The 72,089-nt window shown below is 39.4% G+C and overlaps 4 protein-coding genes across 9 annotated transcripts in view; 2 read left to right on the forward strand and 2 right to left on the reverse strand.

Moving 5' to 3' along the window:
• Positions 1–299: 299 nt before the first annotated feature.
• LOC101164530 (monocyte to macrophage differentiation factor 2) lies at positions 300–10,598 on the forward strand. Its single transcript, XM_004085316.5, has 7 exons — positions 300–604; positions 6,354–6,435; positions 6,621–6,781; positions 6,861–6,935; positions 7,041–7,142; positions 9,208–9,277; positions 9,348–10,598. Exons 1-7 carry the CDS (start codon positions 591–593, stop codon positions 9,549–9,551), a joined length of 708 nt encoding a protein of 235 aa, XP_004085364.2. The 5' UTR covers positions 300–590; the 3' UTR covers positions 9,552–10,598.
• Positions 10,599–17,406: 6,808 nt separating this feature from the next.
• Positions 17,407–46,787, forward strand: radil (Ras association and DIL domains). Of its 6 annotated transcripts, none has more exons than XM_023958385.2 (21): positions 17,460–17,796; positions 20,287–20,425; positions 20,611–20,725; positions 22,247–22,754; positions 28,448–28,555; positions 28,980–29,095; positions 29,191–29,361; positions 29,444–30,125; positions 32,165–32,295; positions 33,777–33,814; positions 33,935–34,086; positions 34,252–34,364; positions 34,494–34,610; positions 36,036–36,159; positions 39,288–39,460; positions 39,679–39,829; positions 40,710–40,936; positions 41,267–41,597; positions 42,920–42,972; positions 44,515–44,654; positions 44,784–46,787. In XM_023958385.2, the coding sequence occupies exons 3-21, from the start codon at positions 20,642–20,644 to the stop codon at positions 44,881–44,883; spliced, it is 3,519 nt and encodes a 1,172-aa protein (XP_023814153.1). In that variant the 5' UTR covers positions 17,460–17,796; positions 20,287–20,425; positions 20,611–20,641; the 3' UTR covers positions 44,884–46,787. The 6 variants fall into 6 exon arrangements, with proteins under 6 accessions (XP_023814157.1, XP_078800407.1, XP_078800405.1 ...); XM_023958381.2 differs by having other exon boundaries at positions 42,833–42,972; positions 44,784–45,694; XM_078944275.1 differs by having other exon boundaries at positions 17,521–17,796; positions 20,287–20,394; positions 42,833–42,972; positions 44,784–45,694.
• A 657-nt stretch (positions 46,788–47,444) lies between these two features.
• Positions 47,445–60,076, reverse strand: foxk1 (forkhead box K1). The gene is given in 9 exon segments (NM_001160462.2): positions 47,445–48,545; positions 49,455–49,628; positions 52,300–52,557; positions 52,643–52,815; positions 53,005–53,198; positions 53,334–53,480; positions 53,646–53,844; positions 55,820–56,035; positions 59,631–60,076. Coding segments are annotated over 9 exon segments (2,028 nt in total). The 3' UTR covers positions 47,445–48,324.
• Positions 60,077–70,578: 10,502 nt separating this feature from the next.
• cyp3a40 (cytochrome P450 3A40) overlaps positions 70,579–72,089 on the reverse strand; it is a 7,011-nt gene continuing 5,500 nt past the window's right edge. Inside the window, 3 exon segments of the mRNA NM_001105095.1 lie at positions 70,579–71,448; positions 71,588–71,750; positions 71,842–72,068. Coding sequence (NP_001098565.1) covers positions 71,359–71,448; positions 71,588–71,750; positions 71,842–72,068 — 480 coding nt within the window. The 3' untranslated portion in view covers positions 70,579–71,358.

The following is a 72,089-nucleotide window of genomic DNA, read 5'->3' on the forward strand; positions in this document are numbered from 1 at the left end:
GAAATTTGTAATAATTTAATATATGAATCCCAGGCTCAAAACTAAGCGACACAATGTGACATGAATGGTTTTTAGATGCCTTTTCGGGCTAAAAAATCAATGTGGCAACACTGAATGTCATTACTTCCTCTAAGCTTGTTTATGAGTTGCTTTAGAAACATAAACATTGTTTTTAATCTATATTTGTATTATTATGGCATAATGTAGTGCAGTCTTATTAAAAATTGCTCAATGACATCATGATGCATCTTTAATATATGGAGTCGTGATGTGGAAGTTCGCCGGCGGCAAGAGAGAGAGAGAGAGAGAAATAGAGAGAAGAGAGCGAGGGAGCGAGCGCGTGCTCTGAATCCCTGAACAGACTCATCCACGACGCCCACACTTCCGATGGAGCGGAACCCTGTGTTGAGACGGGATCCGTCCGCGTCTCAGAGCTACTGGTACCGAGAGCAGGAGGATGTCGGTGACGTTGTGAAGCCATTTCAGCCCGCCGAGCGGAAGTAATTTGATCCCCGCGGTCACTCACAGAGGATCCAGGCTTTCAGCCGCACCGCCTGTCCGCTGTCAACTGTTGCTTATTTCCACTGTAAATGAATCTTGACAGGTAGGAGCTTCCCTCTCTCTGATTGTTACAGGGCAGATATAGAAACTACAGGTAAAATAGAGAAAAGCATCCTTGTTTTCTGGCTGCTGCAGACATGAGTGAGCCTTTCCCTCAACATTTTCAATTACCTGCTACGGAGCCCTGGACAAGACATTTTTAAAAAGTTCTCTAAAACTAGCATTGTGAATGCATAGATTGGTATTTTGGGCATTCAAATTACTATTTTGTGTGCATAAATTGCTAATTTGTTGCAGCAAATTAGCATTTTTTGAACGCAATAAACCAACTTATGTGCACAAAATGCTAACTTAAGCCCGAAAAAACCTTAAGTCGCGTGCACAAAATTTCAATTTGTTCACTCAAAATACTAACTTAAGTAAACAAAATGTTAATTTGCGTGCACGTAAGGTTAACTTTTGTGCACAGAATGTTAATACCATGCTAATTTTTGCATACGAAATAATAATTTGTATGCACAAAATGATAACTTGTGCACACAAAATACTAATAGGGTGCACAAAATGCTATATGTGTAAAAAACGCTAACATATGCCCACAAAATGCTAACTTGTGCACTCAAAATGCTAATTTGGTGCACAAAATGCTAACTTCTGTGCACAGACTGTTAATACAAAGCTCATTTGTGGCCACAAACAGCTATTTGTGCAGACACAATCAGACAATACAAACGCGAAACGTCTTCCAGTCCTCCTCTTCCTTATGGTGTGTCTAATCTATCATTTTAAGCAATTTCAAAAATAAAAACCATTGAAACAACTGGCTTTATGTATTTTCAGATTTATGTTTGGCAGTTTAATGATTTCTTGTATTTGTTTTTTCACATTGCTATCAAATATTTCTACTTTCATCCAGGTCTCCCTCTTTGTTATTTTTATGGTTTGCTTCAATGTTTTATATTTTCTATAAAAGCTGAGAGAATACTTTAGAAAAAGAGAAATCAATTTACCACATTTTTTTTTAATGTTTTTTGCTGCATCAAACAACGTACTGCAAAACTTTGTTTTTAGTTTTGATACTTAAAATGCAATTATTTATTTTTTGGTTTGATTTCCTTTGCATCAAAATAAATGAAAAACAACCTTTTTTTTTAAAGAGCATGTATACCTATTTCCTGGATGTAAATCCTGCTGACACATTCTTTGGTTCCTAATATGATGTGTTTTAAATATTCCTAATAAGCGTAATACCACTTCTTTTGCACACCAGCTGTCTGTATTTGACAGGGAGAATTCTCAAAATGAATTCTATTATAGTCATTGCACACAAAATAATAAAAAGAAATTATTTACTTTATATATATATATATATATATATATATATATATATATATATATATATATATATATATATATATATATATATATATATAAAAAGGGAAAATAAATATGTATTTACAGTAACATTTGATTTGATACATTTAGTTAAATTCTATAAAAAAAAAAAAACTGGGAACGAATCAAACTAGATGATTTTTACGGTTAATCCAATATCATTCCTAAAGACCAAAATGTCTTACCTATTTAAGTGACCACCAGATTAGATGGAAGGCTTTTGCTGTATTGAACAGCAACAATGGAGAGGAAAACTATGAAAGTTTAGGAAGAAACCTCGAGCATATGTCATAGAACAAAAGTAATACAGGTTAGTAACTGTGTTATTGAAATAAATAGGTGAACAGTAAGAAGGTGGAGGAAAATATCAAGTAAATATTGCAACTGACCACAACTGATAAAATTATTTTACTTTTTAGAAGGTCAGGCAGGAAGCAGCTCAAGGAACCCTAAAAATATATGAAACGTATGATAAGAGCAGGCTGGCTAACTTAAAAGGCCTGATGTCTGCAAACAAGTATATATGTGTAAGTTTGTTTAAAATCCCACTCCGACTATCTTTGAATTGATTTTTAAATCGTTCCCGGTCTTTGTTTTTTTAATTATGAAGATGCAGTTTTTAGCCAAATCTTAACACTTATGTTGGTTTCCAGGACATAGTTTCTGCAGAGCAGCAGGAGTTCATTAGAAGTTCTACTCTGAGTTGTGGGTGGGACTGTTAGTGCAGAGTGAGCCTGCCCCCATTCCCCATCACCCTTTTGTTTACACTTTCTCCCACTAGTTTACAGCTCTTCACAACCTCAACCTAACATTACTGGTGCAACAAAAATATTGAGCAGTACTGGACCAATCCAGCTATTTAGTTTTAAACCAGATTCAAGCTCAGACGAGGAAAACAAAGACGTACATGGATCTATTCGTCTGCAAGTGGATGAATCAAATCCATCACCGATTGCAGATTTTACATGACAACTACAAGCTTTTTCAAGCAGCATTTTTTCATCTGCTCCAGATTCACAAGAAATGCATTTTTAAGTTTAATTTTATAAATGTCCATCATGTGAAAAATTCTACAAGAACATGTTACAAACACCAAAAAAGACCATTTTCATTGGAATGGGTCCTTGATGTTTCTCTTTAATCCAAAACACAAACATGTAAAATACTGTATAACATCATATATTTATACAAAAAATGTAAACAATGAAAAACTACATGTTAATGAAACTGGTGAGGTTTCTAAAACTCCTGTCCTTTAGTTTGCAGTAAAAACAAATAATTCACTATTGAAGGAAAAACTAACTGTGTATGTATCTGGTCTTTCCCATCACCCTGAGACAATTGTTACAATCTCCCCACAAGTCTTCTCCTCTGTCCGTGGTTGTGTCTCTAATCTTGGCCTTTAGCCCAACAGTTGGAGAAAGCCATTAATGACCTGCCAGGACAGGGGCTGACGCACGCTCCCACTCCAAAGGGAGAGTCAGTCATCGAGACAGACAGAGGGAAGCTGCTGTTGGACACAGGAAGCCTTTTATTTAGGGCAGGGCAGTGAGTTTCTGGGCTGAGGCTGTTGGAATTAATAGCTCGGAAAGAGTGTCACTCTAAAAACAGCTGTTAGGTGAGAGACAACACAGAGGAGAAGAAAGTTCATGGTGAGGCCTCTCTTTTGTGTCATTTGCCTCCTACTATCACAGGTTTCCTGTTGCAATAACAAGGTATGGGACTTCTGCAGTGAGAAGAGCACACATTTTATTGAGTGTGCAAAAATTGCACAAAGGGCTAATTGTAGGGCACATGTGTCAAACTCATGGCCCGCGGGCCAAATATGGCCCGCCGTGTCATTTTATGTGGCTTGCGAGAGCATAAAAGCTTTTAATTTATTAAAATAAAAAATAAAAATTGGTATGTATTTATTCATATTTAGGGGGAATTGGACTTGAAATATGGGATTAGGCAACTATACATTAGGACTTAAACTCTGTCCATATAACCTGACAGGATCAAATGTAAAAGGATTTATGCAAGAGTAACAAGCAAACATATGTTTTCTATGCAACTGTAATTGTCACTTTAAAAAGTTTTCATAAATAAATAAATGCTTTTTTAACATTAAGGAGTAGTTACATTTCTTTTTCATTACATTTAGTTACATGTATACGTTATATCTGGCCCTTTGAGGACAACCACTATGCTGATGTGGCCCTCAGTGAAAATGAGTTTGACATCCCTGCTGTAGAGTGTGTTCAAAAAGCAGGGTGATTTCTTTTCCTTTTTGCCTAAATTGTTCTATGGAATAAATCAGTGTATATTTTATTTTGAATTTCTTAAGTAGATCTTGAATTAGACTTGACTGTCTGTGTGTTCTGCATTTGAAGAACGGGCACAGACAGGACCTAATCTAGGTCTCTTATGCAATCAAGCTCTACAGCATGCAGCCTTTAAGTAGAGAGGTATTGTTTTGGTTTATGTGTGAAGTGCTCTCTTTGTCCATTAAGCTGCATTTTCATTTAATCCCAGAGGAGATGGAGCAGCTACAGAGGCAACACAGAATCAGAGAAGGAGTTTTCTGTTGTCAAGAAAAAGACAATCCCTGCTCGGCAGTTTCCATGACAACGGTGACATCACTGATGTATGCAGAGCTACATCCTGAGCTATTATGCATTCCTTGCGAGCGCTTCTTCAATCTGTTCTATGTTTAGAGTCCCAGATTCAAATAGCTGTGCACGTATGTGTTTCTTCTGTGCGTGAACATCCCAGCATCACTGTACACATGACAGAAATCCTCCAGAAGCCTCTGGATGGTTACTGATTGTTACTCGGCAACAGTTGCCTTGACAACAAGTTAAGGCATAATCTGGAGCTGCTAAGCAAAGATGGATGGTGGGGATATATTTTATTAGCAGCTCTGGAAACGATCATATTATTAATAGAACTTAACACAGCTTGTGTTTACAAACAGAGATGAATGTTTAACGTTCACATGATCATTGAATTTCAAAAAGCCCTGGTTTTTATTGAAAATGTGTTTTTGTCTCTGTGTTGCATATATGCATATTTACCTGGTTGGAGGTGAAGCCCTTTCACTTTAGTTCCAGGGTTTTCTAGTTGGTTATTATTATCTTGTGGGTGTGATTAAGAAGACTTCAGGACACCACAACGCCTGAAGTTTATTTGGTTCTTCAAACGTGACACTTAGTATTTTTAAACAACTATCAACTAACAGGGACAATAGCTGAGGCATCATGCTTATTGAAGGCCATCCAAAGAAAACAGGGATTGAAACAAAACTGAACATCAAGCTGACAAATATGCCACAAACATACAATCAAAACACTTAACCAAATACATGTTCATGTTAAACACATCCACACAAATACATACATATATTATGTAAGCAGATTAAAAAAAAAATTCTCAAGTTTGTTTTGTTAGCTTGTCAATGGGGCCACTGCAGAAATAATGTCTTTTCTGCTGTTTGTTTAGCGGAGTGTAAATATGAGGAAATAGGGTTTTCATAACTCACTGAAAAAATAATACTGTTCCTGACTGTCAACATCAAAGGTCTTTACAGTCACGGCTAAACTCTCTTCACCACAACAAACATGGGAAAGTGCTATTATCTTACAATCAAACCTGCCAAACCAAGTCCTAATATTTAGATCAAATGATTTTACCTCAAAAGACTCACAAAATATGATTAATGTTATTTTAAAAACAATCTGAATCAGTGGTTACAACCTAAAACCTATAAACTTTGATTCTGTTTAATTTCAAGACAAAAATTGTTTTGTTACTGTGGGAAAATACATTTAAATAAATGTTGTTGTAGGAAACAAGAAGAAAAAAGTTGTGAAAACCTTTTCCATCTTATAACATATTCTAAAGTAAGGAATTCAGGATCAGATGTTGCATGTTCTCCCCGTGCATGCTTGGGCTTTCTCCGGGGACTCTGGCTTCCTCCCCCCATCCAAAAACATGGTTAATTGGTGACTTTAAATTTTGAATGTGAGTATGCCCTGTCCAGGGTGTCCCCTGCCTTCGCCCACAAGTGGCCGGGATAGGCCCCAGTTGCCCCGTGACCCCGAAAGGGACAAAACGGATTTAGAAGATGGATGTTGCTGCAACTGTTCAGACATGCAAATGCATGATTGTGACATGCTATCAGTTTGCTTAGTATGTAAGTTAACTCTAGGTTCAAGCATCCACAAACCATAGAAAGCCCTGCAAACTTTAATTTGATAAGTTGAAAACAATAAAGGTCTTGAAGTCTATAACTTTTGCTATTTTTCTTTTTCAATAACACAATACAATAACTTCTAATCTTACGTAAACTTTTACAGATTAGGGTTAAGATGATGGATTCTGATTCATATTTATGATATATAATGTGTTTTTAGATTTATGAACAAACGCGTTCCTTCTAACAAGAGATACCAGCCCACGGAATATGAGCATGCAGCCAACTGTGCAACGCATGCGGTGAGTGTGCACTTAAACATGCATTACAGATTAAGTGCTCCACTCAGGAAAAAGATATCAATGATTATCCAGGAAATAAATGTGCCACAACTATTTTTGGAAATGCATGTGCATGATTTTACAGTCCATCCTGCAGATGTGCCCGCTTTCCTCTCTGATCTCACTTATGGTGTGACATCTTTCAGTTGTGGATAATTCCCAGCCTGCTCGGCAGCTTGGTGTTGCATTTCTGGTCAGAGGACCAGTGGGAGCGCCTGTCAGCCTGGGTGTATGGGGCGGGACTCAGCTCGCTCTTCATCATCTCCACCCTGTTCCACACTGTGGCCTGGAAGAAGAGCCATCTCCGGTACTCACAAACTCAGACAACATGCACTCAAAATCAGCCACGTCATGCCATTTGTGTTAAACAAAGACACTTTCTTCAGGTCTGTGGAGCAATGTTTCCACATGTGTGACAGGATGGTCATCTACTTCTTCATTGCCGCTTCCTACGCTCCTTGGTAAACAGCCCAGCCTCTTCAGTGTGTGAGAGTGTGGGTAGATGCACTCCCTCCATGCTGCAGCTCTGATTACAGCTTCATCTTCATCTGTTGATGTTTTTCCAGGTTGAACCTGCGGGAGCTGGGTCCGTGGGCGTGCCACATGCGCTGGCTGGTGTGGGTTATGGCGTCTTTTGGAACCACCTACGTTTTCTTCTTTCACGAGAGGTTTGTTCCCAGTTCACACACAACAAAAGTCTGCCAAGTGACATTTTTCGGTTTTTAGTGAAGATCTGATGCTATAAATACGGTGAGAACATCCTGCATAAGACTGATTTCCCTTCTTTCACATCCAAACCATGACTTTAAAATACATTTTAATCTACATTTTATTGAGCCAAAATCTTCTCTGAAAACTTTTTTCTTTTGCTTGTGTCACACCTTTTTGTGCTTAGTGCATAAAGAGGAGGTAACAGCAGCACAACAAAAGAACACTCTCATCTGCATGAGGGAAAACAGGGAAAAAACAAAAGAAACGGAGGAAAACCTGGTGAACTTTCAAAATCTAGCTTAGAAAATATGGAAGCGATTCTGTAGGATAATTAAAAATAAAAGTCAAAACCAGAAATGCTTTTTCATTTTCAAAATGAAGCTGCATCAAATGACTCAAAATTAAAATGAAAAATCAATACTTAAAAATGCCTTTTCATTTTCTACTTAAAACCGCTTATTCTGTGTCATAATTAAAATGAAACTGCAAAGAGGGGATTGCATTTTCATTTTCACATCCACCCTGCGAATAGTGTCACATAATTAATTCGAATTAGCATTTCCAGAGGGGAGGGGCGATGACGTCAGCGCCATCTGCGTCTGACATTATGACACAGAATAAGCTGTTTTTAAGTAGAAATGAAAAAGCATTTTGAAGTATTGATTTTTAATTTTGAATCCTTTGATGCAGCTTCATTTTGAAAATGAAAAAGCATTTCTGTTAATCCATTTTAATTGTCAAATTAGACATTTCTAAATGAATTTTGCTACACATTTACCAGAGAACCTTTTGAAAATGAAATGTCAAATACCATTTTCTTTATCATTTTAATTAAGTGACAGAATAAGCGATGTCGAAGAAGAAAAAGAAAAAGCGGTTTAGCGGATTACTTTTTCATTTTAATTTTGAGTCAAAAAATGCAGCTTCATTTTGAAAATGAAAAAGCATTTCTGGTTTTGACTTTTATTTTTAATTATGCTACAGAATCACATCCATAATTAAACACAGCACCAATTCTACATATTCAAAAAAGTTGGGGGTTTTTTTGTAAAAAGAAAATTTTATGAATTGCTGATAGCAAAAAAGTTATATAATTTGACTTTCTCAGGTGTGGGATACTTAAATGTTGACCTTAAGTCTATTTTTTCTTATTATTATATGTTACATGTTGCTTTAAAATGGCCATACAGACTGTAAATTTAAAAAAGTAATTTTCTACAGTTTTATGTCAGTGATCTGACATTTATTAGACATGAATATTCCATTGAATGTTTGACTCCAATGTGTAAAGATAAATCATGAGAGATTATGCATGCGCACACAATCAAAGAAATTCTCTTCTGGCCTAGCTTTAAAGTTTTGATTGTAACTTTACAAGAATATTTTAGGTCTCTTTCTAACTTTTTTTGCTTTACATTTGCTTTGCATAAAGGCAGGATTTAAAAATGAATTATTAAGTCAAATCTATTTTATCTACACATAGAAGATGTATTTCATTAAATGCATGGATTTATTTTTCTAAAGCATTTTCTCGGATTTTATTTAGAAAGTCTTTTTTTTAAAATACATTTTAATATTAGAATGTTTTTTTTTGTATAAAACTCTTACCCTTATTTATTTTACACTGCTAGCTATAAAAGTTGAAGCAGTTAACTTGTGCATCCAAATGAAATAAATGCAGTAGTGTTACAGTAATATCCAACCTTAAACTCAATACTTATGGAGAAATTATGGAGATTTTTAGGCTTGATACAACCCTGCTGCTTTAGCACCACATGCACACATAGTAAGACCCTGACTCTTGATAGTGCAGGGATTCCCCCAGTAAGAGCTCTGAGGATCAATAAATCAGCAATAATGTACAGACATTTATCATTGTTAATCAATTCAAACACAAAAAACTTGTTGCATCATCTCTGCGATAGGCCTGCCTTTTGTTTTGGCTTTTAAATAATGTTGCTGCCATTTTGTCAAGTGTCATGAAAAAGCAGACTGAGCTCTTGTGCTCTTACCCATTTACAGGTACAAGCTCGTGGAGTTGATCTGCTACACGGTGATGGGAGTGTTTCCCGCCCTTGTTATCGTCTCAATGGTAAGACGGGGCCCCTTTTTTAAGAGTGTAGCAAAAACGACACAATATTAACCCGATGCATCTCCTTCAGTCAGAGCAGTCGGGGTTGTTTGAGCTGCTGGTCGGCGGAGCCTGCTATTGCCTTGGTATGATCTTCTTCAAAAGTGACGGCATCGTTCCGTTCGCTCACGCCATTTGGCACCTGTTTGTCGCCATGGGAGCAGCTGTACATTACTACGCCATCTGGAAGTACCTCTATGCCGCCTCGCCGTCTCAGTTCCAGACCTCCAGGTGACATCAGTGCTGATCTCATGTGAGGCGACTCCTGGGATTGGACTGCTTCTTGGAGTTGATTCAAGCTAATTCAGGGGTTGCTTCATCTGGAGGCTTTCAGAGTGGGAGTATACTTACCATGTGACCTCATTGAGATAAAAACTGCCACTGCGTTCAGGTGACCTAAATCAGCTCATAAAGTCTAAGATTTCTACTTTCAACATTAAGGTTTCTTCCCAATCCTGCTGAATTCAGCACTAAAACTTAAGTTTGTGGTTTCACAGGTCTGATTACAATCACATCAAGCTGGGGGTTTTTTAAAGTCCCACTCTGATTATCTTTTGATCTATTTTTGAAGCATCGCAGTGGTCTTTTATTTATTATTATGCTGTTTTTAGCCTAAATAAAAAAACTGGGGGGTTTTCCAGAAAGCAAGTTATGCTAGTTACCACAGTAAGTTTGAGGGTAAGAGGTATGTTTCAGGGTATGCTTAGGTTCCATAGCAACTCATGCTCTGAACATAACCTGGTCTGGAGCAGGTTTAGTTGAAGGTTAGTTTGTTTTCAGAGAGGTGAAGCAGCATGACGTGCCATTTGAAGAGGATTTAGTGGATGAAGAAGCTCAGATACTTTTTCCACCATGAGAGGGTGATAAGACCACGTATGGATGTTGTAGAGATAAACTTTTTTACATTGATCTAACTTAATTATTTGCTTCAGTTAAGATAAATATATTTTTTTGTGTTTAGTCAGCTTAAAAATAACACATAGTTGTCAGACAGTTATTTTACTTTCATTCAAATTAATTCAATTAAGTAGGTGTAACTTTGGTGCTGCTGTTAGATCGTCAGCGCAAGGAATTGTGGGATACCATTCCCTTTGCCTGTCTGGACGGATTTGGGTACAAGTGTAGGTTTTTGTCTAAATATGTTTAGGTGTAGCTGTTTTACTGTGTTTTGCAGAGTTATTTTATTCTGTTATGGTTGATTCTTTCTGCACCATGAGTGAGAGGGAAGGAGAGGATGATGAGGCTATTTAGCACCACTGGTACAACAGTATGGAATAAGACTGTAACCCTTGTGCTATCTTAGGGACTTTACCATTGGGAGTTGGGTCATCTAGACCCACTAGACAGTGCTCTGAACCTTTTTTCTTCAATGATTTGTGATCTTCACTGGTGTCCATGGATTACATGAAATCTTTCCACCTTTATCCACCTTTGTCATGGTAGGGAGAACACGTCAATGTAAGGGTGGGGTCATCTAAGATAGCACAAGGGTTAAGTTACAGAGTTACAGATTTAATGAGTAATTAAATGCATGGTACATATTGTAACTCCAGGCTCAAACATAGACATATGAGAGTTCAAAAGTACAATAAATAAATATGGAAAAACATTTAATTGAATTGGAGTGATATGACATTCAGTTAGATAAATGTGTAAATTTGAGTTGTAAAAAAGATATTGAGTTGGATAGACATAAGAAATTAGGTTTAATAAATTTAACTCAATTACTTGTTACCAATTGAATCAATTCATTTAAGTTTTATAAGTTGTATACATATACATCACAATGTAATTGGAAATAAGATCAGAAACTCGTGCGTTTACTTTGTTCGTTCTTTATCTCCAAGCAGAAACTCTTTCTTTTGCGGATGCAGCCGTATTACTTTTTTGATAATCTTCATATGCCGTCATTAAAATCTCTGACTACATCTCACTGAAGTATAGCGCTCTCTTTTTTTCTCCACGCGTTTCCATGGTGACTCTGGAAATCGGCAATCCATTGAGAATGTCTTTATGTACTTGTGTGCACGCGCATTAACCCAGGGTTACCAAGTCGAACGTAATTACGCTAACTCATATCCGGTCTTTTGGAACCGACATACCCAGAGTGAGCAAGTTCAGGTGGATTTCAGCCAGACTTCAGGGTTAAAGTCAGGGTAGTTTAAATGTGCCTTCTGGAAAAAAAACCTATATCGCTTTCTAGGACATAGCTTCTGCAGAGTGTGACAGACTGGCGAACTGTCTACGGTGTACCAGGCCTTCGCCCACAAGTGGCCGGGATAGGCTCCGGCAACCCCGTGACCCCAAAAGGGATAAAACGGCAGAAGGTGCATGAATACGTTTCTGCAAAGCGCCAGGAATTCATAAGAAATCACCTCTGAGTTGTGGGCGGGACTGTTGGGATGGAGTAAGTTCACCACCCCTTCCAGTCATCTGTCTGTTCACCCAGTTTCCTGCAAGCTTACTGCCCCTCACACCCCCAACTTAACATTACCAGTGCAACAAAAATGGTGAGCATTATCAGAGCCATCCAACCGTACAGTTTGGGGGCCAGATGTCAGCTCAGATGAGGAAAACAAAGACGCACATGGATCCAGTCAGGATGGATGCATCAGAATGGAGCGGAGCAGGGAGGTTGTGCCCTGCTACAGGCTTTTTCCAATGACAATTTTTCATCTGCTCCTGATTCACAAGGGTTTACAGAAAGAAAAACTCAAAAATGCCATTTTAATTTTAATTTTCTTCTTCATCAGAAAAATGCCACAAGAACATGTTTAAAACACCAGAGTGGGTCTTAATTTTAATTAATTAAGTTTAATTGTATCTTAAATAAATTTCACAATACAAAAGGTCAAACACATTAACCTTATTAAATTTGGTAAAAATAAAAATAAAAATAAAGAGTTGGGGGTCTTAATAACAAAGCATACAAAGTCCTTTATGATGACAGTTAAACAAAAAAAATAGGTAGCTAATGCAGCAATATGAAGAAAACAACAGCAAAACTAGTTATTGATATGACAAAACTAAGATCTAGAAAAAAAGTTTCTAAAATTATTCACCAAATTGAGATTTAATTTAGTGAATTTTGGAAACAGCTCATGTAGCCAGAAAGCCTTCCAGCCATTTGTTTTCCTCTTTCACAAATGTGTCAAGCCTGGAAATTCTGCTTTGCAGCTTCTGGATTTCATCTCAAGATTCACCGGAAATTTAAGGATAAGATTATACCAGGTACTCAGAGACTTAATGAGCAGATAAGGTCATTTGAAGGCATCATTGGATAAGCGATGGAGTGTGCAAACACCAAAAACACGCCATGTTGAATATAAATGTAAAATCCCAATGTTACCCAGGAATTCTGAGTCATTCCAGTGATGGCGAGTCCTCAATCCGTGGAGCATGTCCAGATTCAGCATTCACAGGCTGAAAAGCTGACATGCTCTTCATGTCAGGAGGAGGAAATGTTTACAATTAGCTGCCTTGACTATTGACGGCCCTTTTAGTGTCATCATTGTTGAAAGCATTTGTGCACTTACTACAGAGACTGCCACATTTTAAGCTTCAAATTCTAATCCAGCGCTCCTGCTGGAAGTGTTATTACTGTCGCATTTATTAGCCAGGCTGTCGAGACAGTTTGCTTTGAACAAAAGTGGCTTCTGTTAGTGATAACTCTCATTTTAATGTCAAGCATGACTAGAATGGTGAGGTTTTTGTGTTCGATATTTATAATCCTGGAGGCTTTTTCTGTGCTTGTCTGCATTTATTTACAGCTCAGAATATCAAGCATATTTACTGAATCTTAATATTACAGTGCAGTTCATGAGGTTTAGTGAGGGAAAATGCCATCAGAACAGTTTAAACAGTATTTATCAGCTGTACAGTGTATATTTGGTAACTTAAAAAGAAATAGATGTTTTTATTTCAATGTGTTGTAAATACAAAACTGTAGTTTGCCTAAATTATCTTGTTTATTCTAAAAAGAGAACCAAAATCCAACTCAGCACTGCCAAAAAAAAAACAAGATGACTCCCTCTGGGAGGGAAGCTGAAGGACGGTTGAACAACTTTGGTCAGAAAAAAGCATCTCAGGTGTGCGTTGTTTCTACAGCTGCCCTTGTGTGTCTGTATCCGATTCGACACTTATTGGCTCCAACGATGTTTACATGTAAGCACATGATCAAGTTATCTGAAGTTGTGAATGGATGCAGAGTTAAAGGGAAACTCATTCAATTTTCACTACCAGGATCTGGACTATTTTGGCCTAAAAGAGCACAAATTCACAGACAAGCATCAGTCATGCTGGTCTGGTTGTGTAGGTGCTGCTGCTGTTCATGTGAAGGTTAATGTTGACTCTGCACCCTTCCTCGCAGCACTATGTGCTGACGCACTTCTCCAAATGGTGCAGTGTCCTAAAGTTATTTTTTTATTTAAATATGTTTTACATGTTTGTGTATATTTGGAAAAGAACAAAAGAAAAGGACACACCTTTAAAGGCACAATGACAACTGATATAAAACTCTAAGAGATCATAATACACAACCAGAAAGAGTCCTGCTTGGGTAGATCTGCCACAAAAACAAGCCTATTATTGTTAAATTTGCGCCAAAATAAAGAAAGTCTCCCGGTGATAAACACTTGTTTGCTCTTTCTTTGCATATTTCATAAGTGTTGCAGCTGATGAAATCCTCCGAAGGGTGGGTGTTGCTTTATTGTAGGAAATAAAGGTTCAGAAATGGTGGGATGGGGCACCACGACTTTATTTCTTTAGCTTTTTTGTTTTTTAATGTTAAGCCAAAGTGGAGACAAAGCAAATGGAAACATAAAAATGTGGACCAAAGCAATCACAGTGAACAGAACATGCAGGAACAATATGAATTTATTACAGAAAAAATAAATTCCTAACAAATTAGGTTTGTTTATGCCTCCATGTCAAAAATATGCTAATTTACAACATAAGAAGCAGAAGTTGGGAAATTTTTTATTACAAATAAAAAATGTCCCTATCACTGATTCAGATGGCTTGATAAACAATATTTCACAATAATAGCTGAAATTACATTCAGTGTTTGAATAAAGACTTGTGCACCAGAATAGTCTAAATTCTTTGTTCATGTTTCAATCATAGCTGTAATGAAGAAGACGATTTGTCATATTTAAATAAATGTGGATTTATTAGCTGCATAGCAGTCATTTATAAACTCTGAGAATCATTTTGCTCTGTGATTGTAGAGCCGGTACCTGCTTTCAGTTCACTTCTTGTATTTCTTTCTGTTCCATCTAAATTACTCAATTGATATATGAATCCTCATAAAGTGTCAATACTTTTTTTATATTAATTGGTTTATCTGTGGTGATTTTCTTTTTTTTGTGCCGTGAAAAGTTGAACTGAGGCCAACAATGCTTCTATATTTTCTATTATGATTGTAATAAAAGGCCTTTTCTTGCAGTAGGTTGTTGTTTCCATTATTGCAACCAAGGTGTCACTTGAAAACTCAAACTCAAACTTTATTTATATAGCACCTTTCATTTCAGTTAAAAACACAAAGCGCTTAAGATAAAAGCAGATAAAACAGTCAAAAAACCCGAAAATTGTTAAAAACAGCAAACAAAGGACAATCACACAAAGATGGGACCCCTCCCTCACCACCCCCCACGCCACCCACACTCACACCCCACCCACCCAGTTCCCCCAGTAGAACCCTGAACAGAAACAAAGAACTGCAGCTAAAAGAAGGTCTGGCTTGGTACTGCCGTGAGGAAACGATATGATGGGGATCCATTTATTCCAAGGCCCAGCCCGACCACAGGGGTCACTACCACAGCGCCCGCACAGCACAGAGCAGCCCAGGGCCCACTCCATGGCTATTAGACCACAGAGCGGGACCCCAGCCCTCCCAACCAGAATGGGCACCACAGCAATAGCACCCCCTACAGGTCAAGCCGGTGGTGCCCCAGAAAAATGGATCCCCAAGAGGAAACACTGGAGTTAAAAACATCAGAATAAAAATTATCATAAAATAACAACACTAAAAATAGAAAAAAGATAAAAAATAAAATAAGATTTAAATATTTTAGTATTTAAAAAATAAAATACGTAAAACTGATTAAAACATAACCTACGTATCATTGGTAAAATAACAAAAAGAATAGTAAATTAAAAACAGAGATAATAATAGTCCTTACAAATAAATAAATGAATAAATACGTAAATAAATAAATTAATAAATAGATAGATAAAAAATACAAAAGACATAGGAAATGATCAAAGTCATGTAAAAGCCAGACTAAAAAGGTGGGTCTTGAGCCTCTTCTAAACCTCTACAGTCTCTGCAGCCCTGAGGCTCTCTGGCAGGCCGTTCCACAGGCGAGGGCCGTAATGGCAGAACGAAGCCTCACCATGTGTCCTGGTCCTCACCTTAGGGACAACTAAGAGGCCAGTGCCAGAGGACCTCAGGGTCCGCGAGGGTTCGTATTTTAAAATAACATCATTTAAATAAGAAGGCCCAAGACCATTAAAACATTAGTAAACCATTAAAATAACTTTAAAATCAATCCTGAAACGTACAGGGAGCCAATGCAGAGACTTTAAAATAGGTGTAATGTGTAAAAGCAGAAGATTGTTTTATTGTAAATCTAGAATCATCAAATCAAATCATGGAACTGGCGGAAATAACTTGAGAAGAGCACTGGAAAAATAACAGTTTTCAATTTTTTACATTTAAGTTATAGGTTGCAGACAAAATAAAAAAAGCATAACAATGTTAAAAACATCTTCAACTCAGTTGTGTGTATTCAAATGTTTACAACGCTCTGTGCACATAAAGGTAAGAATAAAACACTATCAGATGTATTTAAAGGTTGTCGTTCACCTTTTAGCATATCCCTTCATGGGTCGCCACAGCGAGCCAGCTTTCACTGATTCACACATTTGGTTTGGAAGCATTTTCTACACCGGATGTCCTTCCTGAACCACCCCTGTATTTTATGCAGGCTGGGAACAGGCACAGGGAGACTCTTTTAAAGGTACTATATGAAACAACGTCCTTTCACAATCAGTTACAGACACAAGAGCTGTTTCACCATGAAAATCTGGTGACAAGATCCCTGGGTGGATAGGTGTTGTTGCTAGAACGGCTTTAGTCATGACCTCATCTGACATGAGCATCTTTCAAAGACTTTTATGCTGCAGCTCATTTATGAATGTTACTGAGCTTCTTACTCGTCCTCTTTAACCCTTGTGCTATCCTAGGCACTTTAACATTGGGAGTTGGGTCATCTAGACCCACTAGACAGTGCTCTGAACCTTTTTTCTTCAATGATTTGTGATCTTCACTGGTGTCCATGGATTACATGAAAATCTTTCCACCTTTATCCACCTTTGTCATGGTAGGGAGAACACGTCAATGGAAGGGTGGGGTCATCTAAGATAGCACAAGGGTTAATATTACATATTTACATACAGTACAGACCAAAAGTTAGGACACACTTTCTCTTTCAAAGAGTTTTTTCTTTATTTTCATGACTATGAAAATTGTAGATTCACACTGAAGGCATCAAAACTATGAATTAAAACATGTGGAATTTTTTAATTGATTTGAAATATTTGTTTATTTTTCACATAATGAGGTTCCAGCTCAACAAACACATGAAAACAGGATTTCAGAAAATTAGAATCCCCTGGAGAAATTACTGTTTACTTCTCAGTTTTTGCACACAAAACAAAGTCAGATATGATTTCATCAAATCAATAAAAATTGAAATCTTGATATCTTCAATAGTTCAATACTATTTGCGGCTCGTGCTGGAATATTAATTCTTCATCATCCAGATCCTCAGTGAAAGGAATCATGAAGTCCTGTAGAACATTCTGCTAGACTATTGCAGTGATTTTGGGTTGAAAAAAGATGAGTCTACCAACAACAGCGCTGGACATTGCAGCCCAAATCATGACTGACTGTGGAGATTTCACAGTTTAATTTTTTTGAATGGTGTGGTATTTTAATTTTTGGTGTAGGGTCTTTATATTTATACCTTTTATTTTGAACACCTGAGATCTCACTCTCAGACTGCACATACCTCATGTGTCCCCCAGGGGGTGCAGTTGCCATGGATTTGTAACCCGCAGCTCAGGTGTACGGAGGTGCAGCGGCTCGGGTTTTTCCGGCGCGTCTCGGCAGCCGATCCGTGGCGTGGATGTGGGAATGCGGTTGCCGGTGGCTGTGGGCATTTGTGGACGCTCAGCAGAGATGTGCGCACGGGGAAGGGAGCACACCGCGGCTGGTTGTCCTGCTGCTTAGCCGGCTGTGTCGCGGGGATGCGGGTGGGAACCCTGGACGGCGGGGTGTATCTGAAACCGGGACGGCAGTCCGTTTCTCTCCCCCCCTGCTCGTTCTTTGTATATTTTTATTTGGGGGGTGGGAGGATTGAGAGAGGAGCTCAGGATTCCCCAACAGCACCATGGAGACGCGCATTGCAGACAACGTGAGTACCAACAGGAGAGCCCCCACGGGAGTGGGCTCGGCACCGGTGAAATCCTTCACTCAACTTTTTATCCACCTACTCTGCCAATGAGAAAATGCTATCGGCCCACAGTTTTTAGGATACTGCGTGCCCATTTTTGCTCATTTCTCTGTGGCTTTCAGGCATGGAATTAGCCCAACTAAATACCTGCATTGTAACGAGACTGATTAATGTTATTGCAAACACCTGCTGACCGGAGCAGGCCGCTCCGTGAGTTTGTAGTGGTGCCTGACGGCTCATTAGCGGATTAATTCTGAGGCTTTTCTCATGTCGTTTGTTGCTACGGCGGTTGCTATGGACGACCAGTGAATCCAAAGTGGTAAACAGACGGACAGACAGTGGCTGATAAAGACCTGCAGTATTTCTGGACCAAATCTCTATTCGGCTGTAAAGTTTTCCCTTATGTGGTCATTCATTTCGAACAAATTAAATTAAAATAAATAAATAATCAGAGAACAAGCAGGTCAGGTTTCAGCTACTAAACCCGTTTGCAACCTCCTGAGTCCTTTAAAACGACGCATCCACACATAAAGTCTGTCTTTTTTGTGTTGTTTTTTTGCGTTTGTGTGTAGAGACAGGAGGGGTTTCCTGGATTGAGTTAACTGCTGCCAAGTAGCCAGATTATTTTGGATTAGCAGGCCTTTCAAACAGTCACGTTATCCCACCAGCCCTTGCAGAGTCAGCTACAACACCAAGCCCATTTGGCTGACTGCCCTTTTACAAAAAAAAAAAAGAAAAAGAAAGAAGAAGTCACAACATAAGAGGGCACAAGGTGCCATCCATGCAGCTGCATCCCACCCTACTTTCATCCGAGGCTGTTTCTGCAGTAAAATGAACTGCACTGGTCCAGCAGGCCATGCTTTAGAATGGTTTGTTTTCTAAATGAGTCTTCCATCTTTTTGTGCAAAAGAAACAAATATTCTGGTTGGAACAAAAATTATATATATATATATATATATATATATATATATATATATATATATATATATATATATATATATATATATATATATATATATATATATATATATATATATATATATATATATATATATATATACTGGCAAAAAAAACTTGGGATTTAGAAGAAAAAATGTCTGTTCTTTGCAGGGAATATCCATTTTTAATCAAATGTGTATAATATATTGTGCCTCTTATTTCAGTTTTAGTTTTTGTTGTGTTGTTTTAGCAATGCTTTTATGATTGTATTTTTGAATGGTTGTATAAACACAACTGTTGCTCAAAAAGTCCTTGGATTATTTTGGGTTTATGCATTTTATCTGTAGCTAATGACTAACTAAGTAAAGACTAACAGGATCATCAGTAAACAAAGAATATATTTGTCAAAATGTACATCATTCTATGGTTAAGGTCTGCAGGCTTTATGTACCATGGTTGCAAATCCAACCATATGTGCTTTAAGCATTTGCAGTGTTGCTTTTTTCTTTTTTTTTAGTTTTTGCTAATGTTAAGATTTATTAAAGCCCATTAAGCAAATTAAACTAATTTATTTTCATTTATATTGCAATTTAGGAAATCAATGATCTAATGTCTTCAGCATCTAACTTAGTTTTACTGAGACTTAAATCTCAACACAACATAAAAAATGTGTTTTAAAATGGCCTAGAGCAGGTGTCTACAGCCTGTTTTTTGTTCACCAAAACTTAATAGAAGCAACAAATTCCTGTTTTACACTTTAAAAAAATCCAATAGTCCTTTGTATTAATGTTAATTTCAACTGAAATTTTGCCTTTTTGGAATAAATAAAAACATTAAAATATAAGAAGAAGAAAGGATTTTATTCTAATCATAAAATTGATTTTTACGCCAGACAATTGCACAAAAGTAAGACACTATTGTACTTCAACAAAATGCCAATCAACAAAGTCTTTACATTTATATAAGTCTACTGTGTCATTCTTTTCCCTACTTGCCAAAGTTAACCTAAATATAAATGTGACTTATTGATGTAAGATATAATACAGAAAGTATATGTACTTGTAAAACAAAGTTTTAATCCCTTCCAGACAGAAACTAAACATTGTTTATTATTATCCTAGTAATAAACAGATCCTAAAGAAGATCCAACTCCATACCAAATGTTTTGCTAAGTTTTTTAAATTTGTGCTTTCTGGAGGGAACACAATGCCTCTTGATGTATTGAACTATCAAAAAACTTTACAAAGTTTGTCTTACTGTTTATAGGAGCACCTTAGACATAAAGTCATAGCAAACTCAATTCAAACCATTGCTACAATTATTTTATTGCCTTCAGCCGGAGAGCCACAATAGAGGGATCAAAGAGCCACATGTGGCCCCAGAGCCTCAGGTTGCCGACCTCCGCCTAAATAATGAAGTGGCCTAGACTATAAGTGGACATTTTTGCAATTTTAAGTGTGATTAATACTCTTCTTAAAAGTGGCTTCAATGGAGATTGTTTTGTCTCCTCAGTGTGAAAGGTGACAGTGGAAATGAAGTTCAAAACATTTGATGAGCGGCTGTAAGTCTTTCTCCAGAGCTCCAGAGCACAAACTACTGGAAAGACTTAACTGCATCAAGGTGCCTTTATGAAGCTCTGAGTCCTTTTTCTGTAAGTCACATTTAAATGCTGCCAAATCTTTATCAACTAGTCTTTTTTTTTAATACAAATATGGACACCGATATGTAAATATTAGTAAAGATTATTAATTATTTGTCTCATCACCCATTTTCAGTGTTACTATTTCAGTAGTGCTAGTATTACACTCATGGTTGTGATTTTTTTTGTTGCTATAGTTGCAGCGTTTGTGACACAAACCCCATCACCATGTTCTACGGTTCTTCCTCTGGGGCCAGTATGTCCCTGCCGTCCAAGAGCCGCCTGAAACGCCAGAGCAGGACCTTTACTCAGGTGGAAGCACACAGACATAAGCAACATGCTGTGGGGTTTTGGTTCGACATTTCAAGGTTTGGTTTTCATTCAGGCAAACAAAATAGATTACTTAAAAAAAAAACTTACTCTTAAAGACCCACTCTGAGGAAAATAGTTTTTTGTTTTTTTCTACATGTTTTTGTGGCATTTTTGTTTTTAAATGATGGACATATCGAAAAAATAATTAAGATTAAAATTGCGTTTCTAAATATTTAATTCTTTAAATAATTGTGAATCAGGAATGGATGAAAAAAGGCAGTTTGAAAAAGAGTGTACATGTGATATTACAAATGGTGCTGGATGTTTCAAGCTCTCAGCAACACGAAGGGGTAGAGGGGGCGGGGTTGCTCCATGCCAACTGTCCCACCCACAACTCGGACACAAATTTTTATTAAAATACTGCTGCTCTGCAGAAACTGTGTCTAAGAAAACGACACAGGCTTTTTGATTTTGGCTAAAAACAGCATAATCATAATAAAACGACCACAGGGAACTAATGGTGCAACAATTCATTTTGACAATGATTTGTTTCAAATAATAATTTGTGTTTGACGATACGATTCATTAACAACATCGGTTCATTTTGAAAAATGTGACTGGATCTGATTTACTGACCTAAAATCGATCCAGGACATCTTTAACCCAACATTCCACCAGTGTGACTCAGAGATAAACACCTGGGTACTGAAGAGTGCAGGTGAAATTTTCCAGATTCCTTGTATTTCTTGCAAAATAATCAAGTTTAAACTAGACATGTGTACAAATAAACAAGTAAACAAGAACTGACAAATCCATTCTCATTTAGTTCAGCCCACTGTTGTTCTTCTTCATCCAAATAATCCAAAGGGAACATTATTAGAACATTCTAGCACACTGTATGCTCACATGTCTTTGCTCAATCCAAAGTGTTTCCACACATTGGACTGGTATGATGGACTGACCATTCTTTGCTGCATCAAGTGTGTGTTGTCCACTGCGATGGACCTTGGTCATTTTTATCTTTTAAACTTACCATGTCTCAATCCAAAAGTATTTTCCAATATCGATATTATCGATTTATTTCATTTTGAAACAATTTTATAATGATTTATGTTGACTTGATTAACAACTTGCCTTAGGAAAGCTGATCTGGTTGGATCGTTGAAATATAAATCAATTAATCAATTAAGTTAATTAATCGTTACACCTTACTGGGAACGCTTTTAAAATTACTCAAAAGATGACCAGAGTGGGTTTTTCAAACAACTTAATGTTTTTCTTTTTGCAGTTTTAAAAGAAAACTGTTATTATCCAACTCATGTGTTTATTTGTTCATGCCACACCTCTCTATCAGCCTTCATTACCTTCATCAAAACTTTATTCTTAGTGCACATCATGCATTGATCTCACACCTGCAGCCGCTGTTTTAACACTGGAATCCTCTCATTCAAAGAGCACAGTGTGGCTCATGTTTAGATGCAGCAGTTCAGCAGGGCATTCATTATTGCTTCTGTCTACCAGGTCTTGTACCGCACACTGAGTTACAGAGACAGAGTCCCTGCAGAAGCTGGAACGAACACCCGTTGCGACCGGCGTTCTACCACTGAACCCCCAGAGCGGCCAGCAGACGACCCAGCTGAACTCTCCACACAGAGTTCGGCCCCGGGGGTGCTGAAGATATTTGGAGATGAAATCTGTGCTGGTGCCAACTACAAGAGCGTCCTGGCCACGCCGCGCTCAAGTGCTCAGGAACTTGTGAAAGAAGCACTTGAGCGTTACTCGCTCAACAAAGATGCAGCTCGTTCTTATGTGCTGTGTGACGTGATTGGGCGTCTAGAAGATGGAGGTGGGATCACAACAGGAGCAGTGTGGCGGACTGAGTGCCTGCGAGCCCTGGGAGATAACGAGAAGCCGCTGTTGCTCCAGGAACTATGGAAACCCAGAGAGGGCCACGCTCGAAGATTTGAGCTGCGTAGGAGAGCAGAGGTTGAGGAACTCAATGCCAAGGACAAGGACACCGTCACTGCTGGTGAGGGGATGCAAAAAGTCACAAGCACACATGCGCACACAGATTGAGAGGTACACACTCAAACACACACGGCAGCTGGTCTAGCTTGCTTCCTTTCTTCACATGTCAAACTCAGCAGAAAACCACAGCTCGTTAGCTTCTCAGCAGTCTGAGCGTGTGTGGGAGTGTGTGCGTGGAGTTGCAGAATAGGACTTTTTGTCACGGCTATTATCTCGTAGAGAAGATATTGTTCCTGTGTGGTTATCTGGGTTTTTATGGAAAGACTGTGAAGACGTCAAAGGGTTTCATAAGGCACACACACAGGGAATAAGATATTTAAAAACCCACACATGCAAATTGACACCCCTGCACTGGTGCCCTGGAAATGCATGGACAGCATGTCGATTGATTGAGCGAAAGCTAAAACCTTTTCAAATGGGAGGTGTGGATTGGTATTGACACTGACGCTTTTATGAATGACAGGTTCTTAGGACAGTAATGTGATCGTGTGTTCCTCCAAAAAGCTTTTCACTGATTCAGATTTTACTTTCTCAGTGAAACTACAAAAGCAGTTATGGTGACCTAAAATCTGCACCATGTGTAGGCTAGTTTGTCTGTTGGAACCACTGTGTTACAAATGGAGATCGTTTGTGACGTTTGTGAACTAAAGTGTAAATTTAGGATTTCTTTCCTAATACTTTGTGGAAATGTTGAAGTCCCAGTCTGATCTATTTTTATCTATTGTAAAAGTGTTCCCAGTGTTTTTTTTTCTTCTTTTTTTTATTATGGTGATGCCATTTTTGGCCAAAATCAAAAAGCCTGTTTCGTTTTCTAGGACAGTTTCTGCAGAGCTGCAAGAGTTTATTACAAATTCAGCTCTGAGTTGTGGGCATTTCTTTTCCCGTCATCCATATGTACAGTGCCTTGCGAAAGTATTCGGCCCCCTTCAATTTTTCCACCTTTTGCCGTATTTCAGTCTGCAAACACAAAGATATAAAACTGTAATTGTTTTTAGAAAAATCAATAAGTAGGACACACTCATGAAGGGGAATGACATTTATTGAATGTTTCAAACTTTTTCGACAAATAAAATACTGAAAAATTGGGCATGTAAAATTATTCAGCTCAGACGGGGAAAATTATGACGGACATGGAACTATTTGTTATTTCAGAATGAAGCAGAGAAGGGAGCTTGTGGCCTGTTGATTGTAGCTCCCTCATCACACCTACAAGTTTTTTTTCAATGGCATTTTTGCATCTGCTCCTTGTTCACAACAATTTGAATTAAGAAATACTCAGAAATGCAATTTTAAGCTTAAATTTCTTTTATATATGTCCTCTATTATTAGTAAAATGCCACAGGCACATGTTAAAAACACCAAAAACACAATTTTCATCTTGGTGGGTCTTTAACTTTTCTCACACTAGGATGTTTTGACATACTTAGTTTGAATGGGCACTAAAAGCAGTCATTTGTAACGTCTTCATTTTGTCTGGCTTTAATAAGGAAATGTGGTGTAGTGAGAAGCAGAATGCATTTGTTAGAGGGGCTCAGAGGATGGGCTGCTTTTCTCATTTATGCTTTATTTTTGTTCTGGTCAGTATCCATTTTAGATTACCATATATCAACCCCTAAGGGATTCACTGGGACTGGTTGCTGTTACCAAGTGGTTTGGTGCTCTCTCAAGAACACATTGTGAAACTAAACTGACATTTTCATTTTTGAAGCTATGTGCACACCGCCCTCGACAACACGTGTTCAAGTGGCCATTTTCATTGTAAAGTCTTTGTAAATGTCCATATGTGCCTGTTTCGGGTTATCATGTTCAAAATTCTCACTTTTATGCACAGCTACACACATTTTTAAGACATCTTTTGGGTTCTATTGTCAAGCCTCAGGGACTCGGTGGCAGTGTTGTATGGATGATGTCCTTTTTGATGATGTCCTAACTGTTTGAAAATTGATCATGGAGGAGAAACTATTAATTGTGGTTTGTTCCCGACTGGAATTACAGTCAGGACCATAAATATTTGGACAGAGACACATTCTTTCTACATTTAGTTTCTGTACTTTACCACAGTGAGTTTTAAATAAAATCACTCAGATGCCATTGAAGTGCAGACTTTCAGCTTTTATTCCATGAGTTGAACAAAAAGATTGCATAAAAATGTGAAAAACGAAAGCATTTTTTAAACACAATCCCTTCATTTCATGGGCTAGTAAGTGACTTCCAATTGACAATTGACTTCCATGCTATTGCATGGGCAGGTGTGGGCAATTCCCTTGTTATGTCATTATGAGTGAAGCAGATAAAAGGCCTGGAGTTGATTAGAGGACTCGTGCTTGCATTTTGAAGATTTTGCTGTGAACAGACAACATGCGGTCAAAGGAGCTCTCCATGCAGGTGAAAGGAGCCATCATTAAGCTGAGAAAACAGAAAAAAAAAACATGCCAGAAATTACTACAGAATTAGGAATTTTTAAATCAACAGTGTGGTACATCCTGAGAAAGAAAGAAGGCACTGGTGAACTCAGCAACGCAAAAAGACCTGGACGTCCACAGAAGAAAACAGTGGTGGATGATCGCAGAATCATTTCTATGGTGAAGAGGAACCTGTTCACTACAGCCATCCAAGTGAACAACACTCTCCAGGAGGTAGGCGTATCAATATCCAAGTCTACCATCCAATATCCAAGTCTACCAAAGAAGACTGCATGAAAGTAGGTACAGAGGGTACACTGCAAGATGCAAGCCATTCTTTGGACAGATGAAACCAAAATCAACCTCTACCAGAATGATGGCAAGAGAAAAGTATGGAGAAGGCGTGGAGAAGCTTATGATCCAAAGTATACTACATCATCAGTAAAACACTGTGGAGGCAGTGTGATGGTCTGGGCGTGCATGGCTGCTAGTGGCACTGGGACACTAGTGTTTATTGATGACGTGACACAGGACAGTAGCTGCCCAATGAATTCTGAGGTGTTCAAAGATATACTGTCTGCGCAGATCCAGGTGAATCCAGCCAAACTGATTGGGCGGCGTTTCATAATACAGATGGACAACGACCCAAAACATACAGCCAAAGCAACTCAGGAGTTTATTAAAGCAAAGAAGTGGAATATTCTTGAATGGCCAAGTCAGTCACCTGATCTTAACCCAACTGAGCATGCATTTCACTTGTTGAAGACTAAACTTCAGACAGAAAGGCCCACAAACAAACAGCAACTGAAAGCTGCTGCAGTAAAGGTCTGGCAGAGCATTCAGAAGGAGAAAACCCAGCATCTGGTGATGTCCATGAGTTCAAGACTTCAGGCTGTCATTGCCAACAAAGGGTTTTCAACCAAATATAAGTAATGACCATTTTGTTTTCAGTTATTTCATTTGTCCAATTACTTACGAACCCATGAAATGAAGGAATTGTGTTTCAAAAATGCTTTCGTTTTTCACATTTTTATGCAATCTTTTTGTTCAACCCATGGAATAAAAGCTGAAAGTCTGCACTCAATGGCATCGGAGTGTTTTTATTTAAAATTCACTGTGGTAATGTACAGAAACTAAATTAGAAAAAATCTGTCTCTGTCCAAATATTTATGGTCCTGACTGCATATGACACAAAGTCTTTCATGCATGGGAATGGAGCTGTGAAAGAAAAAGCCTAGAGATTTGAACCGTTTTGACCTTTCACACAAGTTTGTGATGCCAGCACCAACACCTCCTTCACCAGTCTGAGTCTAATTTAGTCCAAAACTGTCTTTCTTTTTTATTTATTTTTCCATTTCCCCCCAAAAAATAAGATCGGTCTTGTGAAAGTGATGCTTACAATAAGAAAGTTACTGGATAAAGTCTTCTCTGCTTTTTAGGAGTCAAATCTTCTTGTTATAAACAAACTGAGACTTTATGTTACGTGGGTCAAATGTTTCATGGTTACATGTCTTAACGCAAATTTAGCTCTACTCAATACCAACTTTAGAAACTGCACATGATGCTACTGAGTCTTTTCTATTTGTACTACAGCTTTAAAGTGTGAAGAACAAATGTTTAACTTTTATATAATATTTTGTGAGGAGTTTGAATCAATTTTCTTAAAGGCATTCCCAAAGGTCCAGAATCCTCTGAACTGTCAATTTTTCATAGTAGATTTCAAACTTTATGTTAAAACATTGAGGATCCCATACACTAGAAGAATGTTTGATATTTTAACTGATTTCTTTTGAACCAGGTCTTCAGATACATGGAAGTAGTGCGTGTTAGTAGAGCAGATAAAATATGTATGCATTTTCACACAAATCTTTTTTTTTTAATTGTTTGGTTGTATTACAAGGCTCACACATCTTGGATTTTTTTTTAATCTTGTTTTGTTTTTTACCATCATTTATTTTCCTATTTGACCTCAGTCAGTCTAAGTGTGTTTGTGCATGCTCAAGTGTTATTAAATAAGATCACAATTTAAAGGTAGTGTTGGGATTTTCTCTGAAGCCATCAATCTATTTCTGCCAAATGCTTTGTATTGATGTCATTAAGTGATATTGATAATATATCAGTTAACCTGTGTGTTCACATGCTGTGTCCATTGAGCCTGTGGTTAATGATCTGCACTTTTTGTTACTTTATTTCTTTTAACATTTTGGACTTCTCGTGTCCATATTATATATGCTGGTCTCTGTTTTTCTCCATTTCTTTTTCTGTAAAGCAAGGACCACCAAACAAATTAAGTCATACTTACTTAAAGAAAAAAAACTGAAAGACTTAACAATGCCAACCAAAAAAGCAAGAGTTTTTAAAAAAGTAACTATAACAATAAAAAAAAAAGTCCCAAGCAACATTGAAAATGGAAATAGCTGAAAGGAGTTGCAAAGTTGTAAAATTGTTTTCCAAATTTCACAGTCTGAACTGCACCAATGACATAGAGTACATTTGAGCTCAATGTAATAGTAGCCTCTGGATTACCAGAGGAAAAAGACTCTAAATTGAATCTTAAAATCGGGAATTTCTGATAACTTCTGAGTCAATTTTTATCTTAATTACCATTATGTAAGTCTCTAGTGAGCATTGCTGAGTTTCCTGAGAGGCAATTTTATTTAAAAAAAAAGAAAAACAGTGATATTAAGTGGTATTAAGTCCTCATACTGGCCCGTTATTGGAAATGTTAAAATCCATCTCCATCAGACTGTTGTCATGGGTGTTGCTCAGGCCCATTAGTCTGCGTTTCATATGTTTTGAGTCTGGAGAGAATCTCTGTCTGGTATTTATTCATAAAATAAAAGTCATATAATTTTTGTTATGTTGACTCTCATGAACAGGGAGCAGTAGGAAGATTTTAGAAAAGAGAATTATTTTTTTTAAATACTGACGGACAGAAAAGGTTGAGTTGAGGCTTGTTTGTGGCAGATCAAGTTCCACGCAAAGACAATAAAGCTTTTATTCTTTGAAATGCTCAATGGACCTAATGAACGTGAACATTTTTTTAATAATACCTAACTGCAGATAAGATCTGAAATTGGCAAAATTTAGTTTCTGATTAGGCATTGACTATGACTACTAGACTATGCTGGATCAGAGGAAAATCTCCTACCTTTAAATGTGCATCTCTACTAACTGCTGACTCCACAGTGCATGCATATTTCTTGCGTTTTGGGGGTAACTCTGTGCTTGGTAATTGGGGTTGTTGTCTTAGCCCCTCCTCCTCATTCTAACCCCTCCCACCCTGCTATAGGGCCCAGAACCCCCCAATTCCTGATGGCACTAATGGGTCGGTCTGGGCTGGGCAAACACAAGAGCTCCCCTCTGCGGTCTGGTCGAGTTGTACAGTCCAGTTCTAAAGGTGGGGACTGGCCTCAGGTAGGGTTGGCTGTCAGTCATTGCCATGAAGCCCACCTCTACCTGCCTTGTCACCCCCATGTGCCAGTGATTTTTAGTGTGTGGGTAACCCCTGTGTGAGCCATTGCATGGCCTGAAGCTCCTCAAACTCAAGTCACCAGGAGTTCTCATGCAGCTGAGTCCGCTGCTCCATATTGCTCCATTTACTCCATCTGACTTTGGTGGTTTCCACTCAGCTCCCACATGGATGTCAGTGCTCTATTGTCATTATAGCCTGAGTAAACATGTTTGCTCATGTGTCAAACTAAGTTTTAGAACTTTGTCTTTAATTTTTGTTGTCCTGTCCTCCTCATTAATTAAATTGCTTGCTCTGCCCTCATCCCCTCATTCTGACATCTTTCATTCTCTATTTTTTTCCCTCCCTTTAGACATTAATGCTCAGGCCCGTAAGCTCCAGAGGAACAGGGCAAAGGGGACACTGACCCTTCCTCGCTCCAGCAACTCCCTGTTTTGCCGCAGCCTTAGTGAAACCAGCCTGAACCAGGTGAAGCCCAGTTGTTGTTTGTTTGTTTTTACTTTTTCTGTATTATTCAAACCTCCAGTGATTATTTGGCTTGATGTGTGTGCCTGCGTCTGCAGGTTGGAGTCGGTGAGGAACCCAAGCGTTTTTACTCCACCCTACCCGGGCCAATCAGGGGCCGAGAACGAGAAGGAGCATCCAGCAGCCGCACGAAGGAGGAGGGAGGAGGGGTGAGGCACTCTCTGTATCAGTCCCCTCACCTGTTGCTACTGCAGGGGTACAATCGACAAGTGAGTACACACCTGGGGTGCACATTGGGGTGCTGCGTCAGAAGTGCTGTTTTTGTGAGGTTCATTGTCTTTTGTGCTGCAGGACTGCTTGGTGTACCTGTTGAACAGAGAGCAGCACACAGTCGGCCATGAGACGCCGTCTGCTCGCCCCAACATCTGTCTCTTCTCCCCTGACATCCTGCCTCTGCACTGCCGCCTGCGCCGAGTCCCCATTCCCCGGCGCTATGCCAACCACATGAACAAGGGGGAGGAGCAGTCGGAGAGTCAGCGGTTCTGCGTGGCTGTGGAGCCAGTGCTCAACGCTACGGTTCTGGTGAACTTCTCCCGTTGTGAGCGCTCCACCACGCTGCGTCACGGCGACCTTCTCTCCTTTGGAGCACATTACATCTTTCTTTATAAGGACCCTACAGGTGCCAAGCCCCTGCCTGCACAAACCTTGGCTCGCCTACGCTCGCTGGGGCAGCTTTACGACACAGAGGCAGACGAAGGAGAGGGCGGGGCTGCCGTTTGTAAAATGTGCGGCTCTGCACTGAAGGACAAAGCTGCACAGGTGTCAAGTATGCCAGCAGGAAGACGGAGTTTCAAACCCCACCTGCTAAAATCTCGTAATGTGGGGACAACAGCAGGAGGGCCCCCTACTTTGTCCGGAGGTGACGGAGGAAGAGGAGGTGGAGGGTGTCAAAAAAGGAGGCTGCAGCTTGAGTTTGACCAGGCACATGAAGACCAGCTGTTGAACAGAATCGTGTCTCTCATTGAACCAGGAGGTCTGTGCGCACATCACACTGTAGCAACACTGATTAGATGACTTTTCTTTTGGGGGTCTTCTCTTTTAAAGCCTTTGTCAAACCCATATTTAACACACTTTTCAATTTCTATTTTCATTTCTTAATTATCTGGTTTCCACTTACTTCAGTACATTGTCTAAACCACGCTTGGAAAAATAAAGACAAAAGATTATTTTCAATAAATCAATTCTTTCTTTCTTTCAAGTTTTAACTTTTCTTTTCAATTCAATCCAAGTTAAACAGCTGTAAGCATTCAATTAAAAAGGATAGGAATAGAAAAATATATATACCGGTACATCAATAAAAATATTATTAAATTCTTTTTTCTTTTTCTTAAGACCAGATGGTCTAATTGGTTGGTCTTGTCAAGTTTATTTATTAATTCAGTGTATATTTATTCTGGCACCTACATATGGTTAGCAAACGCTTTTCAATAAAAGATATTTGTTTGATTTGGGACAGCAGGACAGTGTTCACAAAAGCCAGTTTTTGAATAAATGACAATGTCTATAAAATATTTAATTAAAAGTAAAATTTAGGGAATTTAAAAAACTCTGTGCTATTTCTTGTTTATGGAGTGTGGACAACGTACTGGACCAAAACCCACACTAACAGAAACCCAAAAAGTTCACCCAGAAACATCTCAGATCTGAAATGAGACTTCACCATACAGCCCAGTCTGTTTCCAAACCATGCTACTTAAAGATTGAAAGGGGTCTTGGGGACTTCCAAAATCTCCCAAATCATAAATGAAAAAAATCCAAAAACAACACTTAGGAGCTTAATTACTATTGAAATGAGTGACTTTAATAACAAACAATGATTCGTGTCCGTGAAACTAGGAAGATGGTACTGGCGGGGGTGAATTGGCATTTCTAATTGCAATTATAAAAAAAATCTGTGGGGCAAATTGATTTGTCAAAAGTGATTACAGGGGCGTGGAGTGTGTTTGAGAATTGGGATCAAGCAGTTAGCATAGCAGATTTAATTAGCATCTGGATCTTTCAGTCTTCAATCAGAATGAAAAGTATTCACTGGGGGTTTCAGATATAAATGCTTTGGCTGCCAGTTCCATCTGCTGGACTTTGGTTTGGTAAGGACGACGACCTGCTGATGTGCGTCAGATTACTTGTTAGTCACAAAATAATATAATTTCTATGTGAAATATGAAAAGAGTGGTTTGTTGTTCTCCTGGTCTTTATTTTGAGTTTTTGAGGCAGTTCTTTCTTTTCTCTTTTTTTTTTGGATCCAATGTAACAAGTAACTCTTAGAAACAAAAGGCTCTTTACCTCCACCTAAGACCTTTACATGTATCCATTTGTGCTCTACAGAGATAAAATGTGTTTAACGGCTTGAAATATTCTCAAAATATAAATTTAAAGATCAAAATGTTTTTCCTGAAACTAAGTTAACTAAATTTCAAAATTTTTTACAGAGAAGAGCAAATAGGAAAAAAAAAGATAATTTTCTTTTATATTTTGTTTTAATTGCAGAATATTACATCTATGCTATTAGAACAGCTGTTAACCTTGATTAAAATTAGAAAATATCTTATTTTGGCAAATAAATGATAACAGATATTTTTTTTTTTTGTAACAAATGATGTGTTTAGCTTGAGCTACCGTGCAGGCCTCAACAGGATGTCCTTCAAAGCGGGGAGCTTCACTTGGGCATTTCCCTGAGTAATGCTGAGTGTGTTTTATACTGCTTTTCTGTTTACACTGTCTGCTGGAACCAAGGGCACTTTTTATCAAGAAGCTGGCAGCTCTTCTGCGCATTTGCAGATGTTGCAAAAACTCAAATGGATTCAGAAGTGCTGTTAAGATGCACATATGTGTGTCTACAGAAAGCTACTGAGATCTGCACACTCTGTGTTTTTCCAACTTTGCTTTCAACCCATTTGATTATTCATGTTAACTTAATTAGAGTGGGAAAGTGAAGATTTATTGATGGCCCATTGTGAAATCAGAATGTTTCTTTTCATTAACCAATCCTTCAAAACTGTGTCTTTTGCTCAGGAGACGACCACAAGCTGACGCCAGCATACCTGCTGTGTATGTGCATACAACACTCTGCCTCAGCCTTTCCTCCAGGGAGTTTTGGAAAACTGCTGCTCAAAATCGTCCGTCGGATCCAAAGCATTGCATGGGTTAGTGTCAAGTAGGCATGCATGTGTGTGACGCGCTGGTCTGTGCTCAGCATGAGCTCACGAGGAGAAAAGCTTGTCAGCCGTGTCAGATCAGATGAATACTTCAACAGGGCCTCATGTTACGCGTTTAATACTGAGAAACACTTCATCACACCCTCGCACACACACACACCTGCTTTTCACCCTGAGTTTGTATTGCTGAACTTTACTACCAGGTATTCACCATTTAAGCCTGATTGAAGCCCGATATGTTTTTTTTTTTTTTTTATTCTTTCTTTTCTTTACTGCTTTCAGCAGTAAACTTGCCAAAAAAACTGTTACAGTTAAATTTGGACCAGCTTGAACTGTTGATGTACAGCGGTCATGTAATGTTTTCTTTTACATTTATTATTTTCTTCTAGTTTTAACAATTTTAACACTTATCTTCTGTTTTTTATGGGTGGTGCACTTTTTATCTAGCGACAAATTAATTATAATTTCCTTTTTAGTGAGCCAATGAAGTACTTTATTTAGTAAATTTTATCATAGCAAATTATTGTTTTAATATTGCAATGACCAAAGAGTACTTTTTGAAATTTCCTTGTACCAGTGGCAATGACACATTAAGAACTATCTATCCATCTAATACAGGAATACTTGCAAAGTATCTTTATTTTCTCCAAAAACAAAAGCATTCTTGGAAGCTTCTAGCAGCAGAAGCTCCCCTGTTGTCATGATGTGATTGTAGATGGATGCAGAGAATGCTAAGGAAAGATTACAGGTTTGAAATCCTTCTGTCAAAGACATCTGTTCAATTTGAGCTCAATAGCACTTTTCATCCAAAATCCATTGATTTGTTGCCTCATGAGTTCAACAGTAGAATATTTTTGATAAATATGCTTAAAATAAGTTAAATCATTTTAAAATAATTAAAATGATGTACATTTTTTTGGGGGGGAGCCAGTTTAGCTCGCGCTGGTTTGCGGCGCCTTCTGTCCGTGAAACCAGGGTTCGAATCCGGGCTGCTCCCCATTCCCTTCTCTGCTTCTGTGCCGGTCCCAAGCCCAGATAAATTGAGAGGGTTGCGCCAGGAAGGGCATCCAGCTTAAAACATTGCCAAGTTAACCATGCGACTCATCCTCGAAAGAGAGGTTCTTCGCTGTGGCGACCCCTGATGGGGAAAAGACGAAAGAGAAAGAAAAAATGATGTACATTTTTTTCATCTTGGTTTCAAATCTTCACAAAGAGAGACAGGTGGTAAACCTACAGCAAACATGTAAGATAGATTGTATATTTGTGGCTAATTATTTTGGCTTGTGGAAGCGTTACTGCTATGGCCAGCTTCGCATTAATACCAAGAGTTTGCCAGGGTTTTGTAAATGATACTGCTGGTTCAGCAACGGCGTCATGAAGTAAGGATTCTCCTACGCGTATCCTAAAAATTTAATGGGATTTAATTGCTCCTGTGTGTGTGTGTGTGTGTGTGTGTGTGTGCCCTGCAGGAAAAGACAAAGGAGCTGGCTCAAAAGCAAGCTCAGCAGTGAGTTTCACTTTCTTATATTTGAGAGGATTGAAGTGCACCATCAGTGACTTCTTCTCAGTTTGGTATTTCTTGTGTGATCTTTCCCCTCTGTATGTATGTGTATGTGCGTGCGCGCAGTCAGGATCCAGCCACCCTGTCTCTACTCAGCATCTCAGACCTGATCCCGGATCTGCAGACCATCTTCTTCTGGATGTCCAACTCCATTGAGATCCTCTACTTTATTCAGCAAAGAGCCCCAGCCTACACTCACAACATAGAGACACTTCAAGGTGTGGACATACACACTAGAAAGGGGTTATAATTGTTAATGCAACTCAGCTGTAGAGTCATTACTCACACTGACAAATCACAGGAAGTGACACAACTGCAGGCTTTGCTTTCTCCCCCGTTGGACACCCTATGACCATGCATGTACTTCTGTCTTTTCTTTTTAGGGTCAAAAGAGTCCTTGCTATCAGCAACCATATCAGCTAATGAGGAAGCTATGACTATCCTGGAAGAAGTTATTATGTACACTTTCCAGCAGTGTGTCTATTATATCACTAAGGTATTCCATGTCAGCAGCAGCTGATGCATTTTCAAATTAAAACTGTTTTTTTGCACATTAGGTGTTTGCAAAGATATGTTTTTTGTGTATGTTCTACATTTGTCTTTTTGCGTGTGTTCATGTGTGCAGGCTCTCTATGTAGTACTACCAGGTTTGTTAGATTGTAATCCGTTCCCCTTGGACAGCTCTGATCCCTGCTGGAAAGGAGGTGTCGGGTTTCCTGAACCTGTACGCAGGATCCTGCAGGTAAGCCTGTGCATTTCTACACTGCTGCTCATTTCTTGTTGATGAAGCACAGGGCTGTTTAGTTAGTGCTGTGATACACAATTACCAATAATTTTTTCCATTTACTATAAGATATGTGGGTAAGTTCTTAGTATTTTTTTTAATTATGTTAACTGACAGAAGGGCATCTGAATGCATAAATATGAAGTGGGAGTGTGTGTGTGTGCGTGTGTGTGTGTGTGTATATATATATATAGATAGATAGATAGATAGATAGATAGATAGATAGATAGATAGATAGATAGATAGATAGATAGATAGATAGATAGATAGATAGATAGATAGATAGATAGATAGATAGATAGATAGATAGATAGATAGATAGATATTATGTGAGAGTGCTCACAAATGTGCAGTAAGCATAGAACTTTCTGGATCATTTTTGGGAGTAAAAGCAAGGAAAGAAATTATTTAAAAAAAAGAACAAAAGACAAATATATTGATATGCAAGTTTTTATTAAATTTTATTAACTTAACCTAAGACTGTATGACTCGGTGCAAAGGGTATTTGTTGAGGTACAGATATAATGGGGCTCGTCAGTCTTCTACTGACATAATACAGTTTTGGGGCAAAATACGTTTTTTTATTTTTTATTTCTTGTGCTGGACCTGTATATTTCCTTTGCAGGGCTCTTTGTTCTGAACAAATATTTAGATGATGCAGTTTTAGAACATCAAATTTAAAACAGAATTTAAAAAATAATTAAATGTCTTCTTATTTTGATGAATATCAGTTTTATTACATAAATATGCCCTTTGCTCCTGCTTTCATTTTTATGCATGTTTAATTGTGGGACAAATTTGAGGAAAATAAAAACAAAAGTCAAGTTTTTACATTTACTCCTTATTTAAGGGCATTTGTCATCCTGCAAGTTGCCCCACTCAAAAAGACGAGAGGTCTGAAATGTTCTTCATTGATTAACTTTGCGAGAGACAGTGTAAAAAAAATAATTATTTCCTGGATTCTTTTTTGTATTCTGTCTCTATGATTTTTTTTTTATTTTCTGAATCGATACGTATAATACTTTTGTCATAATATCTAGATCTCACTATGAAAATCTAAGCAAAAAAATCCATCCATTAAGTCCAAAAGTTAGTCTATGTATGCGATTGTAAAAAACTAGCAATTGAAGTAAGATCTAGATATCTTTTTACATCAGTATTTCAGGGATTATTTAATTTTTTGATGACCCAATTTTGAATGAGGCAACTGTTATTTTTTAATCACAAGCACTCTTTAAGTCATCGAATCACAGGAAGCTAGGAGTTCACTCGGATCTTTCTAAGATGATGTCTGGTGGTGCCGCTGCAGATGTTTGAGTGAGCAGAAAACAAACAAAAGTGCCAGAACTGGGACATGTTGGAGCAGTGTGTCTTTATCCACAGGTGTTGCAGAGTGCACAGGAGCTTCTGCAAGGCTACCAGGTTCACCCGGAGATCCAGGCTCAGATGTTTGCATACCTGTTCTTCTTCTCCAACGTCTCCCTGTTTAACCAGCTGATGGACAAAGGTAGGACAAACACACACTAAGACCCCCCCCCCCCTTCTCTCTTTCCCATTAGACCTCCCTAAAGATTTTTGTTCATGTCAGATAGACAGTGAGCGAGTGTGTGTGCCCTTTTGTCCTTGTCAGCATTTTGACAGAGACTAACCCAGATTTGTCCTCAATGCCCTTCTCCCATCTCCATTCTGCTTCTTCCCCCACTCTTCCTCCTCCACTTTCTTACCTCCCTTCTTTCCATCCAGTCATCAAGTAATGGGTCAAAGGAGAGCTGTAAATGGATGGAGTGAAAAAGAGCAGACTGAAGGGAGAAAGGCTGGAAGGCAGCTCCGTTCTTGTGATTATCCTGTTAGGCTCACATTATTTTGTCTATAGATAAAGAATGGGAATTCACCGCCGGAAGCATTTATAGGCTTTACCTCATAGATCCTTCATTACATACACGGACACTCACTATCATTCCATATGTCTTCATTAGCTGTTGGAGACAAGAAAGATCACATGCCTGAACATCCAGGAGGAGAAATACCCCTATAGTCACGCAGGAACTCCATTGTCCTTCATCTCAGAGCCCCCCTCTCCACACACACACACTTTGTCTGTCTGGCTTCCTACCTCCCTCCTTCACTCCCCTTTTTGTTGCTCATTGATATTTCTCCTCTGATGGTGTCCATGGAAACAGGGAAGTGAGTTTCTGGCAGGTATCGCTGACGTTTGCATCACAAGGAACATGCACACCCACTCACATTCACAAACTGTGCTCACCCAGTGTGTGTCAATGCAGCTGCAGAAAGACAAAAACCAGGACCCAGATAAGAGCTAGAATGTTTGGACACAGATGTGTTGCTCACTGGAAAAAGATGTAAAGGAATGTGGGGTTTGTACTTTTTGAGTTTGCACAGAAGCTTTTCTCTGTTTAAATGCCAACAGCTGCCATGAAGCATTATCACACGTTTGTGAAGAGGTTAAGTGATGTCTCGTCTGTTTGAGAACCTCAAACATAGATTACTGTATGCCTAGACATAAGCCTATTAAAGAGAGGAGGGTCTGGCTGTGTATATGTGTGTACTTCCAGAACATATGGCAGAATATGTGAAGCATTTAATGTGTGTGTGTGTGTGTGTGTGTGTGTGTGTGAACGAGATGTATGTGATCACACTGTAAAACATGTTTTAATGTAAAACACAACAAAGTTTGGGCCTTTTGAAGCTGCATGAGTGTTCACCATCCTTCTCTGAGTTATCAATAGCTGATAGAAAGAGACAAAACAAAATAAAAGTGCAGCTATCAGTGGAGAATCAATAATTCTCTAAACAAACCAGTGTGGTTGTATATTGTAAAGGTGTTTGCTCAGCCTGTCCGTTTATTGAAAAAAAACTTGTTTGTATTTAAGAATTTGGCTTAGATATAAGTTTTGAGGCAAAAGATTGTAAATAAAACTTACTGTAAACATAAAGGTAGCAATCAAATTAGTTCAAACCTGATAAACATGCTTAAAATACCCACCCTGATGAAAATTGCGTTATTAACATCATGATGGAGAACATCTATAAAGAAAATTAAGATTAAAACTGCATTTCTTGGTATTTCTTTATTGTGGTGAATCAGGAGCAGACGTAAAAATTTTGTTTGAAAAAGTCTATAGTTGTGACATAGAAGCTACAACCGGTGGGTCACAAGCTCCCATCCATTCTGATGCATCCACTTGCAAACAAATAGATCCATGAACGTCTTTGTTTTCCTCGTGTGAGCTGGCATCTGGATCAAAACTGTACGGCTGAGTGGCTCCTCTATTGCTCGCCATTTTTGTTGCACCAGTAATGTTTAGGTTGGAGTAGTGAGAGGCTGCAAGCTAACAGGAGAGACTGTAAACAAAGGGATGATGGGAAATGGAGACAGCCTTACTCTGCACCAATGGTCTCGCCCACCACTCAGAGGTGAATTTCTAATAAAACTTAGGTTCCCTGCAGAAACTGTCCTACAGTTTTGTTCATATTTGGCCAAAACAACAGCCTAATCACATTTACAAGACCACTGGGAACACTTTTATAATAGATAAAAGCTGCCACACAAATTATATATTTAAGGCTAATTTCATAAAAATGGATGAAAAAGATGGAAGTTAATCGTTGGAAAACGTTGCTCCTTTTGAAGGAAAAAGCTGCATATTTTTGTCATTTGTTCATAAAAAGTATCCTTGTAACTTCTCTAACCTTTTGCTTCTGTAAAATCTAAAGCTATGTTATGGTGTTTTTAAATAACAAGAGTTTAGCACGTTAGTGCAGTGAATTAATGGGCCACTGTCAGACTTGAAGCTCTGGAATTAAATTGTTCAATTCTTAGGCATCAGGACTGTGGCAACAACCAGAGGGAGAGAAGGGTATTACTCATTTTTTTGGGATCCCAATGCATTTGGAGTGGAAATGTACAAATGGTTGCCAAGGCAACTAGAGCAGGGACTATCCACTACAACCAAATGTTCTCTATAAACAAATGGGTGACAAGCAAGGTGGATTTATGTTGTGCTTTAAATGTGTTTTGTTCACTTTCTTCCTGGGTCAGAGAGCATTAGATTCTCTGCAAGATATTCTTGTCCTGTAGAAGATGAAACTGATAAGTGTTTGATAAAAACATGAATGATGTGAGGACGAGTCCTCTCTTTGTCAAGTATGTTATTGGAGGAAAAGCATTAGATGCAATATGAGTCAGTGAGTTGATAAAACTGCAAACTGACAAACTATAGGATGCCAAAGTAACAATAAATAAAAGTATTTTATTTACAGTTTGCATTTGTTTTTCATAAATAAAAATGGCTTCTAGTTCGTGTGCTAAAGAGAAAGGGAGTATTTACACATGCGGGGAAGCAAGTGTTAGCTGGTTCACTGTGCAGTAAAAAGCTGCAGCAGCAGTGCATTTGTATTCTTCAGGCAATTTTTGTGTGTTGCCTCGGTTTCACTGAGTTCAATCACAGCTTAATTTAAAATGAATGTACGGTATTTATTGTCTGAAAACAACACACACACGTAGTCAAAGATAGGTTAGAATTTTATTCTCCCTTTCTTTGAGTTACGCACACACATTTGAATTGCAATCTGCTGCAGTGGGTCTCATGTGTGTTTGTGTGTGTGGGGGTCCAGGTCCATCTCGAGGGTGGTTCCAGCATTCAAAGGCACTGCAAATTCAAGCTTGTTTGCGAATGGTCATGGAATGGGCAAGTAGGTCTGGTCTGGGACATTTGGCCGAGAAGTTCTTTGCCAAACTGAACAGCGCTGTGTCCGTGGTCGCCATGCCCCCCCAGCAGCTGACACAGGTGAAACGCACATTTATTAAGTTGTCTCATTCAAAATTTGTTGTCCAATATTTTAATTATCTGAGAGCATTTTGGGATTTTGTGCACCTCATGCCGTGACGTTGTAGAATTCTGATGAGCAGGCGAAGGACAACCTGCTGCAGCCTCAGTTTAGGACGCCCTGAAAATCATCTCATCTCCTGTGAATCCTCAATCTACCTCTCTTGTATTTTCTGCAGATGAGCTGGCGGGCACTGACGAGTGAACACCCAACTCTAAAACCAGTCCAGCTTCACCGGATCCTCATTCAGCACCAGCTCACAGCAGAGGTGGGCCCTGTCCAAATATGGCAACCCAGCAGTGAGGATGAGCCGTACATTTACAGAACAGGTGTGTAGGTCAGGTAGAAGTCCAGCCAACACTGCAGTCTAGTGGCGGACAGGTTCATCTATATTAGGGGTGGGGACAAAGAGTTGCGTTCCTGCTTGTTTTCAGCATACTCGGCTATATGTACTGGAAACACCTGATTAGGGGATCTGGAAACCAAGCAATATGCCAGGAAACAAATGCCACAAAATCATGTTTTTGGGGTTTTTAACCTGTTTTTGTGGTCATTTTTCTGACGGTGGAGGCCATATATTAGGAAAACTAAGACTTAAAATTACATTTTTAGTTTTCTTCACTTAAAGCATTGTGAATCGGGAGCAAATAACAAAAGGGCATTTGAAAAAGCTTGTAGGTGTGATTTAGAACTTCAATCGGTGGGTCACAAGCTTCCTGCTGCGCTCCATTCCGATGCATCCACTTGCAGACAAATAGATCTGTCTTTGTTTTCCTCGTCTGAGCTGGCATCTGGCTCAAAACTGTACGGCTGGATAGTGTCAATCCTGCTCGCCATTTTTGTTACACCGTTAATGTTAGCTTGGGGTTGTGAGGGGCTGTAAGATAGCGGGGGGAGATTACAAACGAATCATGGGAAGTAAAAGTGGGCTTACTCCACACCAAGAATCCCACTCACAATTCAGAGGTTTATAAATAAAAGACTTCTGGTAAGGCTTTTAAAATAAATCAAAAGATGATTGAAATGAAACTTTAAGGCTTGGAGTATCCCACCTATGATTTATATGTGCACACATCTACAACAGAATGGCCAAATAGTGGCACATTGTAAACATATATGATGATTTTGAAACAGGGTTTTTATTTTACCTACAACAGTATGTTAAGGTGAAGGTCAGTGTGTGCGTTTAACATTGTTGTTTGTGCTTAGTTGACCTTCTGGAAAGCTTTGAGAATCATCCTCCCATCGTGCTGCCCAGCTCTGGGTTCAGGGTGGACCTGGAGAGCGAGTCCGTCGAGGACAGCATCTACAGACAACTGCTTTACGTCCGCCACTACCTGTGGGGGCTCCGCACCAAGCCACAAACACACAGCGGCGTTCCCGGAGCGCACACGCAATCCAACGGAACCAACACCGCCGACTGGCCGGAGGTTCAGGTCAGACTCGCACACGCGTCCACTCAAATATACACTCCTACGATAATCCAGGCCATGTGCCTCAGCAGCTGGGGTTGTGGAGGAGCTCTTCCTAATCCTATAGCTGAAAGACAAAACCTCCCACACCAGTCAACACGAGTGCACATACACTTAAACCTAGACATGGTTAAATCATGGTTAATCTTATTAGTCTTTAGGCTGTCTAATTAGTGGGAACGGCTGACCAGATTATAATCCTCGGTGTTACAGCACCCTCATATGTACACAGGTGCACAAGGCAACACATATACATTTATGGATATTTTTCCACTTTTCTCTGTCATCACACAGAGGGAGCTGCTGCCTGCAGCCCACAGCAGTCCCCGCTCTGCTGCTCCTGCTGCTTCAGCTGGAGATGAGGGGGCAGCAGAGAAGGAGGAGCGAGGACGCGATCGAGCACCGGCACAAATGCACACACACAGCCTCAGAAGAAATGGCACACTTCACCACCCTCGAGCAGCAAATCCCGACCCGTCCTGCCTCCTGACCCCACCCAACACGCCCTTGTACCCAGAGGGTGGAGGAGCGGGGCCTGGGCCAGCCGCCAGTACCAACGGCTGCTCCGGCAGAACCGTTGCAGAATGTAAAAAGACCAACGGGCTCATCTCCAATGGGCTTGAAGGTAGGCTCAAGGACACACATGACAGTGATGAAATCCAAATAACTTGTAAGAAGCTTCATGGAATCCAGAGACAGTATTTGATGAATTTACAGAACTCAAGGAGCAGCTTTCTTTACATTGTCCGTAAAATCAGGAGATTGAAAAATAAACCATTTGATTGATCAAAGTTGGGTGCTGTGAACATAATCTTCTGATTGTTCTGCATAATTATCATTCTTCATTAATTAAGTTCAAACTAATTTTAATGTAAGGGATAAACAGAATTTAAAAAAGTATATTTTGCTTCAAATGATTAATAAAATGCAGAAATTATGATGATCTCAACAAAAAAAACAAAAAAGTTGATGAAATATTTGTTTACATTTTTGCAGGTTTTCATGCATATCTTAAACAATGTTTTTTTACCCTGTGTACTACAGTACACTACTGTGCTCTAACAGGTGAATAGGTGTGGGAAATTATTTAATTTCACCTAAGTGGTCTAAAAAATATTCACCATTGCCAGGATTTCAGCGCTTGTGTTCTTCCAACAGGCCCAGCTTTCACAGGAGAAAAAACGATTAAAGATCCTAACATCCTGTTTTCTTTGAATTTGATTCATATCAAGACACTTTAATAAGAACGACTGTATATTGTTAATATAGCATTTTGTAGTTTTTTTACATTTTGTTTTACATTTTTGTGGTAGTGTACCTCATGATTTTTATCAAGGAAAAAGGGTAACTGAGCTCAAAGACGGTTAAGAAACACTTGAATGAAACTGTTCATCTTCTTTTTGTAGTGTGAGGTCAAAGCAGTGCATCTCTCAGATGAAGTGTCAGCTTCATTGTGCTCGAGTGTGACGTGTAACTTGCAGGACAAGCAGCACTAAAGCCAAAGCTGCCAAAGATGCGCTGTTTTAAAACACATGGCGAAATGCCTCAGAGCAGTTTCTGGTCAGGATGATTGATTAAGAGCTGTGTAATGAGTGGGCCTTCTTTCCATGCTGTACATGCCGTCTGTTTGACAAATCACTATGTGGTGGATGTGACTGTCGGGTTCAGCAGCATGCTGGTGTTTATGTTCAGTCGACAGCCAAACATTTGCATGTCTGTGAATGCCTGTGTCCAATTTATGTCCAATTTCTCAGCCGTTCCCTAAAGTTGTTTAGTTGTTGTGCACTCCCATAGAAAAACCCTCTGTGTGTGATTGCATATGTGTGTTTTTGTGCCTTTGGGTGTCTGTGTCCTCTGCAGGGTGTATTAGTGGGTGTGAGTTTCCTTTCCCTGTCTCCTCCTCTGGAGCCCCTTCCCTTCCTGATGACTTGTGTGTGGTGTTTGTAGTGGAGCTGGATAAAGGACCTTATGGACTCGGCATGGGACTCATTGACGGACTGGTAAGTTAAGAGAAAATGTTTTTTCCTGATACTTTTACTTAAATTCAAGAGGTAGTTTTTAACCCCTTGACACAAATATGCATCAAACCACTTCTGCTCCAAACATACCTTAATTTAGCGTCTGCTTGAAAGCAAAAACATGAGCAAAAAAATAAGTGATTTTATTTTTTCATAGCTGGAAATAAATTCAGGCGTCAAGGTGTTAAAAAAAAATCAATGAATCACATTTAGCAAGCCCTGGATCTACACACTAATTTAATCTATCTGAGGTTGTGAAAGTTTAGAATGAATCAACTGTTGATTGTCCATTGTTTTGGATTATTTCCTTTTTAATCCATGCTTTGATATCCCAAGTTTTGCTAGAATATGCAAATTTTTACTTACGAAGTATTCCTATAATATAATATAATATTTCTCATCTTCTAATTATGCCAGGAAAATGGCTGTGAAGGTTATGACTTAGAGGAAGTGAAAATTTAATAAAACAAAAAAGGTCTAATTTACAGCATTCAGTCAAACGTAAATAGTTGAACCAATACCCAAGCTCGCCATTAAGCTTGTATATTCTGTATAAATAGAAATTCTTCAGGATAGAGTTTTACTTTGTATCAGCAGATTTATTTTTCTGCTCTGCCAGTCCATGAAATAATGGATGTCCAGCTGTGCGCCATCGTGGTCAAGTCAGTTTGGAGGTCGACTTCAAGTGTTGAAGATCCACAAAGAAATATTCTTTTTAACATTTTCTTGTGGCATTTTCTGCTGAAGGATGACACAGAAAACACAGCTTAAATTAGCATTTCTAAGTCATTCTTTATTCGAATCAATGTGAATGAGGAGCAAACAAAAAATGCAGTTTGAAAAAGAGCTTATTTGTGATGTGGAAAATTCACTGGGTGGGCCACAAGCTTCCTGCTTTACTCCATTCCGATGCATCCACTTAAAGATGAATGTCTTTGTTTTCCTCATCTGAGCTGGAATCTGACTCAGAGCTGTACGGCTGAATAGCTCCAATAATGGTCACCATTACTGTTGCACCGATAATGTTAGGCTGGGGGTGTGAGGGGCTGTAAGCTGCAGGAGAGAGGGTGTAAATGGAGTGCTCTTAGTAACTGGGAGGGGAACAGGGGGCAGGATTGCTCGGAGGAGAATTAGCTACTACCACTTGGCAGACACTATGTTCTAGAAAACGACAGTTTTTTTTTTCCTTTTACTAAAAGTAGCATAATTATAATGAAGATTACTGGGAACGCTTTCAAAATAGACCCAAAAATGGTCGGCCAAGTTCAACTTTTCCTTTGTGATCACTTTTCATATGGGGACCTCTAACCTGCCCTCAAAATACATGAACTTGGATTGTAAGAAGAGTTTTCTCTAATTCCCTTGATCACACCAGCAAACATGCCTTCTAATACATCAGTGCCACACAGCAACTCAATGATCTCCTGACTGTTCAGGGAGAAATCTGAAAGGTTCTGGTTCTGCTTGGTGTGGCTGAAGCTGAAAAGACACGTTTGACGGTGACACACATTCTCCCTCTGCCAGCATACTCCTCTCAATGCTCCTGGCATTTACATCCGGACTCTGATTCCGGATGGACCTGCTGCTTCTGACGGCAGACTCAGGATCGGTGATCGCATTCTTGCCGTGAATGGGACCAGCCTGATCGGAGCAGACTACCAGAGGTGTGTCCCCGCAGCGAGAAGCCCCGCCTCACTGCCACTGATGCCCTTCGCTGTTAAACCTCCTAACCTGATTTTCTTTTCGTCTCTCTCCTTTGTCTCCCGCCCCATCCTCCTATACGCTTCTTACAGCGCTGTGGATCAGATCCGTATGGGTGGGGGTCGATTGCGTTTCCTAGTAGCCAAGTCAGATCCAGAAGTCTCAGAGAAGATCAGCGCCTCCTCCTGCTGACGGCCTTTGCCTCCCAGCTGGCACGCACAAAATGGTTGGAAGAACATCGCAGTTCAACAGTAAACCTACCGTCACCTGAATGTGAACCAACATAAAGCTAAGCACTCCAGCAGAGAGAGCATGTCATGGTACCTCTCCACACACTTCCCTCGAGCCACTTTGGTTCAACGCAGGATTTGGAACACACTCAGTTTGTGGTCTAACCAGCTCTCATATGCAGTCTGATGTCATCTGAAGCACAGTGGATCCATCCGCGTCAGCCTCTGGCACACATGGGACTTTTTCACCTCCTGAGAATAGTTTCTGCTCACTTTCAAAGCCGTGTCTCCTTACAATTCTGAAAGCGTTTGCTTCCATAAGAGCACAGCCTTGGTGAATGCTGAATGTTTCCCTCAGTGCTTTAAGAGTCCGATGTTTTCTCAACCTGTTCTATAGGAACCCCCATCACCTCTGCGTCTGTAAAGCAAACTTTTCTGGTTGAATGTTTTTTATGTATGGAGGCAAAAGTACAAAACAAATTCCAAAAGTTTTAACCTCATTCAGCTCTAAATGACGACCTGAGAATCTTCGTGCTCTGAAAGAGCATGCAGCTTTTTTGAGACATTTTAAACGAACGCTTCATCACGTCTAGTCCTTTTGAGCCTGATGTGTACAAAGCTCTGCAGTATCGATTCAAGTTTGTAACATATTTTGAAGTTGAGAGAAGATGTTTTGAAATAAAATGTGTTTTTCTTGAGGGGTTTAGAGGGTTTACTGTGGGGAAAATAATTTCTAAAAACCAAAAAAAAGGTTTAAAAGAAGTTAGTCACAAGTTGTCTGATTTATTTATTTCAGCTTCCATGAAAGTGTTTTTGCAGTGAGGAAATGCATACTACTCTTGATTGTAGACTTAGGTTACCTTTGCTTGTAAAAAGAACACTTGTAATAATTCTTATTATTTTGGCCCAATTTTGAGAAACGTTTTTTTATATTGATGCAAGCCCAGACTTTGAGTGCAACATTTATTTTATGGGTTACACTTCCACTAGAGGACAACTGCAAAAACAGAGTTGTGCTTCTGTAATAGACAATAAACTGAAAACAAACCCAGACTGCCCTGCAGGTTAAACCCTTGTGCTGTCTTAGATGACCCCACCCTTACATTGATGTGTTTTTCCTACCATGACAAAGGTGGATAAAGGTGGAAAGATTTCATGTAATCCATGGACACCAGTGAAGATCACAAATCATTGAAGAAAAAAGGTTCAGCGCACTGTCTAGTGGGTCTAGATGACCCAACTCCCAACGTTGAAGTGCCTAGGATAGCACAAGGGTTACAATAACCATTTACATAAATAAACCTGTGAATTTCACATTACATTTTAGTTGCTGGGCCTACAAACACTAAAGAATTAATAACCGACTCATTGGGCTCATCGTTTGGTCCAAAAGGATCATTTAACCCTCGTGTGTCCATGGATTACATGAAATCTTTCCACCTTTAACCCTTGTGCTATCCTAGGCACTTTACCATTGAGAGTTGGGTCATCTAGACCCACTAGACAGTGCGCTGAACCTTTTTTCTTCAATGATTTGTGATCTTCACTGGTGTCCATGGATTACATGAAATCTTTCCACCTTTGTCATGGTAGGAAAAACACGTCAAAGTAAGGGTGGGGTCATCTAAGATAGCACAAGGGTTAAACCGAATCAGACCCCTAAATCCTTGGACTGGAGAAGGTCCAGCTGCAGGAAGCTTGCCAACTTTACAAGATATCCAGATAGTTTGTTTTTCCTTTGTTTTATACTGTTTTTTTTTTATGAAATTTCACTTTGTGTGAAGTTTGTATAAAACTTTATATGCATGTCTACCTGGTCATTATTTATACAATAACAAAACGATGAATAAAGATGGTTGGATACTGGCTGTTTCCCTGGAAAACAAGATTTCACACGAGAAGACGATGCGATATGACAATGAGGAATTTTAATTTGTGCTACACGTTTGAAGAAATCACAATAACAGGAACATTTAAAAATACATATTTCTCTATTCCCAGAATGTTTACGTATTAAAGACAGTTTTTACATTTAGCAAAATAGATTTTTCTCAAAAAGAAAAAAATACCTTCTAAATAGCTTTGTCATTTAGCAAATAGAGCAGAATACAATCATTATGCATCTTTTTTTCTTCTAATGTGCAACAATAATTATTGAATTTGTGTGCCTGATCACCAAATGATAAAAAAAAGTACATTCGAAAACGCTAAAGGCAGTGGGACAACAGAACAGAGCGGGGGGGAAAGTGCTAGAGAAGGTCTAATTAAAGCGAGTCTGTGACGGCTCGACTGTAAAAACAGAGACAGAAAGATGAAGTCAGAGTCTGCAGGTATGAGTTGGTCCCGCCCCTTACCCTACTAAAACTGATGCAACAGAACTGTCATCATAGTAGTGTTGCTGATCTTGTGCTGTTAAAGCGCTATGTTACTTTAAACCTGAAGCTAAAAAAAATAACCATTTAAGGCATTAAGGATAATTATTATGCTTTTCTAAGCTGTATGAACAGGCTGTTTCACTTCCTTATACCACTACAAAAAAAAAACAGAAAACATGAAAACAATCAGCGTGTCAACATTAGGTTAGCTCCACTTCAGTCAAATCAGCCCTCTTTATTTTGTGACCTCTGCATAAAGCTGCTGTGTTTTGGCGCCCATCATCCTGACTCTGGCCTCACAGTGGCGACTGAGCAGCTGCAGCAGCGTCAAATTGCCAACATCTGCTTCCTGAAACGCCCAGTAACTCCACAAACAAAGAAGGCAAGTGATGTTTTACAGTCTAGTCTTGGCTTTAGTATTACGTTTCAAATGACTGAGAAAACACATTCTATCTTTTTTATGTGTCATTTCATAAACAGATTTTCCTTCTGATAGCCACAGTCGTATTCAAGCAGTTTCTGCAGGGGCTGCAGCTCCAACCTTTTCTTCAGGTTTGGTGTGGCGTCCCAGCTCCCACAGGCCTCTCAGGCCGCGGCTCACTTAGAAAGCGGCAGTGATGCTGATCAGAGCAGAAAACAGTGGGAAGGTGGGTTTTTTTGGCCTGCAGTCCATGTCATTTATCAACACAAGGAGCTGTTTGTGGGGCAAAAGGCCGCCAAAACCTGACATGGTAAAAGCTTCAAAACAGGTAGGTATACCCGTCTCAGATGCACCTGTCAGTGAAATGTGGAACACACACAAAAGATGGAAAAGTACGTACTTGTTTTTTTTTTAAATTGAGAACATTTAAAGGTTTCACCTACTTTGAACCAACGTTTTTTATTTAATGATTCATTTCCCTTCTGAGACAACCTGCCTCTGTGTTTTAGCCATGACAGTTACAGTCATATCCACCTGTTGTGAAAGGCAAAGCATCAAGATACAACAGAGGCTGTCCATTTTCTACCAACTATAAAGGTCCTTGGTGTTATTGCCTGGAATCGTGGTTTTGTGATGCCATGGCGACGATGACAGGCTGCTGGGTGGGTGGGACTTGATGCTGAGCAGGTTCGCCGTCTCCCTCCACCTCCATTTTCAGCCGCTTGGCCTGGGGCTCGCTGGATTGACTAGCTGGAGGCTGTCTGGTCACCAGAACCGGAGGAGAGCTGGAGGCCTGAGCTGCCAAGATCTGTAGAGGACTGTTCAGGACTACGGAGGAGATGAGAAGTGGGTGAAACTATATAGAAGGGGAAATCAGCTAAATGTTCTGTCTAATGAGCTGAAAATCAAATGTTTTGTATGAAAAGCTAAAAAAAAAAGGGAAAAAGAGAAAAGTTAAATTACTTAATATAAATAGTGTTCCACTACATAGAACCAACGGAAAAATGGAGAAAGAGACCATCTGTGACTGGAACTTAATAGAATCAGGTTATAAAGTAACTATAAAGAGAACAGAAGAGTCATCTGACTACTGTGGATCACAGATTTCCTCCTTTAGAATCAAGATGAGCCATCAGTAAAAAAAACAACTACTTACTATATTCTCCAGACTATATGGCGAACTGAAAAGACTTTATTTCTTTAAAAAAAAAAAAAACAGTACGCCTTATAAGCCGGAGTGCTTTCTATGTTGATTCATTTTGGTTGTGCTTACGGAAGTCAAAGCAATTTTGAGGGGTACACGGATGGCGCTCTGTCAAAATGTTAGTCAGTTTTTGTTCGTTTTTTAACTTGTAGATTGTCGGATAGTTTTCTTTATGAGTTACTTGATTGATAGCATGGTCACACTAATGTTAGTTTGTTTGTTTACCTGCTACAAATAAAGGTTGGGAGTTACAGGTATTGTGAATATTCTAACAAGGCTAACGTCTTACAAACAAGTTCTGGAGTTACTGTGAACACACTTAATATCACAGTCATCTGGCTCTTGTCTCGCTGAATGCACCTTATAGTTCGGTGCGCCTCATATGACAAGCTGGGAAAATGGTGCGTATACTGTTGCGCTCTATGAAGTGAGAAAATAGAGTCCCTCTTCCTACTATGTTCCATAGTAATGGAACATACCGGCTTTTTTAAGAGGGTAAAAAAAAAAAAGAATCAACAACATACAAGTCTTACCAGATGCATTGGCAAGGCTGGTTGCCATGGAAACAGCAGCCATGGTGTGTTTGCCATTTTGAGTAACGGGGCGAACAGGAAGCTGGTGTAAACCGGGGGTAAGGTGGCGTCCCTCCCCGCCCTGCACTGCGCTGTCAACCGTGTGGATGACCCGCTCGCGGCTCAGCTGGGCGTCTGAGGAAACGAGGTGCAGATAAAGCACGATGAAGCATCATCGACTATATGACATGATGCATTTAACAAAAGAATTGGATGAAAAACACTCTACAGAAAGTTAAGCAGACTTATTTGAATAGAAAAAGTTCCTAACCATAGCACTAACCCAATTCTTTTATGTCTAACATGTAGACAAATATTCTAAACAATTTATTTTTGCCTTAAGGAAAGTATGTTTCTTTAAGTATTATTATTTAAGACTGTATTTATCATTTATAATTTTTTTCAATCAAAAAGCATGCTGCAGTAAGGTTTTTCTTCTAAATCAGTTTAAAGTCTGTTATTTAAGGACCTACATGTGGATGTTATGTTTATGATCCAATCCATTAACTCACATAGTAATCCCAAACAACATCCTTGCTAGATATTAAAGTAAAAAGATGCAGAACTCCACATTTTCTGAAATAAAAAAACTCAACTTTCCACAACAGAACCTGCTCAGTAAAACACACTTGCAGTTTGAAACAACCCCAGCAGAGGGCGCAACAGTCTTCCTGCAGAAATGTGAGGAGTCAAATTGCACCTTGATTATAATATCCATGCTTTCATTAAAGTTCATTAAATTGTCTCTGTTCATTTATGCATAAACTTGGCTTGACTGCTAAAACTATCATCTAGAAAAAGATCAAAACAAACCATTTCAACAGCGAATTTAAGCTTATTTAGGAAATTTTAGACTGCCATTTCTGACAAACATCTTAAAGTTTAGGATAGTGAGCTAATATGTCAATGACAGGGATCCTAGTGACATGAACCTTTGCTTTATTGAATATGTTTTTGAAATATTATTCTATATTCTATTCTATCAAATATTTGAAATACTTTCAACTTTACTTGTCGTCATTTACCATGTATGACATCACCAATGGATAAATGTCAACATCTTCCAGCAGCTGACTGGAATCAAGGTTTGAACGACACAAAGCATCTCATCTATTTTTCAAAAGTGCAGCTACACTCCAGCACATGTCGAATTACAGCGTTACGCGTCAAGCGTGCGGACGACACCTGATGCCTCCCTCGAGCAAAAGCCCAGTGAAACCTGTGTTTTTAATCGACAAACGCCGACTCCAACAGCAACTGTCGGGTAATAATGCAACTCAACTCCAGCAGGACGACAACGTGGACCCAGTCGGGTTCTTTGGAATCCAAACACGGAATTCTAAATATGATCAAATGACATTCTGCTCATTTGGCTTCGTCACCCATCTGCTGCACAGGTGTTGCATCATGGGATCACCATGTCATTCATGCTGCATTCCAGTTGGTTGGTCAGTAAGTTTAGGTTCAAGTCTCAATGGAGGAGGATCCATTACAGCTTAGATTAAATTGCTTTTTGATGCAATCATTCTTCATAAGGATAACACAATGTTTGTTTATCAAATTAATGAAGCAACTTTTAAAACAATTTGTTGTCTGTTTTTAGGCAAACCCTTTTTGCTATTACTGGTTTTTGTTGCATTTCTTTTTTCAGTTTAAATCAGCTACTAGACTAGCATGACTTTTATTTGAAAACATTTAATCATTCCCCTGAAAGGGAATAAGCGAAAGAAAATGAATGAATGAATGAATGAATGAATGGATTCTGCCTCTGAAACAAAGCTGGTGGAGCAGGCCTTCAGGAAAATTGATATTTAATCAATTCGTGTTGAATCAAATGGAATAACAGACTTGTGAAATAAAACCGATTTGATTCTATATTTTGGATGGAGCGCCGGGTTGTAAAGGCAGGAAACTGTCCTGGGTCGGCTCTGACGGATGGAATTGGTTCTGAAAGCCTTGCGCTCCTCAACAACGTACAACAACTGTTCAGCTCGCGTTGAAGATACGACTGTGATTCCTTCACTCTGGTCACCTTTCATTAGGGGCAGTCTGCAGCATAGTTCAGGTAACTATCACCCCTGAGAAAACCTACTGTGGTGCAGACATAACAGTCTCAATACCCCTTGTGCTATCCTAGGCACTTTAACATTGGGAGTTGGGTCATCTAGACCCACTAGACAGTGCTCTGAACCTTTTTTCTTCAATGATTTGTGATCTTCACTGGTGTCCATGGGTAACATGAAATCTTTCCACCTTTATCATGGTAGGGAGAACACGTCAATGGTCATCTTGACCCCATAGGATAGCACAAGTTCTGTAGTTAAAGACCTACTCTGATAAAAAAAATTGTGTTTTGGGTGTTTTTACGTGTTCTTTTGTCATTTTCCTGAAAGAAAATTAAGTTAACAATTGCATTTGTGATTATTTCTTTATTGAAATGGTTGTGAATCAGGAGCAGATGACAAATGCTGTTTGAAAAAAAGCGCTTTTGTGACATCCGCTGAAACACACTGGGTGGGCCACAAGCTCCCTGCTCTGAGCTCTCAGCATTAAAGAGGGGAAGACGGAGTGAGGTTGCTCCACGCCAACAGTCCCGCCCACAAATCAGAGGTGAATTTCTAATGAACTACTGCCACTCTGCAGAAACTATGTCCTAGAAAACGACAGGTTTGATTTTTGGCTAAAAACGTCAAAATAATTATAATAATTAAAAGACCACAGGGACTGTCAGCCCTCTAACTTGTAGAGCTATTTGAGGGACACGAGAGGCTGGATGATGCTGCAAAGAAATAGGCGACAGCTGTACCTCTGATATCACTGCTCCCTTCTAGTCCTCCACCAACAGGGGTGCTGTATCCATTTGAAGGGTAGGAAGACTGCGGGGCGCTGGTGACCACCCGCACCATGGTGACAGAGGACTGAGGGGTGGTTTGAAGCACATGGATGGGCTGGGCTTGCCCGACACCACCTGAGAGGATTGTAAGGGCTTTGCCTGGGCCTGAATTCAGGACGGATGGATGGGCGGGGGCAGCCATGATGACAGGCTGAGCACTGATTGGAGAACCTATTTAAAGACAGGACCAAACAAGTTCCCTTTATAAACACTGCAGAGTCAGTCACTTCAGGGTTCTTCTATATGGGATGCTCACCAGGGGCACTTTGAGAGTACCGGTACTCTGGTACGGAGGCCAGTTTGCTAACTAGCTGTTCATGGTGGTCTTGAGGGACAGGCGAGCCTTCTCGGCTCAGACACTCTGGAGTCTGCAGCCCGCTGGAGGAAGGAGAAAGAAGTCCTTGATGGGTGGGGGATGCGGGAGCACTCCTGAGTCACAAAAAAGGGAGGAAAAACAAACAAAGGCATCAAAACGCTGCATCGAGTTGTTGACTCCTTCTGCTGATCCCACTTACTTTGTTCTGTCCAATCAAATGATAGCCACGTGAGAAAGGGAACAAAGGGTTAACGGCGTCTCTATGAGCTCAACAGTCATTGGAAACAGTTTGGAAATTGTACCTGGAAGACAGAGGGCCGAAAGGCGTCCGGAAGCACGCCACTCCTCTTTGTCGCCTTTTCCTGAAGGCCTGCTCCACCAGCTTGGTTTCAGAGGCAGAATCCAGGCGCCAAAAGCTTCCTTTCCCTGGCTCATCCTGGGAACGGGCTACTTTCAGGAAGTAACGGTTGAGAGACAGATTGTGTCTGATCGAGTTCTAGAAGAAAACAAAATGAAAGTTTACACTTACTGCATTGAAATAGAAAAGCCCTTCATTTTGACCTTTTACCCAAGTTTCCCTCCAGTCTACAAACATGACAGACATTTGAGAGCAAAGGAAGAAGGACTCTACCTGCCAGCCTTTATCTGCAGTGCGGTAGTATGGGTAGTGTTTAGTGATGTGGGCGTAGATGCCGCTGAGAGTCAGCTGTTTGTCTGGAGCTGAGGAGATAGCCTGGACTATTAGCTGCGCATACGAATAAGGAGGTTTGGACTCATCCTGGACAGTGAAGAGAGAACATGAAAGCACTTCTTAAAACATCAGATCTTCTGGGGTTCACATGAAGGAGAACGGTGGCCAACTTCCTTAGAAGGAGACCGGTGGCCTAAAATGAAACGGTGGCCCCGCTTCATTTTAGGCTCCAACTGTTTTTGGACTCGTCACCTTGGGGCTGTCTCCTCCAGCTGCCTCCCCTCGCTGCTCACTCCCTCCGCCTCTCTGCTCCGCCAGGCCTCGTCTTTGCTCGGAAACAGCCTTGGCAGCAAATTCAGCTGCTAACTGGAGGTCAGAGGTCACATTGCGTCCATAGCGATACCCTGACGACCCTGCTCCTCGTGGACTGGCTGGACATGAGTTAGGAACACTGAGGAAGAAGACAAAAGCCTGTTAGAGAGCTGCTGAACTGAAGGAAAACTCTCATTGAGCTCCGTCACAGGAGCTGGGATGTCAAATGTGTGTCTACACCGCATGTGGACACTCCACAGATACCAGACCCAAACCAGCCAGTGTGTGGTGTTGTGTGTACCAACAGTCACCTCCATCACCCACACCTGTGCTTTTCTGGTCTAAACTTTCCAGTGATCAGGACAGGAGTGTGACGGGGTGAATATCAGCCAATCAGAACGCGTGGCTGTCGAGAACCATTAAAGTTTATCGGGTCAGATATCAGTTCCCTCCTTTGCTAAAAACACTCTCACTCCCCCCCACAGCGAGTGGTTTTCTAGAAGCAGCACATGCAAAGAAGATTCTGTTGTTCTGATGTTTTTTTGAGCCGCCACACGTCTAGGTTTAAGGTTGACCAACTCGTTGCTTGGCGTTTACTTCTCTCGAGTAAAGCAGCAAACCAACTGTGACCCCCAGCTTGTAAACATTAACCTAAACGGCAGAAGCTCAGCAGCTTTAGGACTCTGCAGTTCAGTCACACACATACAATGTTAGTTTTTAGTGTTCCCGATCCCAAAACAGTAGCATTTTTTTTGTCCTTTAATGTTAACCCTTCAGACGTTTGAAAAAAAAAAAGGCATATCTTGTTTTTTTGGTGCAGGGTGTTTAAAAGCTTCATGCGATAGCATTTCCAACTCCATCTGTCACTGCTCATTTGTTGAACACAAATGTATTACCAAACTGTCCCAGAACAACATATGAATGGAAGAGCAGGACAGCTTTGTTTCATCTGTTCAAACTCATCCACTGCAACCGGAAACATTGATATTTTTCCTGTGCCTTTCCTTCCATTTACACTAAACCTTTCTGATCAGAGCAAAAAAAAGAGACGATAAATGAAGAAATACTGAGTAGAGAACAAAACTAAGCACAGGACTGGGTTAATATTTAACTCAATCTTCTGTTATTTGCTGCATTGGGGAAAGAGCACAAAGAAAAGCCAACCACTGGTTACACAACACACATCTGCTTCTGTTAGTAAAGTAAACAGTGGTTTCTGAGAGTCCACAAGCTTTGATTTGCCTCTGGCAGGAGAGCAGCACAGACAGTGGAAGTGAGACAAACACCGAGAGAGAACAATACTGTCTGTTTATGGATTTAGCTGGAGAAACTACCAGGCTGAAGGCTGTCCTATGTAGTAACACCTCGGGAAGATTGGAAGAAAATGTGATGATGATACAAGGAAATGCTCCATTTTGCAACAGAAAGAAGGCTGTTAAAAATTGCTCAATTGGTTCATTTTCATTCTATCGCTTGTTACAGTGGTTGGACAGGAAGAGTGACTCTTTCCACTGTTGTTTAAATAAAAGCACATGCTTTTACGCAATACTTTGTTTCAACAAACTGCATGTGGGCGAGACAAGAGGCAGTTAAAAAAAAAAAAAAAAAACAGAAAAGAAAAAAAAAAGGCCACAGTGAAAGTGAAGCAGCGCCCATCTTCACTCCATTTCTGTTCTGGGCCCATGTGCACGAGACGAGGAGCAGAGGGCTCGCCGCCACAGGAGGGGGCACCCAAAAGGAAACCACTCACAGGCGCAAAAATGTCCAACAGGCAAAACAATCTGCCCAGCAGCCAATCACGCACCCCGAAGCTGCAGCCATCCCATATAAGGCATGCACACCCGAGCTGGATGCCGTCAGAACAAACGCTGGCCACAAGAGGGCGCACGGGCCAGAATCCACACGTGCAGACAGTTCTCCAAACAAAAATACTGGTGGATGACGGCCTCAAGAGACAAGAGCTCGCTAAGGAAACCCAACAGTCCCAGAGATGGGTCACTTGTTAAGACTCATAACTAAACTAGCTTTTGATGCATACAAGCTCTGCAACGTTCCATGTTCTGGTCTGTGTGTTTTTGTTTGGTAATCAGACTCAAAATGTGTTTTTTATTTACCTGATGGTGCCGGTGGGCGAGGGAAGCGGCGAGCTGAACGCCCTGATGTGCTCTTCGTGCTGCTGAGCAGTGGGAATGCTGATTTTCAGAGGGGAAATGCGGGGCAGGAGGGGTGCAGGGGGCGGAGAGGGCTGCTCCGTCTCTCTGTGCTCCTCAGCATCCAGGAATGACATGAACTGGATCTTGATTACGGTGCTGGGAAAACGAAACACACACCTAAGACAGCAGGACAGACAGGAGGAAGAGAAGGGGACAAAAAGGCATTAGGTAGTTCAATTCTGCAATTCCATCAAATCGCACAATCTTTAAAAAACAAGTCTGTTTGTCACAGAAATACAGACACTAAAACTCTTCACATCCAAAAATAATTCCTAACGCCAACATTTCTGCCACCTAATACATCTTTAATAATGAGTTTTTTCACTGACATAAGAAGGAAAAACTCAAATAACATATTTTTGTCTGACAGACTCCTATGCAGTAGCTTCTTGCAGATGGAAGTCAGAGCATTAGATTAGCTCGTCTTTCTTAGACATATTTATGGCAGGAAGTTTACTTTTCCATTAAATGTTGTTTCCAAAGATAAATGCCTTTTCACAAAAGGCATCTGGAGTCCATTCATTGAAGTTCAGCTCTTTCTGGCATCATCAGAATCCTGCTGGCGGTAATCTGAAGGCTGGCTTTCTCCAGCCGCTCATCAGCAAGACATACGACTGTGATGGACTCTGAAACACCGACTGCCCGTGACTGAATACTTCCTGATGAAGGTGTGAATAAAGATGATAACCTGATGTTGGTTTGTCTTTTACAGAGCATAAAAAACACTACAGAGTGAGACCAGCTAATTCAGTGATGGCCGTGCAGGACACCTGAGGAAATTATGACGGGAAAAAAGGAAGTAAAACAGATACAACTAGTGCTTTCAGTACAAAGTTTTTAAAAGATAAACATTAACCATTTTTGAAAGTGAAAGTAATATTTGACAGTAAACTAATAGTAAAAGTGCCGGCCTGCGTGCCTTTTTCTTCTCTGCTTTCAGCAGGTCTGGACAAATCCCTCAATGAAAGCAAGGATCAGTCAGATGGACAGGTTGGTTCAAGTATAAGCAAACTCAATGAACATAATCATATGTAAAGGGCTTAGTAAATGTTTGACAATAGAACCTAGTTCAATTCTGCCCAGCAACAGATTTGAGTACTCAGCAGTCTGTGTAAATGCAAACACTAACAAAAAAAAACTCTTCCCAGGATAGTTTCTCAGTGAGAAACAAAGTCTTTGCTAGCTGCAGCCCTGTTATTAAAAGAAACATTTTTTTTTATTTAATAAAGGGCCTGTGGGTTGAAACTGTAGGAAATAGATTTCCCATCTTTCCTGTGTCTCCTGCTGTACTGGGTGCCGTCACTCAAACACTGGATCTGTGAACACGGCGCCTGGAGGACTTTCTGAACTTCCAGGAGGAAAATGCAAAGGAAGTTTTCCGGATGGAAAGCAGTGGCCGGTTGTGATAAATCATTTGATGACGAGATGAAAATTACATGATAGAGTCTCAGAAAAAGATGACTTCAAGTTTCCTTTAGACTAATTTCAACAAAAACCTGGGGAGGGGGATGATTGAGTGTTTTCCCTACTTCTTTCACCAATATGTTTAACTTTTAACCTTTGAAAAAATTCACACCAGCTTATTTGCCTAAAGTTAGAACTTTCTTGAAGAATTTGCACATAAACCGATTCATTAAACAATTAACATGTTTTACTCTGAAAGACCCACTCCGATGAAAATTCTGTTTTTAACATGTTCTCGTGTCGTTTTTCTTATGTTGGAGGACATTTATAAAAAAAATTAAGCTTAAAATTGCATTTCTAAGTATTTCTTTATGCAAAACGAGCAGACAAAAAAATACAAAGAGTCTTTTTTGTGACACGGAAAACAGACTGGATGGACCACAAGCTGCCTGCTCTGCTCCATTCTGATGCATCCACCTCTAGACGACTACTTTCACATCTAAAAACTAGTAACCTATAGGATTTTTCAAATTAAAGGAGCAAATAGAATCATTTTTGGTCCTGTTTTCTAGTAAACATTCAGTAATCTCTGTAGCTATCACAACATTACAGATAAGCAAATGCATTCCTAAGAACTAGTGTGTAAACAAACAGCTGAAAAGAAAATCTTTAAAGCTAATTATAAACATGTTCAGCAATTAGCCACCTTAGATTGAACAAAAACATGAAAGTCTCACTCCAATCATTTTTTGATCTATTGTAAAAAGCCTTCCCAATGGTCTTTTACTTGTGACTATACTGTTTTTAGGCAAAACGTTTATGTTTTTTTTTTAAAAGGTTGTTTTTTTTGGGACATAGTTTCCTGCATAGTTCTAGTCATCTCCATGCTTCTGTCTGCATCAGGATGGAGCGGAGTAGGAAGCTTGTGGCTTGCTGTAGTAGCTGCTACACAACTACAATCTTTTTCTAATCTGCTTTTGATTCACAATATGAATACAAATTACTTTATATTTGTCCTCCATTGTGAGAAAAATGCCACAAGAACATATTAAAAACACAATTTTCACGGAAGTGGGTCTGTTGTTGGTTTATCCTTCCTGTATGATCCTACCAGCATGAGGATGGTTTATGGTTGCATAGATGCACAGAAGTCACAGGCTTAGGTTGAGAGAACACTGCTGTGCCAAGGAGGGATCTTCAGTTGACTCCATGTCTGTCAGCATGTCGAAAAGCAATACTTACTGTTAAATGCCTCTCACACATCCCATCTGTGCAATCAGCCAATCAGAAGAGGCATAAAAGCCCCCCACCCCCACATATACACACAACACACCAATACCACCCACTGTGTAATTCTGTTGCTCCTGTGATTTCTTAAAACGTGCAAAGTCACAGCTTTCACTCTTTTATCTAATCCTTTGTGACTCAAAAAAATACCCACGAACACGCATGATGAGGCAACTGCCCTGACAGTAGAACTACTCTGTGTGTGATTTCCGTTCTGAAGGAGAAAAAAAAAAAAGAGGACCTGAAGTCTGCATGGAGCAAACTCCTTCCCACCAGACGTGAGAGAAGCGCGTTTGTTTACATGAATGTTTGTACAGTCGGTGACTCATTGACGTCCAGTGTGCGGCTACAATAACAGTCCTGACAGACACAAGAAACGACTTTGACCAGCAGCCACAAGACATTCACGAGGACGCGCCTGCGCGAGCTTTCACGGCTGCAGTCCATTCTCAAAAACAAAACAATAACACCTTAACAACGACTCTTTTTGTGTGAGGCCAGCGCCATGTTCACCCAAAGCACTAGTGTCTGGCTAGCCACTGAGCCGAGCGAACACGAGGCTGAAGTTTGCTGGGCAGTTAGAGTAGAACTACTGGGAAGGGGGAGATGTCGACAAGGGGGGGGGGCAAATTATTAGACTTCAAGTTAAGGGGTTTATAAATAAATGTAAGCATAGGTGATTGGTTTACTGTAGCGGCTCGAGTGTTTTGAGTGTAGTGGTGTCATACCAAACTTTACATCCCTGTTAAAACGAGTCATTTTTTTGGGCTGTATGCTTAGAAAATGTTTTTCCGACCAGCAACACGTTTAGCTAATCTGCTACCCGAAATGCGTTTTTCTCCTTCCCATAAAGTTCATGCAACATTTTATTTAATAAATTGATATCAAGAAAATGTGTAACAATTTACATCTTAACTGATAATAATAACGGGCTATGGAAACATTAAACAGCGTTTAAAGACTAGAGAAGACGCCAAAGTTGGACTATCTGCACCAGCTATGCTAGTCTGCACTGACTCACTCTCTCGGCAGCGACAGCGGCGGGGCCCCTCTTCGCTGGAACACTCCGTCAACGAAGACGCCGTTCTTGCCCAGGCAGCGGAGCGAGAACCCGCTGGCTTCATCGTAACTTATCAGCAGGTGTCGCCTTGAAATGAAGCTCGAGTGACCCATGTTGATGTCCACTGAGCCATGAGACGAGTTCCGGCCGATGGTGACCGTTCTCTGGCGCATGACAAACTCAAAGTCTCGGCCCTCGAGCCTCGCCAGGGCCCGTGGAGGCGTAGAGGAGAGCCGAGCAGGGAAAAGGCCGGCGTCGGTGCGGGCATCCATCATTGGAGGGCCCAAGAGGGCAAGCGACGGCTGGTGAAACGCGTGAGAGGTCACCGCAACGCGTACGGGGCTGCACGGAGCCGACTGTAAAGCTAGCAGGGCTCTAGCCCCGGTGTCTTCCCTGTAGTCTGCCATCTTCTTCTCCAGGGTCAACACAAACACACACTCCACTTTCTGACACACAGAGTTGCAACGTGAGTTTTCGGTCAGGGCACTTGCTCTCCCCGTGGCTGACGGAACAACATGGAGTCCAGCTGGGTTGGTGTAAAAACAGGAGCGGGTTTTTCAGGATCCGGACTGCTGGTGCGTCAAGTTCACTTTGTGAAAGTACGGTGGCCCTGAAGTACAAATCAAACCAACAAATCACTCAACGCAAAAGCATATTAAAGATTAAAACGGCAATTAAAAAAGGAAAACAATTAATAAAAAAATAAACATATTACATTTTTTGACTTCAAAACAAAATTCCAGAAACCAAAAAATAACTAAAAAAATATTAAATGAAATAAAATATCTAGAAATCAATATGAAATGTTAAAAAATTAAAACACATCAATAAGAAACCCAAAAATGTACATATAATGGGACATCATTGATTGGGTGTTTGATTTTTGTTGTTTTGAATTTTTTAAATGCGTCATCAATTTCAACATATTTATACAAGTTTTATTATTACTACGGATCATATCCAGTATTGTTTCATTCCAAATAATCTTCAGTTTAAATTATGAACAAACATCATCATCCAATCAGCGATGTCCAATAGTCCGTACTAGGAGTGTAACGATTCCAGGGGTGTAGGGAAAAATCTATTCAGCGTTATATCACGATATTTCATTTCACGATATTTGTATCGATTTAAAATGCTGTCAGGACGATATTTATTATATACCGGTATATTCTTCGGCGTCTGACTCGTGTTTTCCACCCCCCGCCGCTAGTTGGCAGCAGAGCACACTGAGCCTCTTTGAGCAGCTCTACATCACACAAAACAACTACAAGATCTCAGCGAGAAGCAGCTTGTTTTGTTGTTCTGAGACATGCACTACTTAGTTTTTACTTAGGATGGGTACCGAACCGAAACTCTGTGCCACGTTGCTGCCAGTATCATAAAAATGCGGATTGCAGTGCTTTGTAGCAGGTTCAGATGAGAACGAGTGAAGCTTCTGCAGAAGTCACAGCAATAGATTCATGTTCAGCAACCTAATGGATCAGTGATGTACACAACACTCTGAAAAAAGGCCAACCCTTTGGGGATGTATGGTGAAATCCGTGTTTATTTTCACGTGTGAGAAAACTGAGCTGCAGCGCTGCAGTGCACAAACCATCTTAGCCACATTAAAGCGCACTCCTTCATCCTTCAAAGGGGATTGTTTATTTCCCCCATTTATTTTGCAGCACAGGTCAGGCTCCTGAAGTATTTAAAAGTACTGGAAAAGGTACATTAAGCAATATTGAAAATATTTTAGAATCATATTGGATAAGCCACATTCATTCTTTTTATTTCCTTATAGGGATAATATTTTGTTGTGGAAATCAGACAATGTTGACTGTTCCCTTTAAGAACAAATTTCAAGTTACCAAAATAAAAGCACTATGAATTTGCTTGGGTAAAATAGACTTTTATATAACATACAGTTGCAGTGCTTAACATTGTGATCATTGAATAAAATTAATTTTAAAATTTCATTACAATGAAAGGCATATTAATATTCAGTCTGAGTTTTTTCTAAGTCATACTATTAAAAAAAAAAGTGTTCCGGTACAATTTCGGGATATGTATCGTATCGTGGGACGCATATCGGAATACGTATCATATCCTGAAATGCCAGACTCTTGCACACACCCCTAATTATAAATAGTTTAAAAATGAAAAAAATATTAGTTTTATTGATCTTGGAAAAAAATACCATTTGGATTGGGACATAGTAGGTTTATTTTACTATAACGTAAAAACAACATAGCACCATCAGCTGAAAACACACACGTGATGACAGCAAAAATCGATCAAGCCATCATTCCAGTCCAATGTGTGGAAATCATGATGTGAATCAAATCGCTGTTAAAATGAATCGTTTAGGGGTGTGTATCGGCAAGAGTCTGGTGATTGAACCTAGTCAATTTACTTCTATTTATTAATTGATTGATAAATCTTTATACCCCTAGTACCTAACATTTTGCATTAAGCGAGTTGTTGACGTGATTTGCACTTCAGGGCCACCATTTCTTTCTCACACACATTTTCAACTACTGTCGATTGTTTCTGTTAAACAAAGAGCTAAAGTCAACTTGTGATAGTAAAGTATGAGTCACGCATGCATTTCTGAGCTACCTTCATTGCAATTTCTTCTAGTTTGTCCACCAAACAAGTCATGCTCACAAAGTCGAAAGAAATGATGCATTTTATAAATATTACATATTTAAGAGTCTTAGTTGCTTATGCAGTGGTCAGTAATTATCAGTGCCACCTATTGTGTCAGCACAGGAGGCTCGCCGTACTTTTATAAGTCATCCCATTCATTCTTAACTTGGATCGTCTCCTGTCAGACTGCATGTTAAAATTTCCAATAGCCCTTGTGCTATCCTAGGCACTTTGACATTGGGAGTGGGGTCATCTAGACCCACTAGACAGTGCGCTGAAGCTTTTTTCTTCAAGGATTTGTGATCTTCACTGATGTCCATGGATTACATGAAATCTTCTCCACCTTTATCCACCTTTGTCATGGTAGGGAGAACACGTCAATGGTCATCTTGACCCCGTAGAATAGCACAAGGCATAGACTTGGGCCAAAAAACATTTTGAGATCTTACATGTTAGGAAATAATCATGGAGGGTAAAATATCTCATAAAATAATAATAATAATAATACTAATAGGAATAATAGTTAGTTTTAAAAAGCACAGTGCAATTAAAAGAAAAATCAATTAGACATGATTAAAAAAGCCGTAATAAGCCAAAAGCTAGTCTTCATCTGTAATCCCCTAAAAATACTTTTTCACACACTTACTAAACAAGTAGATCAAAGAAGGCTTTAGAACATCACACAGCATTTAATCACAGAATCAAAACAGATTTATCTTTTAGTGTTGGCAGCTGTGGGTTTTGACAAGCCACAATTTAAATTTTTTTGTGAACGCCGTCTATGTTGTTAACAATTTAATCTCATCAGACACAGAGTCCCACGCAAAACAATAAACTTTTTGTATTCCTCATCTTTGAAAGTATAAATGGCTCTGTATTGCCCCCATCTAGTGTTTCATCTTCAGTTTCCCTATTTCCTGAGGATACACTTACTTCATATTGTCTCTAACCCACATTCGCCATTGATGTGAAAAAGGTTATGGTTGTTTCACTTATTTCCTGTCAAAGACGGAAAATGATGCTTCTCACTTGCATTGTAGTAGACTAAAAATAAAAAAGAGAAAAAGTGTATAAACCTAAAGTCATTTACACACTAATATATCGTCTTGTCACTGAGAAAGTCATTCAGAGATTACACCAGTCAAAAAAAATGTCAGCAACAAATGTCAATGCAGCCCAGAGAACACTTCCTGTCTGTCGTAGGAGCAAACCACATGTTTGTTGCTGTCAGCACAAACAAAACTGTGGCTCATTTCTCTGAAACTTCTCAGTAGGTCAGCTACAGTTTAGGGTGTCACTTCCGTAATTAGAGTTTAACTTTAGTGTTATTTTGATACTTGAGACACAGCCCTTTTATTTTTACTCAGAACTTGCCTTGCACTTTTTCAATTTCATGTTTCTCCACTCCAAGAAGTGTATTTATAGAGTTGAAGCACTAAATGAAAGATACATGTGGTGCACTGGTTTGACATGGATGACATAGTGTCAGGATATAGTCAGCAAATGATCTCTGCATTAAGTACACGTGGTGTCTGCAGTGGAGCTGGTTTGCCCACCTAGGGTTTTTTTTTTGTTTCTATTTTTTTTAATCTCTCCACTGTTTATAAACATAGAAAGAACAAGATGGCTGTAAACTCTGGAGAATGGATCAGGGAGCAGGAGTGACTGATGAGCAAAAACTACACAGGCCAGCCACATGAGTGCGCTACTGTGCTATAGATAGAGCATTTCGGATGAGGAGCGGGGTATTCCAGAAAGCATGTTTAAACTACCCTGACTTTAACCCTGAACTCTGGCTGAAATCCGCCTGAACTTGCTTACTCTGGGTATGTCAGTTCCAAAAGAACGGATATGATTTAGCGTAATTATGCTCGACTTGGTAACCCTGGGTTAATGCACGTGCACAGCAAGTAAGTGCATACACACATACATACATACATACATACATACATACATACATACATACATGCATACATGCATACATGCATACATGCATACATGCATACATGCATACATGCATACATACATACATACATACATACATACATACATACATACATACATACATACATACATACATACATATTAAACTTATCCAACTTAAATGAATTCTATTGGTAACAAGTAATTGAGTTAAATTTATTCAACCACATTTCTTACATCTATCCAACTCAATATATTTTTACAACTCAAATTTACACATTTATCTGACTATATGTCATTTTACTCCAATTCAATTAAACGTTTTTACATCTTAATTCATTGAACTTCTTGAACTCTCATATGTTTAAGTTTGAGCCTGCATATCTACTCATTTTATAACAATAAAAAGAAAGAAACAAGATAGATTTATAGCATGAAATTATTTACAATTTCTTTGACTTTGATATCATTACACTGGACAGTAGTGGTGCTAAATAAACTCATCATCCTCTCCCTCTCACTCATGGTGCAGAAAGAATTAAACATAACAGAATAAAATAACTAGGCAATACACAGTAAAACAGCTGAACAACTAAACACATTTGGTCAAAAAGCCACACTTAAACCCAAATCCGTCCAGACAGGCAAAGGGAATGGTATCCCACAATTCCTTGCGGTGCCAATCTAACAGCAGCACCAAAGTTACACCTACTTAAGTGAACCAATTTCAATGAAAGTAAAACAACTGTCTGACAACTGTTATTTTTAAGCTGACTAAACTAAAAAAATGATTGATCTTAACTGAAGCAAATAATTAAGTTAGATCAATGTAAAAAAGTTTATCTCTACAACATCACCTCTTATCACCCACTCATGGTGGAAAAAGTATCTGAGCTTCTTCATCCACTAAATCAGTGTTTTTCAACCTTTTTTGAGCCACGGCACACTTTAACCCTGACAAAAATCCCGCGGCACACCAGCATCCAAAAAAAAAAAAAAGCAGAAATTCATGGTCTGTATTGATCTACAGCCCCCCCCCCGCGCGCGCGCGCAATCTCACGTGGGTTTTTGTGATAATTGTGGCAGAAAAAGCAGGAAGTTGCGGCTGTTTTTTTCTAAGAGATGAACCACCAGCTAAAGACGAGCTCTAGCTGGTATTTTTGTTAGAACTGAGCGACTTTATCAGCAGAATTAAGAACAAGGAAGTAAAGACTTTAACCACTTCTGATTGGTCAGACTGATGACATGTGATTAAGCCTTCAAGAATGATTGGCGGAGACAGTTAAAGGGGCGGGACTTTTCCTTACTCAGTTATAGCTGCAGCTAAATCGCGGTACCGTGATTCTTATCAAAATGTCTTTAATAGAATTAAATAAACACAAAAAAAGTAATTTTAAGATCTTTTATATTCCTAACTCCTCAGTGTTTTATCAGGGCCTGTTTGGATGAACAAAGAGTTTATTTCCTGGAGATGGAAAATATTTTTAGATCAGTTAATGAGGGCAATTTCTCCACGGCGCACTTGACCATCTCCCACGGCACACTAGTGTGCCGCGGCACACTGGTTGAAAAACACTGCACTAAATCATCTTCAAATGGACACGCCATGCTGCTTCACCTCTCTGTAAACAAACTAACCTTCAACTAAACCTGCTCCCGACCAAGTTATGAACAGAGCATGAGTTGCTATGGCAACTTGACATACCCTGAAACATACCTCTGTTTTTGGAACCGAAAGCTGAGGTTATCAACTTCCTTACCCTCAAACTTACCGTGGTTACTAGCATAACCTGCTTTCTGGAATACCCCCCAGGTTGAAGGACCAACTCCTGTTGCTGTCCAAGTGCATTTACTTTCTGCATTATATTTAGAGATGTTAAAACCACATAGGCCTAATATTCACAAAAATGACCAGTTTAAAAAAGTAATTTTGTATTTTAAGATTGTAAATGGGAAAGTATAAAAACACCCAGTTCTTGATTAGGTGTTATTGTCAGGCCAATCCAACCTCGATGGTCAAAAACTTAAACTATTTTTCATGTCAATATTGAGTGATAACAGAATTTCTGCTACTATAATATTGCAGTAGTATGGCTAAAACATAAAAATATTGATTTCAAATCAAACGTCAATTCAGCATTTTGCAGTGCAGCCTCTGTAGAGCTTCTGTCAGCTAGTGCTACAAACCCTAATGTTTAGACTGCTGTGATGAACAAGAGGGTTATTTTTATTTTCCACAACAATGTGAAAAAAATCTCACATGAAAGAATGGCTTTGGGTTACAGCAGAAAGATGGATCTACAACCTGTTGAATCACTGAGGCGCATGGTAATGCCCATGTATTTTGTTGTGCATTTCTATTTATTTACTTTCATTTATGAAATAAAAAATAGCTCGGTCTAAAATTCTGAATGCTCTTTAAGTGAGATTGCATTTGGCTAATTGCCAACAAAGAGAAAACAACTTCTATAAACATAAAATTTATAAATGATGGGGAACTGAATTTATAAACATAAAATTATGAATTAGATTAAAGAAATACTCATATTGAAATACAATTGTTTGGTGTTTTGTAGTTTTTTTTGTAGTTAGGGATAGGTTGGGAATTCGGACGCAGCCTACATGCCTCAGTGTTTCCAGCCAGGAAAAATACCTACATCTTGATGTAAAAAAAAAATTCTGTGAGGGAAACAATGCCTGAGATTTGGCAAAATGATCTACTAAAACTCTCTGTTCTGCTAAATGTATTTTCCCTATCCTCCACTCTGCTGTCTAATTGAAACTGAAAGCCATTTTGCACACACTCATTTATAACTGATAACTGACTTAGGGATGACATGTCGATTTTGCAACAAAAATGGCACAGAAAGCATAAATTTTATGGATCTTTTTTTCTTCTGTGTGTAATGACAGAACAAGACCTAACAAAACATGACATTGAATTTGATCTTTGCAAGTTCAGTGCCCAGCGTGAAATTTGACCTTTGCACAGATATGCAACTCACAAAGTTATATAACAGTCAGTATCTCTGCTTAAAAGATCATGTTTGGTGTTCAATCACCATATCAAAGCACAAAGAAAGACAAAAGGTAAAACGTGTTTACTTAAATCTGTTTGCTTACATACAGAGAAATCGTATAGCTGTAGGATCTCCACCACCGCAAGTTTCATCATCACCAGAGCAAATCTCATTCCAATGCAGTTTCTTGCTCCTGCCCTAAATGGCGTGTAGGGATCGATTGCTGAATCTGATTAAAATTTCGACAAATGTATACATACTAGGATCTCCGAAATAAGCAGTTCCATACCGACAGATATTGCTTCACATTTTGCGCATTTTTTCTTATTCAGCAGTAGTTTTGCTAAATGTAAAACTGGCTCTTCTGTACTTCTCAGGTTTAAATTTCTCAGGTTCAGGCCACAGTTCAGGGTTTCTGTGTAATGGCCATGTGATGGCTGCCTATGCTGCCACCTCATCAGGGCAGTAACCTCCTGCACCACACACTACATATATCTGTTCACTTTATTTGTTTGCATATACTTTTAGATTTCTTTTTCAAACATAACACACACATTTGAACATAAAATTTATTAACACGTTTCTGTTTACTTTATTATAATTTGCTTCATTAATTTGATGTTGTGCTCTGAGTTACCAGTGCTGAGGGAACCATTGTTGCTGCTGCTGCCATCTGCTGCTGGAACCATTAAGTCAGGCCTGACACAGCAATGCATGCCAGTCAGCAAAGGCCTTATATTCAGCAGTCAGCTAATTGGACTGAACCATAGCTCAGTGGACAAGGAACTCTTTTCGTGTTTCTTTACTTTAGTTTCCTTTTAGATGGTCCTTAGTTTCATTCATTGTGTATGTTAATTTATCACATGTTGGACGTTAGTTTTGTTTGTTTTGGTGTATTTTGTCTTAGTCTTTTTGAGTCTCCCCTTGTGTGTCTAGTTGGTATGATCAGCCACTATTTATGTTCCCTTGTGTTTTCAATTAGGGAGGTCAGTTTAAGTATGTTTGTTTGTCTGTTCAGATGCCCCCTGTTAAATTTAAAGCTTGAGTTCATTTTGTTACTTTGACCTCTTTTAACCCTTGTGCTATCCTAGGCAATTTAACATTGGGAGTTGGGTCATCTAGACCCACTAGACAATGCGCTGAACCTTTTTTCTTCAATGATTTGTGATCTTCATTGGTGTCCATGGATTACATGAAATCTTTCCACCTTTATCCACCTTTGTCAGGGTAGGGAGAACACGTCAATGTAAGGGGGGGGGGTCATCTAAGATAGCACAAGGGTTAAGGGCCCTTTTTTTTGCCCATTTACAAGTTTTGAAAAATAAATTAGAAAATGTTTGATAAAATTGTTTTCTGTCCTAGTCTTATACTGCTTGGTCCACCACAGGCCATGTGGGTACCATGACAACCATTAAACTCTACAGTTGCCTTGGCCACACACTCCAGATGTGGTGCGATGGGGTACAGTCAAATTAATCTACAATACAGTCCAGATACTCCATCTCCATCAGTGGTACGTACTGAATGGGAGCCTGCACAAACAGAATCCATGTGACAGTGAGAACACCAAGGAAGACTGTACTATAATAAACGATGGATGGATGTTGTGTGCGTCTATGGGTGCATGCAAGTCTATCTATCTATATAAAGTATTTTTAGCATAATTTTGCTTTTCTTTTCAATTTGCAAATGTCCTAATGTTTCCTTTTTCTTAAGTCTGAAGATTAATGTTTTGCTTGTTTATTCCTTTTTAACTTAAATCAGACCTTGTTACGGAAGGTGGCGCCTGCAGTTTCTTCATGACCTCCGGGTTTGTTGCCAGATTGTAAGCCAAGAACGTCAGAGCTGCTGGTAGTGTCATAGCCAGCCAAGATGAATATCATGGACTGGGAAAGGATTTCATGATCGCTTGCACCTGAAGGGAACACATTAAGATGTTAGTCATGTTAAGTTGAGTAGGTCATGTACATGTTTTTTCATTACCTTTATCCTGCAGGCCATTCTGGTTGTTCTTCTTTTATTCGATGATCAGCTGCAGGAAGTCAATTCTACACTCAGGGTGAATGAGATCACACCACAGAGTTTTTTACAAGAATGCTGGAAAAGCATATTGTACTCACAACATGCAGACATTCACACCTATTGCTTGTTGTTCTCACCAGTACTCTTGATTTTCTACAGAGCAGCGTAAAAAAGTCGAACAGCTTAAGGTAAAGAAGAAGGAAAGAGAGGAGGATGCATTTTGTCTTCAAATAATTAGATTTTTTTAATGTGAAATGATAAATATCGTAATAAATAATATTCCAAATTTCTGTGGTTATTTTCTATGTTTCTTTGCTGGATGTTGTTGCATAACGAGATTTGTTTACTGTATTGTCTATTTTGTTTATTTAGAGGCATTTGTTGTGACTACAGGAATTTTCAAGATGCAATGCAAAGCTCGTTTCTGCATCGTAAGATGGTTAGTGAGATGTTAAGTGATTCAGACGTAGCACGTCTGAAGGCCCAGGTGTGTAATGGACGGTCTGCCACTGCTATTTTCGATATTAAATGGAGAAACCAAATCACTTAGGTGAAATTTTCTTCTGTCCCAGATCAAGCTAGCTGGTTTTTGGATGGAAACACAGTTTTGGTTGTTCTACAACCAGATAGCTCCGAGTCACTATTAATGTTTATTAAATTGATCAGGTGTATTCAGTGATATGTTTCATTAACCAATATAGTATTAAAAAATACATTGAAAGTGCTTGAAGAGAGCTAGAATTTGACAAGGGAAACAGTCTGAACAAATCTATGTTGAGGTTGATGTCCAATTTAGTGGCTTTGGTCTAGTTTAGGATTATATTCTGTCAGAATGTCCTATTACTCATGTTGACATGCCTTCATCTCCCAAGGTGCTGAGCAGCCTTAACCCTTGTGCTATACTAGGCACTTTAACATTGGGAGTTGGGTCATCTAGACCCCACAAGACAGTGCACTGAACCCTTTTCTTCAATGATTTGTGATCTTCACTGGTGTCCATGGATTACATGAAATCCTCTCCACCTTTGTCCACCTTTGTCATGGTAGGGAGAACACGTCAATGCTCATCTCGACCCCATAGGATAGCGCAAGGGTTAAAAAAAGCATCATCCCTGGTTAAATGTTTAATTCGTTCATTCATGTAACAGAAACTCTGACTTTTCGGTTCAAGACAGTCATCACTACAAGTATTATGGAAACAAGAGTTTTATTAACCTGTTTTTAGGAACAGCCCTTGAGTCCTACACTGATTTTTTACAGAAAATTAGTTACAATAGAAAAAAAGCAAATCAAGAAGACACAACAGGAGTAGAGTTTGAGATACTTTACTTCGTGTCAAAACACTTGTTGAAGAGAGAGGACATAAAGAAACCAAAGGCTTCTCCCTTTAACTTAAGAAAAACATTGATTCTGGAGCGTTTGACATGTTTGAGATCTTCGGGTCCACATTGTCGATGTAAATTTGTACAGTCTGCAGATATAATGGTTCCCTGTTTGATCACTTTTTAGTTTCTCATGCACAGTTGTGTGATAGCAAGTACACACATTCATTTACAGGATGTTAAGATCTACAACACACATTGTATTAGCAGTTTTTAAAATGTAGTCTGGATCACAACCTAAATACAAATGTCAAACTTTTGCAAAAATAGTTTGTACTTGTGTTGCATGTTACAAAAATTTGAAATTAAAATTAAAATTGAAAACCATTTTTTTGTTTTTGTTTTTTGTTGATCAACTTGTCAGCTGGAAGGTTTTACTTCTCATCATGACATCTGGTTGAAGTTCGTAAAATGAGAAATTCGCTGACATTTTTTGTAAGAATTTCCTTGTCAGCCAGCTCAGAATTTTGAGTTGTTCAAAGAAAGTAGTTTGATGTTTTGTCTGTTTAACAACCCAACCAAGACAAAAACAATTAATTAAAACATGTTTTTTTCTTCTATTTCCTGTTGCCTTGGCTGGAAATGCATACAGTCAGTGTTTTATAAAACACATTTCATCAGAATGTGCTCAACTTGGTTGAGCAGGCAATTGAAGGGTTATACACAATACTCTGTAAAAACCAGTGTAAATGAGAATTTCTCTTTCAACTAACTAGAAGATGCAGAGCGAGGCGTGAGCTTCAGTTGGATAGGTCGTTTTGGTGCAAGGAAACCCTGGACATCCATCTCAAAGGGAACCTGTAAAAAAACACATGAGTAAAAAGATAAACAACACAAACAATATTGGACCTTTTCACAAATCCTACAAGCCCACCATTTTTAATTCAAATGGGAACTTAAAACAATAGTAAAAATGGTAAATGCACAGTTTATTCACCTCTGTTTCCTTGCACACAGAGAAATCATATGTCTGGAGGATCTCCACCACCGCAAGTTTCATCATCACCAGAGCAAATCTCATCCCAATGCAGTTTCTTGGTCCTGCCCCAAATGGCATGTATGTGTAGGGGTCAAAAGTGTCTTTGTTCTCCTTGCTGAATCTGATTATAAACATCCAAAAGTGTGCACATATTAATGCATTTGGAATTAGGAGTTCACCACTGACAGAGATTGCATTTTTCGCTTACATACCTCTCAGGTTTAAATTTCTCAGGTTCAGGCCACAGTTCAGGGTCCCTGTGTAACGGCCATGTGGGGACCATGACAACCATATCTTTTGGAATCACCAGCCCATTAACCTCTACAGTTGCCTTGGCCACGCGCTCCAGACGTGCTGCAATGGGGTACAGTCGAAGAGATTCATTGACGACGCAGTCCAGGTACTCCATCTCCATCAGTGGAACGTACTGAACGGGGGCCTGCACAGACAAACAAATCAA

This window comes from Oryzias latipes, chromosome 1, assembly GCF_053564925.1.
Source record: "Oryzias latipes strain Hd-rR chromosome 1, Olatipes_Hd-rR_3.1".
Classification (NCBI taxonomy): Eukaryota; Metazoa; Chordata; class Actinopteri; order Beloniformes; family Adrianichthyidae; genus Oryzias; species Oryzias latipes.

What these genes read in the sequence shown, in the direction of transcription:
- LOC101164530 (XM_004085316.5), top strand. An exon ending in CCAACTGTGCAACGCATGCG is followed by an intron (nt 6,436 to 6,620) that starts GTGAGTGTGCAC and finishes GACATCTTTCAG; the next exon opens with TTGTGGATAATTCCCAGCCT. An exon ending in GTTTTCTTCTTTCACGAGAG is followed by an intron (nt 7,143 to 9,207) that starts GTTTGTTCCCAG and finishes ACCCATTTACAG; the next exon opens with GTACAAGCTCGTGGAGTTGA.
- radil (XM_023958381.2), top strand. Translation starts at nt 20,642, where the DNA reads ATGTTCTACGGTTCTTCCTCTGGGGCCAGTATGTCCCTGCCGTCCAAG. An exon ending in TGCAGGGGTACAATCGACAA is followed by an intron (nt 29,362 to 29,443) that starts GTGAGTACACAC and finishes TTTGTGCTGCAG; the next exon opens with GACTGCTTGGTGTACCTGTT. An exon ending in GTCTCTCATTGAACCAGGAG is followed by an intron (nt 30,126 to 32,164) that starts GTCTGTGCGCAC and finishes TCTTTTGCTCAG; the next exon opens with GAGACGACCACAAGCTGACG.